Source organism: Diadema antillarum, unplaced genomic scaffold, assembly GCF_040938485.1.
Source record: "Diadema antillarum isolate AM-2024a unplaced genomic scaffold, OU_Dant_1.0 seq00000124_RagTag, whole genome shotgun sequence".
In the NCBI taxonomy this organism is placed as follows: Eukaryota; Metazoa; Echinodermata; class Echinoidea; order Diadematoida; family Diadematidae; genus Diadema; species Diadema antillarum.
The window spans coordinates 1,847,293-1,912,486 of NW_027271204.1; the positions used below are offsets into that span (position 1 = coordinate 1,847,293).

At 39.9% G+C, this 65,194-nt stretch overlaps 1 protein-coding gene across 1 annotated transcript; it reads left to right on the forward strand.

Moving 5' to 3' along the window:
* The first annotated feature begins 10,795 nt into the window (after window positions 1–10,795).
* LOC139727249 (kazrin-like) lies at window positions 10,796–55,517 on the forward strand. The gene is made up of 15 exons (XM_071638206.1): window positions 10,796–11,482; window positions 23,403–23,641; window positions 36,949–37,066; window positions 39,844–40,056; window positions 40,973–41,280; window positions 41,790–42,015; window positions 43,321–43,335; window positions 45,894–46,103; window positions 47,412–47,614; window positions 48,135–48,247; window positions 49,158–49,392; window positions 51,258–51,359; window positions 51,841–52,007; window positions 53,541–53,694; window positions 54,137–55,517. Exons 1-15 carry the CDS (start codon window positions 11,446–11,448, stop codon window positions 54,272–54,274), a joined length of 2,478 nt encoding a protein of 825 aa, XP_071494307.1. The 5' UTR covers window positions 10,796–11,445; the 3' UTR covers window positions 54,275–55,517.
* Window positions 55,518–65,194: the final 9,677 nt, after the last annotated feature.

Sequence of the window (65,194 nt, forward strand, 5' to 3'; positions counted from 1 at the left end):
CCAGTGTAAAAATTTGAATCCATATATTCAATGTGAAGTATTGTTAAATACACAAAATGTGAACAATAGATAACAATGTTTCCAGACTTAACCGTCTACAGTTATGGTTTTTTTAGAAAAATACTGATATCTCCTGATATTTTAGGCTTTATTGCAAAAAAAAAATTATATGATAGGATGTTTTGTGATACAACAGACCTACAAATATGTGTCAAATGTGATATCTTGAACATTTTTTTTTTTAATCACTGCTCCCAAAGGTAAACAGGACCTTTAACTTAATAGTGCAAGAGAACCTACACACTCCCCTGTTTCATCTTGTTGGCTTTCGTAGAATTTTTGTCAGGCTTCTTCCTGCGTACACTCAAATATTAATCCCAAAGAAAGATAGCCAGCCAGCAAGGAGCTGATCCTTTTCCGTACCTTTGTCGGCGGAAGTATCTGGGGCTTCTTTTTGTCTTGTGCTGAAATAGGAAGTCTGAAGTTCTCTCCCAGTGTTTATTCATTGTTTCTAGCCCCGCATTTAGAGACGGAAGTGGAATGACTACCATCATTCTCCCTGACCAAAGACAGACAGACGTACAAACATACACCCACATGTTATTTTTATTTGTTGAAGGGTATGTGGTTTGGCAAGCCTTTGTGCACGTTTTCTTCAGCTTACAAATTTCTTTGGGCTCTCTTATTCATTTCCCTTTTAAAAAGAAATGAAATGAGCAAATGTGCATTAGATTTTTTAGTCAAGTAACTGGATGGATCTATTTTGTCAACTTTTTTTTTCTGTTTTTGTGAAGTGGAATATCAAATGAGAAAAAAAAAAACATTCCTTCTACAGTGTAGTTTTGAAGTATGAATACAACAAGGTTTAAGCCCTGATATCATCCACTAATAATGCTGTTTAGCCATTCCACGGAATGTAGTATTACTATCCCTCCCTGCAATTGAGAAATCATGATTTCGCTTTGAATGTACACAATGTCCTTCAATTATTAATTAAAGAGTACACATTCACATTTTTATATCTGTATTTCATATGATGTTTATTGTGGAATACATTGTCACATCAAGTGGTAGAGATATCACAAATAAGTAGTGATTCCCAGTATCAGGTATGATGATATTAAAATTGATCAACCACTTGACCTTTGTGTGTGATTGCAAATTTGAGGTATCCTGAGGAAGTAATACAGGAAATGAAACAAAAAAAAAATGCATATTGAAATATAATCAAATGCAGACCTTTGTAACACTATCAAATACATGCTTGGTAGTAGTCATAGCTGAAATTTCATGCCCAATGGTATCTTTTCATAGAACACCTTCTAAACTTTATTTAATTGGAAACTTGTGAGGTGTAGCTAGGGTCAAATTCTTCCCCTTTTTGTAGAATATTGCTGAGCCTTTCATATGTAGAATGGTAGTCCCTTGTGCCAACTGAAAGATTTTTTCGTAACGATACAATTTTTTTTTTTTCATATGTCATTGCAATATCATGTAAAACATTTAAGGCATGGGGGGGGGGGGGAACAATGCTTTCAGAAACAAGTTTGCAATTCTGTGATGTCAAATGCAAGCTCATTCCCCTTGCCTCCCCTGTATTTTACAATGGGAAATTGTCATATTCCCATCAAGGGAATTTTCAGTTGCACATGTATGCACCCTTACTACAATCATCGTAAATATTTTTTTCTTTATGACCCCGGCATGCAAAAATTATATTCTGCCACCAGTGACAGAAAAGAATAAATACACTGCATAGAAATTTATACACAGTGAAAACGAAAGGTGAGCCCACATGCTACATCACAGAGTTATCAATTTTTGTTTGATTGGTCATATAACTTCAAATATCATTACTTTTAATCAGAACTTGATCAAACTTTCACCATTCTGTTCCTGTCATTTTCCTGGTTCTCTATCTTCACACAAACTTTTTTTTTTTTTCAAGCCGGCTTCACCTTTAAAGTTGGCAGTGTGCTGACAATTTCCATTGCAAAGTATGTACAGTAACCACCAACACTGAATGAGGGAGGGGGTAGGGGTAAGGGAAGGGAGGGGAGTATGAATGGACAAGACAACTGCTCTAATGGGGATTAATAACAGCACACTTTTTTTTTTTTAGCGGGAGTTGCGGGCTGGGGATGAGTCATATGTGGAGCCCTGCCAAAGGTATTACGTAAAAGCTCTCTCGGAGCTTGCTTCGTAACAAGGTTATCGCGAGCTTGCTAGTGATCTACTGCCTTGATGGAGAAAAAAGCCACAACTTTTGCCTGAAAATATCCTTTTTAGGGATGCTTCTAAACTCATCCCCTGATTAAAGCAACTGCAAGAACAGATGATGATACATTTACCAAAGCCTGAGGGTTGCCTTTTTTATAGATCTGTGTAACACTGCATATTGATACAATAATTGGATTAGCCTAAGAGAGTTTGTGAAAGTCACATTTTTCTTCTCTCCTTCCTGAGTACAGTCTGTGGTAGCAGTGGTCAAACATAAAATCATTTCTGGTTCTCAAACAGAAGTACAATGTGGAATCACTCTGACTTGATGATGACAGTGATAAATTGTGTTATTTGATGCATTATACATATACAGTAATACTGGATTTATAAAGTCCTTTCTACAGTGGAAGACCCCCCTCCCCCACCCAATTTGATTTGTTCACTTTCTTAGGGACTACAGCATGTAACATATATTGTGTGGAATACAAGAACAGTGAATTATATGTGGCAACCATTCAGGTTTTTCACTCATACAGGTACTTGCCTGAAGAGTACATCTATATGAAGTCTTAAAATACATGTAGTATCTGTCATGTACTAATCATTTGATGTTGCCAGTAGTTATGATTCTCGAACAGTAAAGTGTTAAAGTTGTAAAAAAGAACAACAACAACCCAATATTCAAGGATCTGTCTCTATCCCAGAGAAAATGGGTATTCTTTTCTAAATTTTGTTGACTGTGTACCCATGCCCAACCGAAGTGCAGATCAAAGTATTGTAAAATATGTTGCATCAAAGATATGTTCTATTCAAGCAACATCCAATATTCTAGGCTGGATGGTGAGAGGATTATGTTTTTGTTAATAGGGACTCCTGCTTGGATTTCAAGTGATTAATCACGCTGCTGTCAAGTTTTGCTGTCATGATGCATTCATTAGGATAGATTTATCACTTTTTATTAGAATGAATAATGCTCACAACTTTGATTCAATTTGTCCACACACAAAAAACAACAACAACAACAACAACAACAACAACAACAACAACAACAACAACAACAACAACAACAACAACAACAACAACAACAACAACAACAACAACAACAACAACAACAACAACAACAACAACAACAACAACAACAACAACAACAACAAAAAATCAGTGCATTCTCTGGTGTACCCTGACTGAATAGGGCTGACACATAAATGAAATGAAATTGAATTAAAAAGAAAGATGGACAGACAGACAGACAGACAGACAGACAGAAAAAGAGAGAGAGAAAGAGTGAGAATTGAGTAGCATATGATCTCAAATAACCTTATTATGATGTAACGTGGTGACAGTGAGTAATGGTTGGGAATTGAAACTAAGTGGAAATTCAGGAATCCGACGACGCATCACAGGATATACATACGTCATGGCAGTTTGGCCACGGAAATGCATGCTCATCAAATGGGTGAACTGTTAAATGGGCAAGGTTCAAGAGAAAAAAAAATATTCCACCGAGTTGGCATGTAACATCACACCTTATTGTCGAGAGGCCGCTTTTCTTTCGGTAGCCTAGCGACGTAACTAGCTCGAATGTTTTGCAGGATCCATTGTTTCCGGCGTATTCAAACGTCTGCAAAGTTTGTTGATGTTTTATTGCTGCGTGATGTGCCTAATGACTAAGTATTCCATGAAATGCCATGCTGCAAAGTTTGTTGATGCTGCTTTTTCCTGTGATGTCACAACAGAATCTGCTTGGTTAAATGGCCAAACTTCTGCTATCAAAGGTACTGTTTACCATTGGGAGCAGTGATTTAAAAAAAATGTTTGAGTTATCACATTTGATGTATTTTTATGTGTAAGTCAGTTGTATCACGAAATATCCTACAACATAAAAATTTTGCAATAAAGCATTTGAAGGCGATATCACTATTTTTCTCAATGAACCTAAACTGTAGACAGCTTATTGTATATAGAAACAATCTTATCATAACTATTATTCACATTTTGAATATTTAACAATACTTAACATTGATTATACATTGGTTGTTTCTACCCCTAACTCACATTTTAGATCTATTTTGAAGCACCAAAGCTGGGTTTTTGTTTCATCCGCAGATGGTTAATGCCTTTGACTTCAGTATGTGCCATATATTAAGCAAGTCAATTTCTTGTGCATCGGGACTTCCTGTATTTCACGATTGTGGAGTACAGTATTGAATGGAGAACATATGCTGGGAATAGAGTTAATATTTTCACTTTTCTCTTAAACTTTTGAATAGCACCTAACTGGCATAATTTGGGAAAATAAACACTTCAATAATTATCAGCATTATACAGTATTTAGTTCAAACCAGCTTGACTTACTGAAGCAAAAGTGAGTGAATCCTAGTCTGTGGTTGCCACAAAATGTCTTTTCTTTGAACCTGTGTCAGTCACCAATTAACAGCCTGTGGTTGGTTGCAAGCAGCAGTTGGTGGCACATTATTAGAGGGAACTCACCAACAACCATCAACCTTTCCCCCCAACCATCCCTTGTCCTCCCCCCCCCCCCCCAACACTCTCTATGAAAGAAGAGGGAAATGAAGTGATATTTGCTAATTACTACCATTGGCCACCTGTATGTGCATAAAGTCAATGACATTATGCTTCTGAAAGGGTTAAAGGCACTCCATACTAGTCTCTGTCAAAGACCCCCTTGGTTGAATAATTTCAAGAGAAGCCTGCAGCACATGGTTACGCAAGACAGGGTAAAGCCACCAATAGGCCTGTCTTCATCAGCCCAATGTTTCAAAATAGTGCGCTATTTTGCGGTTACGAAACTAGCCCGATGTCAAAATAGCGTGCTATTTGTGTGGTGAAGACGCAAATATCGCGCTATTTGATCGGGAAAATTTCCCCCAAAATCTTGGGCTAGTTCGTGGACTAGCGCGCTAATTCGTGTGCGTCTCCATCAGCCTGAAAAATTTCTCGTTCCCACCATACATTCCGGGGAAGCACTGGCTGATGCAAGCAACAGATTACGAACTGTACCCTTCAATTTGCTTCCCTGCGAAGGCCCCGTCTACTTATCACGGATACGGTGTTCCGTAAACTGTTATTAGTTACGTTCAGATGACAAGCCGTAACCTCGAGGTTAGGAAACCTCAAGGTTAGAGCTTGTAGTTAGGGACCGTGAAGACGCACTCGTAGTTAGCTAACCTCGAAGTTTGCTCGATGTTAAGAGCCACGAGAAATCTTATGGTTAGCGCTCTAACCACGAGCTGTGGGGGGTCCCCACTCATAGTTAAAGGACAAGTTCACCTTCATAAACATAAGGATTGAGAAAATGCAACAATATTAGTAGAACACATCAGCGAAAGTTTGAGGAAAATTGGACAATCCGTTAAAAAGTTATGAATTTTTTAAATTTTTGTGTTGGAACCGCTGGATGAGGAGACTACTACAGCTTGTGAGTCATATGCGTACAACAGTATAAAGGAAATGTAAAAGAAAATTCAACATATTTTCACTTTTTTCGCATAATAAAAGAGCACTTGACTTGCCTCTTTCTAAAGGCAGGGGGAATAATATTACCCGTAACATTTGTCGGTAACGAGTCAGGGGAATGTGTTTTTTTTTTAAAAGATGTAATTTTGTGAAATTCTCTTTATATTTTCCTTATATTGTTGTACGCATGTGACATCTAAGTTATTCCTACACTGCAGTAGTCTTCTCATCCAGCGGGTAGTGCACAAAAACTTCAAAAATTCATAACTTTTGAACGGATTGTCTGATTTTCCTCAAACTTTTAATGATGTGTTCTACTAATATTGCTACATTCTCTCAATCCTTATGTTTATGAAGGTGAACTTGTCCTTTAAGCATAGTGTGGACACAAATATCAACGCACTCGAAGGGGCAGGAATTTAACCTTGAGGTTTTGTAACCTCGACGTTAAGATTCGTCATGTGGACGCACGTAGTAGTTAGGGGGCAAGAGCTTTACCTTGAGGTTTCCTAACCTCGAGGTTATAGGGCCTGTCGTCTGAACATCACTAATGTTGACACAATTTACACACCAAGGTGCCAACAGAATGGTAGAAAATAGACCTGAAAGCTCATAAATGTATTGTGTACATGATCGAGATCAACGCAACGAACGTGAGTCCATCGAGCTTGTTAGTTTTTACTGAAGTACTATTCTGATACTAGTACCTACTGTACCGAAACGCGTGTCTGTACCATCTGTTGTGTATCGTACATATACGGTGATAACGGGAGATATTCTGTTTGCACAGAGAAATCCACTTTCAAACTGAAACGCGCATAGGTCAAATTTTGGGCTAATTTCCCCAAGCGGGCTGTTTCGAGCTGATGAATAAGCACATTCGCACTATCGGGCTATTTTCCCAGACTGCAAAATATCCCGCCAGTTTGAACATCAGGCTGATGAAGGCACACCTATTGTGAGGGAAGTCACTTGCAAGTGGGCCTTCGGATACCGTCCTATTTTCTTAACTCATACCTCAGCTCTTTTCGCTTGGTACTGTCGGTGCTAACAGCGAGATGGCCTTTTAAAAATGGCTGCCACCACACCACCCCATTCCTCTATTCATGTAACAGAGATAGCTCCATAACTCCTGCACACTCCAAACTTTCAAACTTTCAAACAGCACATAATTATAATATGATAATGATAATGATAATAATAACTCTGAATCACTCACTAAATTTTGCCAACCAGCTCTTGGTAATGAAAATCACAGCCAATCAACAGAGTTCTTTTTGAAGACGGTCATGCATAATTAATTTTGCTCTGACTGCAAGTTGGTGAAGCTAGCAATTCTCATTGGTTTATCAAAGTCATCAATAAGCCAGTTCGCAGTTCCACTTTGCAAATGAGCAGAAGAAAGGTCATTTGTACCAACAAGCATGTTGGTTTTAAATTCACTGGGGTAAGCATCTGTGATGTAATGATTATTCATGTAATCCTTATAAATACTGCTTGCCAGCACATCCACTTGACAGCAAAAGTAGTATTTGGCAGTATCAATGGAAAGAGATTGTGAATACATTCAATGCAAAATAATGAAATGGATGCTTTCTCAAGTGTGAATTGACGGTTCATTCTAGTCATCTGGTCTTCACACGTTCATTCTTTCTTTGGACAGGTTCAATGAATTCCATAATATTTGTTACGTAAAGTTTACGCATATTGTCGCTCAAAAATGAGTGAAGTGCCCCTAACTGACTGAAAAAAAAGAAAGGTCATTCGGACCAATATTGTGCCCATGAGCTCACTTCGAACTGGCTTATTGTGCAGTGTAGGAGTTGTACCAGCACATGAATAATAATCACATTCGCAGGTCTCAGAAGGTCCTTGCGTGAAATGCGCTTCAGCTCTTTTCGCTCGGCACTGTTGGTGTTAACAGCGAGAGTGCCTTTTAAAAATGGCTAACACCACACCACCCCACTTCACCATTAGGTAATAGAGGGAGGTCCTTAGCTCCTGCGCACCCCTTTATCATCCCCCCTTCAATCTACCCTCTGTTCCTTGGCAGTGACATCCACGAAGTTTGACACTCAACATCACTCATACTCCTGCAGATGGGCTTGTCTGTCTGTGTGTAAGTGTCTGTCTCTGTGTGTGTCTGTGTGTGTATAGGTGTGTGAGGGAAAGGAGATTGACGGGGACCTTGTCACCACGACCGCAAAGCTTGTGAGCAGTTGGGAGGTGAGGGGGCTATTTTTTGCCGCTCACCTGCGACCCGCTGCCATTTTTGGCAACGTGTTAATTACCTCCGCCTAAACTAAAACTTCCTACTGGAGATGGGGCTAGCCTTATCTGTCCATCTCCCTGCTTCTATGCTTCCTTCGATCCTTTCTTGCTCTCTCTCTTTTTCTCTCACTCTCTCTCCAGTTCTCTGACTGTCTCTCTGACTGTTACTCCGCCGCTCATCTCGTCTCATTTGTTAACCTGTGCCGTTGTTCAAAGATGACGTTTATAAATTGGGCTGCGTGAATCACTGATTACAGCATTGCAATGCCATTGGAAGAATAGACGTAGGCGCTGTCGTGACAGCATCACACATGCTACCAGTGCATTTAGCAACTGCTCGAGTCTAGGAGAGGGAGTTCGAGAACATAAGCATCCAATTAAAACGTGATCTCCACACATATGTTCAAGCCGCCTGCATTATTCATTGGCAGTAAAAGTTAGATGAACAAAAAAGTGGCAACTGTTTCATCAGATTTGGACTTGAAATTAGAAAGTAATTGATGACCAGTATTTTCTAGTGTCGTACGTTTTTATGAAACAGTGGCAGTTAGTTGCAATTACACGGGAGAGGGTTTGTACAGATGACAAATGACCCATCAAAAGAACATGATTCTTATAGTTTGTATTTTCAGATTGGACAACATATTTCTGCTCGTCTTCAATATGCATGTGTTGTAGGAACCAATGATAAAATCTTCAGTGAAAATGTGTGAATATGTAAAAGTTTGATGGCATTCTTCTTTTCCTGCCAAATTTCGATGAGACCTGGGCCTTTCTGTGCAGCTGATTTTACTCTGTTAAAGAGGAAAACATAAACATGATGTGGGATTGCACTCTAAGCCTCTCAAAACCGATATTTAGAACTACCCATTAAAACACTGAACAAACACAGTTCCATGGTAGCGGTAGCATTAAAGGGGATAGCTAGTACCTGATCAGTGGGAATCAGTGGGAATGCTGGGGATGATTGTTCCAATCCTTGTGGGATTCATTTAAGAGTACATTATATATATATTGTTGTGTGAAAATTATTTGCTTCAGAATGGTCTCATATTCAAGTACCGGTAATGTGCAGTTCAATGTTTCCAGGTTAGCATGCCTGTACAGTGACAGGGCGATCGTTACCGGGCCGTTAACGATCGCCCCGACACTGTACAGGCATGCTAACCTGGAAACATTAAACTGCACATTACTTGAATATGAGACCATTCTGAAGCAAATAATTTTCACACAACAATAGATATATTATGTACTCTTAAATGAATCCCACAAGGATTGGAACAATCACCCCCAGCATTCCCACTGATTCCCACTGATCAGGTACCAGCCATCCCCTTTAAAAAGCAGATGTATTATACCCAAAATGTAGAAATTTCAGAGCAGCACACATTGTAAGAACTTTTGCCATCTTGATGCAAAACTCCGATGATACTTGAGAGTGTTACCGGTACCCCCTCTCCCCCCCCCCCCCCCCCACCCCCATCCCCTTAGCAGTACCTTTCTCGCAGAATTGATACGCAGAATTCAAGAGATGATAAATCATTTATCTACATTGATGCCAAACTCCAATGGCATTTGGAGTGTTACCAGTAGTCCTTCTCCCCCCCCCCCCCCACCCGCTTAACTGCACCTTTCTCTTAGAATTGATACACAGAGCTCAAGAGGTGATAAATCATTGTACGTTGATGATCAAACAGCATGTGGCAGGCTATCATGTTTCATGCAGCCAATGTATAATATAGTGCATCCGATACACGATGAGTCATCCAACATGAATGTAGAGTAGCATGAATCCAGTGAGGGAATGTACTCTGTCCTTCCGCTGTGCTCCGCTCATGACGTAGTTTAATGATATGCTGATGTCACGGTAATGAATTACGATCACATTTCTTCAAATGCATGAATGAATCTTCCCAACTGGTTTTTATGCCATTGTCATACATCTTTTGCTCCAAACTATTATATTTGGTAATATGAAATCCAGCTAGCTTTTGATTTCATTCATTTTTGTTAGATGAAAGAAGAAATATTCTTTAAATTCTATTAAAGATAATGGATTTGATGTTGAGATGAATGAAGTTGTATTTGAACCAACAACCATTGGTCACTTGTCTTAAAAAAAAATGGTATTCAAAAGATTGATAATCAAAGACTTCTGAGTAAAGGTGACATTTGTACTTTTGTGCCTGTGAGTTTTTTTCTTCAACCATTATCTAACCGAATGAAATTTGTTAAATATATAAAGCCATGCATGCAAGTTGTTTTCTATTTGATCACAGCTTAGGTTTTGACATAAAAAGGGATAATCATTAGAATCTTGTATTATTCTGCTTGGTGATGTGGTTGTGTTTGAAGCAGAAGAAATCTGCTTACTCCACTCTTGAATCACAGATTCAGGGACATTGAGATGTGTGGTTTGTATAAAAACCTAAGCTGTGGAAAGTTATGTGGTAAAGAATCAACAATGTTCCTTTCCAGGCAACACCACCAGTAAAATGTGAAGACGCAGGAAAATAAAAGATAGAAAAGAGCTACCATGCTTTGAAAGATGTGGTTAAAGAAGAAAATATGGAAAAGAGCTACTGCGTCTTTGAAAGATGTGACAATAGTAAGAAAGAAAAGAAGGAGAGTTTGAGAGATTGTCAATTTACATGAGGGGCAAGGATCTTACATACCACCAAGATGAGCTAATCGCCTTAAAAAAGAAATACAAATCCCTCAGTGAATAGCCCAGCCCGCAAATTCTTTTGAGAGATAGAGTCGACTAATCCAGTCTCTCTCGGTTTCCTGCCTGTAACTTGATTTCTCCGGTTGAGCGCACAGCTCTCCGAAAAGGACAGACAAAAGCACAGAAAGCCCGCTGGCGAACAATGTGAACTGGACTTTGACCTGAGCACTAGTACAGTCTGTGTGTGTTTGTGTGTGTGTGCGTCAACAGTTAGCTCACTGCTTGCGTGCACTCACTTGATGCGTCATTCTGTCTAGCTAGATCCTGTCTCGCTATTAAAGAGCATCTCATTCTGCTTCTGGCTGTCGTGGGAGACACGCCACTCAACGACGCTTGACGAAGTTAAACATACTGGGTTTGTTATGGAGTGCTGATATTCTCTTGTGCGAGGTAGCGTGGGGGGAAAACCGTACTGACGCGGGAGCACCGACTCGTGCTTTGTGATTTTTAGCAACGGAGATTCAAGAGAGTGGATTCTGCAGTGAATGCCTCCTGCTTTTGAAACAGTGTTGGATTGTTTCAAGGAGCTGTGGCAATATTACACATGGATGTGTGAAGTGAGGATTTCATATTTTGTGGGCCGAGCGAACACTGGAGTGGTCCACTTTTGGGTTTGAGAAGTCTTTCTGTGAGGTGGAGTCGTACCAGGAAAATTCACAGATTATTGGCATTAGGCATTGCATCAGCATCAAGATCTTGGAATTTTACCTTTACATCACTTCCTGTCATACAAATTTGTAACCAACATGGAATTGGAAAACAAGAAATCTGTTCTCTTGCCTGGTGAGTTGGATTTGATTATAACTAAATTGGTTCATGAAATATTCCAAGTGAAAAGTCTCTTCTAATACAAAATGACCACAATAATCTTGCTTCTCGCCTTCGTTACATGGGCTGTTGCTATTTTGCTTATGTATTTCCAGCATTATGGGGCTCTATAACAAGAAACCTGTAAAACAACTGATGGTTCTTTGAGTTTCCCAGCCCCATTCAATGAAATGAAGCCATTTTTAGAGTTTTGAATGATTATGATCATGATGACACTAGTGATGATATTAATCATTCGTAAAGCACTGTATCCACTGTTAATGTTTGTGGTCAACTCAAAGAACAGTGCTCGTGATAGTGCATGGTCAAATTATAAAAAACTAATACTGTACAAGCTGAAATTTTCGCGGTGGTTTTTTTTCCGCAAATTTCGCGAATCGCCTTTGAACCGCGAAAATATCAATGCGTGAATAAATAAGTTCAGTTAGACCCTCGCAACCGCGAAATTAACAACACGCGAAAATGTCCGCCAAGTAGCAATTCGCGAAAATATCTGTACGCGAAAATTTCAGCTAGTACAGTAGTACACAGGTGCATAAAACATAAACAAAAAGTAATAAAAAAGAGAATTAGAAAGGTACTGTATGTCATGCTAACATGTATTTTGAAAGTCAAAATATTTCTGTGTCACGTTTACTCATGACAACGTTAATGGATTGTTTCTCATGTTTATGTACAAAATGTGTGTGGATATGTCCAACATAGAGAAGTGCGTATAAAAAAAAGATCCGCTAGAGTTTGCACAGATTTTGTCAGAAACTCTACACTATGTATATCATACTGAAGACGATCTGACGTGTCACAGTGCAGTGTGCATGTACTTCACATGGTACGATTGTTTATCAGCGTCTTGCTATTGTCCAATTATGGCAGAGATAAGAGGCAATGAAGCCGTTTGAATGCAGAGCAAACAAGTTTCATGATGTCACTTCATGCTGTGCGCCAATTGTCTGTCGCAGCTCTGCCGTGTCTACCAGTGAAGATAGTCTCGTGCAGATCTACCCCGAGGAATCGAAAGGGTCCAAAGGACGTTGTAGGCAGTGGCAATGTTTTCCTGAGGTCATTCGAGACTAATCTTTCCCCGTGCACCCATTGACTTTATTGATCTGAAGTCCCGTGTATCTCTCGGTAATTAGGTTTCGAGGTTGCCATGTGGGTTTCTCTTTGAGTTGTTGTTGTTTTTCGCTCTGTTCATATCCTCTCTCTGCTCTTGATTTGTATCATGTGTATGTGTGTATGTGTGTGTGCATAGACCTAGGTCCATGGTGTGTGTGTGTCAGTTTGTATACTGGTAAAAAGCAGATTTAGAAAGATATTGAGAAATATAGAAAAAGATTAACAGACAGTAGATGGAGAGTTTTTTTGTTTTTTTTTTACAAGTAGATAGGCATATATGAAATTAAAAAACAAACAAATCCATGTTTGTTCTTGTTGCAAGCTTTCTTAGTTTAAAAGCTGCTGTACTAAGAATTATGGATCAAAAGAAATGGAGAAAGATAGATCGAAGAGAGGGAGGGAGAGAAATACTGAGTGCTCCCTAAATAGCTGTCAGAATGATAAGTCATTTGACAACACAAACTGTTATCTAGACCTCCATTACATAACAGGATTATCCCAGATGTGTTTGACTGGCCTTCCCTCAATCCAAATGCTCAATTGCAGTTGTCATTATCTGATAATCTTGGATTTAACCCAGCTCTCCCCTTGAAAAGCAAGGCAGACATTCCAGCTGATTCGGCAATCAGAGTCTGGAAATTACACCTGGTCAGCAATTGAAATGAAACTTTGCCTGATGCTCGAATGTGTTTAAGAGCTGCAAGCATGTTGATCCATACTAAATCTTTTTTGAAGGTGACCTGTGTATGACTCATAACTGGCAATTGTCATACAGTGTTGCTGCAAGCCTGTGTTTGATATGCATCAAAGTTTTCAAGCTGATTTCAGAGTGGACCATTTCATTCTTGAGTGCAAATGTTTGTCCACCTCCTTGACGAGTTAGCCTATCAAGGATGTTTGTGTTTGCATGTTCACAATGTTATGTTTACCAGAACATATTCAACATTTTCACGGCGGCAAGGATGTAATGTGTCCTTTACTGAATGTTTGCATGATCTCCTAACTGACTAGGCCTATTTGCACGGATGTTTGACAAGGCTTTCGGCAGAGTTTTGGTATCCTTCAGCGAAATGGATGAGAACACAAAAATGTGAAAGAGATCTTTGACTTTAGTACAGTCCGTCCTTGTGGTAAGGGACACGCACTCTGGTGCTGTTTAGAGACCTTCGATTGTTGCGAATTTGTCGCTTTTAGGCTCTCCAGTCAAATAGATCGCACCATGTCGCCATCAAAGAAATGTAACGTTTGTTCATTCCCTGCCTGTGAAATTAAAAATCGCCTTTGTTGCCAAAGCCAAATTTTAATATGTGCTATGTGGGATGATGGTTAGAAGGTATTTTGGGTATTTGTGATGAAATATATTTCTCTCCTTCTCTTCTTTTTTTTTTTTTTCATATGGGAGAGGGGAAAAGAAGATGGCGTGGGATTCGTGATTTAGATTGTGCACTGTATTGATTCTTTTGTGTACATTGTTGAGTTTATTCAATGAGGATGCACACGTGTGTGTGGAGTAGTTGATGTAATGAATATATATTTAGGGTATAAGCCACAAAGTGCCTCGCATGAGTAACAAATGGAGTGAATATATGGCAGATGGGTGTCTTTGTTTTGTCGCTCCTTTCATGTCCGTCGCACTCGCCAGCCGCTCACGTGGGAGCGCGGCTCATGCCCATTCGCAAGGCCCGGTGAACCACGCTGCGCTCCTTGGCTTTTAAAACTCGAAAAACAGGATGTCCGTCTAAATCCCCCATAATGCCAGCCACAAGGGGCGGAATGTATATTTTCCCCGCATGTAATGACGTGTGGTACAAGGATGACAGCGGTAGTGACAGTGAGCAACAAGTCATGCAGAAGAATAGATTTTATGGAATATAGTCTGGACTGACCTTGAGTGTTATATACTACTCTTTTCTAGCAACATTGAATATACATACATTAGCGCTGACTACGGAGTAATGTAGGTGCCTACTTTAGTCCAGAGATGCCCATTGTTATGTTTTTTTGTCTTTTTTGACAATATTTTGGACTTTAAAAAAAAATAAAAACTGCAAGTTTAATGGAAAATACTGTTTTTCCCAAAGACTGTATTGTAGGTGGAAATTTTCATGGTGTCCAAATTTTCACACATTTTGTGTGACCAGAAACTAGCACAAATATATTTGCTTTTTATTATGTGTACCACTGTAGTAATGTCTTGATTCCACAGAATTGAAAACGTGCGCAATTCATCTTACTCCGTAGAGCGTGAAAAATTACTCACTCAAAAATATCTACTTTTATAAGATAATACACGTGTCTGTTGCAGGAAAGGTATAGATTCTGTTTTTCCACAAACTGACAAAGATAACCTTTTTCAGCCCTTGGAATACTGCAGTTTTGTTTGCGAAGCTGAGATCCCAGATATTGTATCCATTAGCTCTTGAAGAATGCACTCTTGGGATAATAGTTTTTCAGATCACACGCAGAGAAGCACAAGCAAGCGGTTAATTAAAGATTCAAGCGACGTCGGACGAATGGCTGCTAATGGCCGGATGACTGTGTGTGAGTCATCTCGAATGGTGGCGTACAGGAAGCACAAAGAAATAGTTTGGTCACATGACTAGTCGGGTCATGTGACTGACGTACGTCACTTGCAAGAAAAAACAAAACAAAAACAAAGGACTCTCATTTTCTCTTTCTACACCGATGTACAAACTGTAGAATCACCTCTAATCTTATCTCTTCTCAAATATTAAAGCATTCTGTCTTTGATTTGGCTTGTGTTTATTATATTGTGCGTTTAGGTACAAATTGTAAACTTGCCAATGTTTGTCCTATATATGCTTTGTTTTTGTATCTAGAAATGCAAAATAAAGAAACGTTTCAGATGAGAGTGATAATAGTTATTTAAGATTTTGTGCTTCAGATTCAGCCAAGACCAGTAAAGAGATAAGTCAGAATTCTTCCTGACGAATCTAAAAATATCTGTATTTGGCCATGTTATGTACAAAATGTGTAATGAAGAAAAATATTCATTCTTCAAGAAACATGCTGAGATTGTGGCCATGATGTTATGTTGTATAATTCTTAGGTTTCTACAGGATGACAGCATGATTTCATTTCATTCTTGTCACACCTACAGTGATGTAGGATTTTGTTCCAATGGAGGGCAGTTGTCTTTATTCATGAAAAACTTCTCTGAAGTGGTAAAGGTAAACTCTAGTATTAGAGGTAAAATAAAGGCATTGATACTGAAAAAACCCAAACTACACTGTAGGTTACCAAAAGGTGTCTGCCTGTCCTTCTGTAATCTGTTGTCTTTAATAATCAGATAATCTTGAAAGGAATGATGGACTAAAAAGAAGGGGGGGGGGGGGGCAGACAGACAAACGTAGTATTGATGAGGGACATGGCACAGCTTTCAAAAGTTTCTGAATACTGACTACCATTTCATTGGATTTCCTTCAGTCAGCTCTTAAAAGCTCATCCAAAGCTAATCTCTGAAAAGCTGTGTGATCCCAGGGAAATCCTACCTGAACACGCAATAGGAAACATACAAATGACAATGCCATAAAGAAGTGTCAAGCATTGAAGGTGTGGCTCTTCTGCACTAAGAACAGACTTTATAAGTCTCTTTCTGAATTGAACAGTGCTGCTACTCTGATTGTAACTTAAAAGGATGAGGTCCTGCCTGGATTACTTCATTTGTCTGTACTTTCTGTTTAATAACTGCAACCACTAAGGAGTAGCATTCATTTATAGTGGCAAAACTTTGTCGGAATTTCAAAGTAGAGATGGATGAAGTAGTGGATGCAAGTTACTTCTGTGAGATCTTTGCAACATTTTAAGATGTCACATTCCAGGTTGTTTCAAATCGTGGAAGATAGTCTGACTTAGCTACCATATGAATCATTTTTTCTTATGGGGTAATTTGATTATTTCTCTGGCGAACACCCAAACAATGGCATGACTTATCCATGACTGTTCATCATGAATGTTGGAAGATTTATTTCCTGATTTTCATTTTTTTTTTCTTTAAACCCATCCCCCAAAGGAGAAGATGTAGTCATAATATTTCTGCCGATATCCTTCCCTCCCTCCGCACATCATCGTCGTCACATCTGGTGGGGATAAGTAAACCAAATGTGTTTGATGTGTTGCCAGGGCAAAGTCTCAAGTGTTAGTCCCACACATAAACATTGGGGTGTGATCTCTAGTCATCATCGCGGGGATCTGTTTATTCATTGCCTAAAATTATCCCCAGGCTGCACGATTATATCACGCTGTACATGGAATGAGACCGATATTGTGGTTTGGAGCTTCCTCCAAGCCAGCTCTGACAATAGGAAACACGCTAAGTGGTTGTGACATCATCTTTAATCTGGGTTCCTAGGATGAGAGTAAGGCCAAAAAAAAAAAAATTGTTGCATTGGCGTAACATGAGATTTTCAAATAGGGTCGGTCGGGCGGATTTTTTTTTTTTTTTTTTTTTTTTGCTACCTGCATTTCACGTGTAAAACTCGTGCTCAGCTCAGTAAACAGTTACAACTGCTGCACCGAATGTGCTGTGTTCATCTATTCTACAAATCATTTATGAGGCCGATATTACTGGAATTATACCCCTTCACAGAATTTAAAGATGTTGAAATCCCTATCCTGAATGTTTTCACTTCATATTTTACTATTTTGACTTAGATAAGATAGATGCAAATTGACCCATATGTACGATCTTTTCATCGCACATGGCGATCTCTATTACAGTCCCACATATACAGATTCGTGTAAGTTCTCCACACAAGAAACCTATGGCAAAACTGTGCACAATACATCGCAGTCTGAATGCTATGTATACACTGAATAAATCTTGTTAGAGTATGTGTCCGTGTTGGAAACAGATGACGTACTGATCAAGGAAGGCTTATGCGAGGCGCTAGATCTCTCCCTCGTACATCCGATATCCCCAGAGCCGTTTCCACTTCCGGGTTTGTGCGATCGCGATCGCAATCAACAAGATATTTGATATCGATAGCAAAAAAAAAATAATAAAAAAACATGGGGTCGGCGGAATTTTTAGGGTCGGGCGGGTTACGCCAATGCAACAATTTTTTTTTTTTTTGCCTAACGCCTGCCTCTATCCTTTACAGGAAGTGTACGATATATTGTTCGTGAATCGTCACGAATATGTGACAGGAGAAGTCATCAGTACCTTTCTGCATCTCAAGTAGTAGGACTTATCCAGTAAGGGATGATATCAGAATTTCACAAAACAAAGAATACTTTTGTAGTCTCCCCAACCATATAGTTTTGCTTTGTACATTTGCAAAAGACATTATTTTGTGCATTCTCTTTTGGTTGCAGCAGTCATGTGGTTATTTTCTTGAGATGAATATGTAGGCCTAATCCACAAGATAGTGTTGTATTAAGAATTTTGCCTGCAAGGAATAGACTGCTAGAGTTTGCATCCCTCTCATCTGAGGTCACTTTTTGACACGCTCTCAGATGTAGGCCTATACAGTAGTGTAACAGCGTGCTCATCTACTATGCTGTATACTAACTGAGCAGCTTTTGTCCTTTGCATACAGAAAAGTTGTTGTCTAGCTACAATAAAGTGAGATTGAGATTTCAATTATTGAGTCTCCCTGCTATTCGGTCAACTTTTGAGCGAGACCTTTCTGGGACAGGATAGAGCCCCTATAAAGGGGTGTACATGTATTTCACACCTTAAAGCCCTCTGACCACTGACCCTTCACTTTATGGCCATTCAAACACCCCTGGGTATCATGGTGTGGCTTTGTGTAAAGTGGGCTATTGGGGCTATTTGTCTTGTTTGACCAGGGATGAGGTTGATTCAGGAGGGAACAGTTATTGTCCTAATTTAGCTCAAATGCTGTAAGCCTCAAGAGGGGGCCTTGTATAACTCCGATCTGTTTGAACAGGCCGAATAACAACCCTGTTGTGTCACCCGCGACTACTTATAAACCCTATTAAAGGTGCTATGTTATTCCCTTGGAGTTTGGGGGGATCGTTTAATGGACATCTCCCGTCCTCCTCTAAATTTCTGTCCAAGAGTTTCATGTAGTAACCTCGCATGGTCAATTCTTATAAACAACGTAACATCTGAGCTGTGTAGTCTACACCTGTACCAAATAAAAAGAGAATAAAAGAAGGACTTCAAAGAGTTGTCATCAATTCCAAAGGATAGCAGGGTTCATAATTCACTGCAATAGAAATAAATTGAAAGTCTTTTTCCCTGTTATTTTGTCACAAACATTCGCTCAGTCAGATGCTTTCTTTGTAGGTAGACACATTTATCATACTTTAACTCCCTTTCCTCAGAAATGCAGGATATGGATATGATACACATCTATAGTTTGAGAGCATAGTGTTCTGTATGCCTTTGAGCTGTATCCAAGTGTCATACTATTGCAAGAAACCTAAATGATCACCTTTTCTGCAACTTCACAAGGCATGCCGCTTACATTATCATACAACTTTGTCTGGGCTCCGTTCTATCAAAAGTTAAAATCAACTTTAAATTTCCTTACCACACAGGCTGGCATACAGTTACATGTACAGTTAAAATCAACTACAACCAATATATAATCAATTTTAACTCTTCATAAAACAGGGCCCTGGACATTGATAAAGAGTTTTTCCCTATACATTCACAGCTCATGGATTCACACGTACTGAATTTTTATAGCCATCATTTCCAGGCTATTAAAAATTGCTGTATTTACAGTGCCACTAATAAGAGCCAGTTTGCCATGGAATGCCTTCTTTTCTACCATGGGGATATTTCTACTGCCATTCATAAGCCTGCTCGTATTTTTATTTTGTAGTTTATTTTGGAATGGAATAATAACTGTCAGCGTCAATCAACATGAAGCCAATTCCCTAGGAAGGCGTGGGAGATCGCCTTGCGTGTGCCTTTGTTTGCCTACAGTAAATACTGCAAATAAAAGTTTTGGCATGTTGGTATTTTTGTAAGGTTCATGTAGAGGACATTCATAGTGTTCTTGTCTCTTCTTTTTTTTTTCATATTTCCATGTGTCATGCTAAGGTGGTAAAAAGAAAAAAGATTCCCTCTTTAATGCGTACAGCCATTGCATAAAGGTACAGCATAGTTATCATGGACACACAATCTAATGGATTTTATCTTTTATGTGATTGGGTTGTTGTTCTGTCGATTGCTTCATTGGTTTTGTAGTTACTTCTAAGTTCTTGTATTTAACCTCTACACAAGCTGAGGTATCAATATGAGGAGTTGATCATGGATTTTTTTATTGTTTTTGAAAAAACAAAACAAGACTGGAATAAGATTAGGAAATATCTTTATTGGCATTCAAGATAACGGTGACCATGTTGCTGAGACTCCATCATTGTTTATGTAGAGATCCGAAACTTACTCGCCTTGCCTTCATAAATATGCAAAGATATGTGGACTTTACATTGTACCGGCAAAGTATAACGCTTGAACTGCCTCTGTAGATATAGGTCAAGTGGGTTCGTCGCGGATGTCGTAGCGATGCACACCATTGAATCTGGGAGGTACCTTGCCTCCTAACAGATTTCATTTTATCTTGATTTTTTCCTGCAGCTAGGGTTTTTTTAAAAATCATTATTGTTTATCTCTGATGAATGGAGTGATTATGAAATTCAGAGGCAACCGTGGAGAGAGTTGATATGCCCACCATTTTTATTTGCCATCAAGATTTAACCTCACTTGCGAGTGACAGTCGAGATGTTTATTAGCCCCAGGCGTAGGGCAGGATTGCTGTTAATCTCCCAACATCATCTCTAGGGGGAAGCTAAAGGGAAAAGAAGAAGAAGAAAAAGAAGCAAAAAAAGAAAGATATCTCAGCAGAGTTCCCAGGAAGTCTCAAATCTCGCACTGCTGACTGCCAAACTGCTGATGATTTCAGATCAAGAAGTGAGATGTATTTATAAATAGCAGCAGCTGAGGAAACCTTCATTTAATGGAACAACCCTCGCTGAGAAGTCTTGCAAGCCGAGTGAACCTGCAACCTTTCCTCCCCTCACCCACCTCCGTTAAGGACGGTGTAAAAAGTTTCCGCGATCAATTTGTGATATCGTCCCCACTCTACAGCGCAGCCCTCCAATTAACAAAGTTTTTCTTGTTAATGGCTATTCCTGGGAATATCTTGAGGGAAAACTTTGTGAGTCAGATTTTAATGGGGTCATTAAGGCAATTAACTAATAATCTACTCAAGATCAGGTGATACTCAGCACTTTTGATATGTATTGAAGGAGAAGGAACCCTGGATAATGATGATTTTTTTTTTCTTACAGGATGCTTACATTTCTAAACCTAGTCTTGTATTAACATTGTTGAGTATTACATACATCAAACATAATCGTATCCCCCTAGAATATCCCCCTAGGAGCCAAAACACACAGATCTTTAATGAGCAAGTCCTTAGAGGTGTAATCTTGATACAGACATGGAGCTTTTCATGTAATACCATCTTAAGACTGTCGGGTATTGATACTAGCATGCCTCGGCAAGTTCACGGAAAAGTGGATCAATACGATTTCTGGGATTGGAGGGCGTAGCCATGTGATGCGATTGCGAGACACCTGCAGGGATTGATCCAACAAACCAAGTCCGCTTCAGCGGGATCCACTCCCCAAAGGATGGGCACATGACGTCACGGGCTGCATTCGCCCCCTTTTTTTTGGACAGCTTTGCCGCTTTATCTCGCTAGTAGGATTTGTCGATCTTTCCTTTCGAGTTTCCTTCTCTAGAGGCAGAAGACTTCAGATTAATCATCTGAAACGATCGAGGGTGCCGCGCTGTCGGACGTACAAATTCCTCCATTTTAATCAGCTAATGATTCGTTATCCACTCATCGGGCAGAAGATGCCAACCTCTCTTATGCCACAAGCGGTCGTAAGTGTCACATTGGGCGTGAGGTTATGGCTCGTGAAATGTGACTAGATTCAGTGTAGGATACCTCTCTACGAACACTCCCAGGTACCAGGGAGAGCTTATATTTGTCTGGTGTGATTTGTTTTTTTTTTTTCTAGCTGAAGTGCTGTGTGCCTCACTCCAAAAGTACATGTAGGATTACAAAGCAGATGTTGTTCTATAAATCTGACAGCAAAGACAATATTGAGACACATTGTTCAGCAGATTGATTTTAATACAAAAAAGAATCAAGTTATTCAGATAATAGTAAAGGTAGGCAAGAAGAAGTACACCAGCTTTTGGATATCAGGATATTTCTGACATTGTACCACTTCATATTGTGACTTTAGTTTAAATGATGTCTATGTGGTTTTCACATGGTTGTTGTTGGGTTTTTTTTTCAGAAGGTAAATGCTGTAGGCACAACAAATACTAATTCTAGGTTTTTGCATTATATACTAGAGTGGTGCATTTCAATCAATTGCCTTGTAGAACTCTACATTGTACTTTTCGTGGCTTTCTTGCCACATGGTATTAAAAACACACCACAGAATTAGCACATGGCCTGGTAGGTGTGACCTTCTTGCCTCCTTTCATGACACACAGTTTGTACAGACGATGGTCATTCAATAATGCATGTTACAGTACGTGCAAGGCATGCCACTACCATCATGTATTTGAGGCAACCCATAAATTTTTATGAACCGATATCCATCGTTAATTATGTGACATTGCACACTCGAACAAAAGCGCCTCCAACTTGAGGAAGTTTGCATGATAAGTCTTCGCAGGTCAGTGTGTCTGTGTGCGCAGTTTATGATGGCCGGAAGAATCATAAATGTACATGGGGTGGACAGTACTTGGTATCCTGTGGTCTAGAATTGACAGTGGATACCAAATAGAAAGATTTGCAACAAGGTTTCGTACTCAGTATTCCATGTATATCACGAACAGTGAGCACAATGAGAAACATAGAGGGAGGTAGGCCTACACTTGTAGAAAGAAATATCTCTATAATGTGTGTTCATTGGCCAAAACAACCCTTTGAAAAAAATAGTGCAAGCATTTGCCTCAGAGTACAATGTGATTGCCCTTTTTACAACTTTCTCAAGACATGTTCATGATTGCTGATGAAGAAAAAGAAGAAAAAGAATGAGTAAGATAAAAACGACTTGCAAACATAATGTTTAAAGGAATGTTTAGAGCTGCAGCTTGGTAGCGAAGTTAATGCTCTCTTCTTCAGCTGAAATTGCACACCAAACTCGGCATGAAGATTTGATTAGTGGAGAATGTTCCACTGTTCCTCGGGGGACACTGGAGCTCACAGACCAAATAATGTTGGTGTGCACGGAGTACCTTTCCTGCGTACGAGACTTTTCTATACCTACCCCAGGTTTGATTGAGGATTGGATTGGGGGGGGGGGGGGAGGGAAGGAAGAGAAGGTAGGGAGATCAGAAAGTGTGAAAGTGTATCTTGTTGCGACTCCAAATCCAAGGCTTTTGTCTGATTAGATTGTGCTACCTGAGCCGGCAAAGTGCCATTGTGTCTGCCCTCCGAGCGCTGCTCCCCGCGTGTCGCTGATTAACGTCACTCGGAATCGCTGCCAGTCGAGAGGGGCGGAGCTTTCCACGGAGAGAAAATCATTGCGGGGATCTTATCTTTTGAACTTGTGCAGCACTGTGCAGATGTCGTGTGTGGATCAGCAAGCCATCTGCATTCATAGTTCATATCGTCTTACTTCTGTTTAGCATCTAACATGCTATTTATGATCTCATTTATCTCCGACTAGATCTCTGTTCACAACTGACGACTTGTTTACGTCTTCTTCATTTGCCTTGCTACCACAGCTATCCAGTCTCTCGACTCACTCAATGACCAAATTGTGCAGTTCATCTTTACGCCAAAGTCGGCGGAGTGCGACGTGAGCGGCGGTGGGGGCGGCGACAACCTGAAACCGCTGGAGCGCGACTCGCTCAAGTCCAACCTCGCGCTGATGCGAAGACTCCTCGTGGATGCGCAGGCCAAGTTCCACCGCATGATGGACGACAACAAGAAACTGGCGGCCAAGATCGACACCTCGCTGCAGGTAAAGACTGGGGCCAGGGCGGGAAGGGTTATGTTTGCTCTCCCCAAATTGGATCAAATGAGTTCGAGGAACCCTCTATTGAGCAAACCTTCTGATGCTGACTTATTTAACTTGTTGGGTGCTTATTAAAGGACAAGTTCACCTTCATAAACATAAGGATTGAGAAAATGCAGCAATATAGTAGAACACATTAGTGAAAGTTTGAGGAAAATTGGACAATCGATGGAAAAGTTATGAATTTTAAAAATATTTGTGTTGGAACTGCTGGATGAGGAGACTACTATGGCTCATGATGTCATATGAGTACGACAGTATAAAGAAAATGTAAAGAAAATTCAACATATTTTCACTTTTTTCGCATAATAAAAGAGCACTTGACTTGCCTCTTTCTAAAGGCAATGGGAATAATATTACCCATAACATATGTCAGTGACGAGTCAAGGGAATGAGTACTTTTTTCAAAAGATGAAATTTTGTGAAATTCTCTTTATATTTTCCTTATATTGTTGTACGCATGTGACATCATACACTGCAGTAGTCTTCTCATCCAGCGGTGACTGCACAAAAAACTTCAAAAATTCATAACTTTTGAACGGATTGTCCAATTTTCCTCAAACTTTCACTGATGTGTTCTACTAATATTGCTGCATTCTCTCAATCCTTACGTATATGAAGGTGGACTTGTCCTTTAAGTTGTTGGGTACTTATCAATGTCCACCCTGCCTCTCCCATCTCCCCCCCCCCCCCCCCCCCCATTAGTGTTGTAAATTTGAGAATGGTGCTGGGTACTTTGGTAGTGAATGGCAAAAACCATACAGCAGGGTGCTACATAAATTTAGTTTACGACTTGCTCGGTTGGGCAAGCAGATTTTCACATTTGCTGCAAAGGACTTGCCCGAATATCGATTTTACTTGCCTGAAAATACAGTCCAAAATATAAGGAAATAATAGAGAAAATCATGTGTAAGTCAACAGCTTAATAAAAAAACAAAACAATTATGTGAATTAACAGCACACATTGATTCGCACGCTGAAATACATTGGAATATAACAAACTGTCCATTCGAGTATTGCCATTGCATTGCATTAGGGCTTCTTCACGTAACTGGATAAGTGTAGGAAAGTTGCTGAAATGAAATATAAAGTGTGTTGCATCACTAAACAGCCATTTTCTTTGGGCTTCTGTATGGTTGACTTTGTGGGTTTGTTGGAGGGGGGGGGGGAATAAGGGGAAAAAGGTACACATTTTTTTGCTAGCCCAGTTTGGGCAAGCAGTTGTTCTTACTGTTCAAAAAATACGTGCCCGAATTTGATTTTTCGCTTGCCCCGGGCAATCGGGGAAGTGCTTATGTAGCACCCTGCATACAGGCAAGAAAGATAGGAAAAGAGAAACAAAGTCTTTGTCAATTTTCCTCTATCTCTCAATCTTGAGTTTGGCAAGGTCTTCATGACTTTCTGAATGGGAAAAGTCATGTGAGGGTAATGGGATAATAGCACTCCATATTAAAACCAATCATATGACATTAGGACGATATGGAACTCTACATTGCATGATCTGCACTAACCATGAAAAGTCCTTATTGGGCTGATGCTAATCAAGGAATGTAAAAAATTAATCTAATGTCCTGGCATTATGCAAAGAGCAGAGTTGCTGGGTTCTTTCTTTTTCCCCTTGAAAATCTACCATTGTTGGAACAGCACATATACAGCAATATCCTGTGTTGCGTATAAGTACTCTGAATATTCTCTGTAAGATATTTTAATCGTATTGCCCTAAAAACAAACAAAAAAAGGTCACCAAAAAAGATCTGATCGAATGATGTATTATCTAATGTCCAATGTAATGATGGATTCAAGCAGTCATGGAGCTAATAATTAGAAAATGACAGATTTCAAGCCTGTTCCCTCCATTCCTTTCAGAGAGCATGTGAGTAACATGTATGTGCTTTTTTTTGTCAGTCTTTGCTACTTTTTACTCTCCTGTGATGGCTCAATATGGCAGAGTTTGCAAATTCAGGAGAAATTTTGTCACGCAGAGGCACAAAAATGTGGATAACTCGATATGCAGAGGTGATTTTTGACAGCTTCAATCGTTACCTCCTGCTTTACTCCTCTGTCAGCGGTGAGCTCAGTTCAGCTTGGAATGTCGATTTTTACCACTTCACACTGTCTGCATGGCAGACCTTTTTCCATGGCTTCAGATTGTATTTCACCAATATTTTGTTGAATGTTTCATTTGATAACTGCCATTTGTTTTAATTTCTTTTTCTTTTTTCCCATTTGATGTTGTGATATTCCTGTAGTAGGGCCTACATTTGTAAGTTAATGGATTGAAAGTCTCTTGTTTCACAACGGTTTTGATGATATGAATTATATATTTCTTCTTTTTTTTTTCAAAAAAATAGATACAGCTATATTTCAGTGATAATTTTACCTCTATATCCAGTAAGATTTTTCTCTAAATCAGTAAATATTTTTGTTTTTCGTGATATTTAGAGTGATTAGCTTAAAGACTTAGTGCTGGATTAAATAGTATTTGACGTTCGTTTATTCAAATTCTATTAATGTTTGCTATTTTCTCTCTATGGTTTTTTTTTTCGGTCCCAAGAATGTTAATGACAGCATATTGAGCAAACACTGTACCATCAATGTATTGAACTGTTTTGGCTCTGTGGGTATTGATCCACCGCCTGTGAATGCTTCCAAAGCCACCCACGGCGTGTTTTCCCCTAGTTCCACTCTTTGTGGCACCGGAAAAAGTGCGCAGAAAGAGGGAAAAGAGAATGCATGCATTCATTGAATTAGGTTAATAGGAATTTATCCAGTGAATGTATCCAGCGAATTCACCTCTTCCCTGCAATCAATGCACACCTCCTTGCATCGATGTGTGTATTTGAGACCCACCGGCATATACTGCACGTGGGAGGGAGTCGATAGAAGGCTATTTTACCAAACCATTTGCTCTCAAATGACCCGCGGACAGGAATTTGCTCGTAATATCCCTGTCTTTTCACTGGAAAGATTCTATAAGCCAGGTCATTTTGCTCTAGAAGTGGATTCAATTGACGTGAACTCTTCTTGCATGACCTGGAACCCTGTAGCAGTTATTTAGATTATTGCGCAAGGCATCAGTGGTTTTCTAAAGTAGTGAATCTCTGCAAGGTGCTCTGTGATATTCACTCTCTCTGTAACAACTCACATTTGATGTACATGTATACACCTGAGCCTTCAGATTCTAGCTTGATATAAATGGAGGATAAACTCAAGGCATCTGCTTTTTGGTAAGTGATAGAACCTCACATAATGATTATTTATACTGTTTGTCTGAAAAATTGGTTTCCAAGCTTGCATCAGCTGTAGTTGTTGAAATTTATGAATCTCTGTTTGTTTGTGGATGATATGCACCATCATTAAACAAATGTTTCAGGTGACAAATTTTGAAATATCAGACCATCCTGTTTCATAACTTAAACTCTTTTTTATTGACAAAGCCCAAACACACTCCTCTATGATAACCCATATATTTCGTGGTTTGATATGACTTCTCTTAAGGTATTTATCAAAGAGATTATGATTAATGTTTAAGTTCACAGGAACCAAACTGTGCCACAAACTGGGTAAAATCTTTAATGGAAATGTCAAGACCAGAAGGCAGATAACTATCCTCCGAGCAAAAGAGAGTAAACAGAGAGAGAGAGAGAGATATGAAAATTATGATGTTCCAGTTACATATTGCTGGATAGGATGTCAGTGTACCGCTATTACTTTTCTCTCCAGCAACAAGTTGCCCAGACAGGTCCCCAAGTATTGGGCACGTAGGGAGTGGTGTAGCTAGCCGGCAGCCCGGCCAGGAAAACACTTCCCATGGATCAATATTCGCCACGAGCCGCACGCCGCAGAGCATAGAGAAATGTTATTCATGAGACCCCCGACGCCAAGGAGGGCACACACGGTGGTGGGGCGTACTGAAAGCACGTCATTCGATGTGACGCCTCAGTACTTTGCTACATTCGTGATGCGGCCACCCTCTACTGTGCACATTCTTCACAGTCTGCCAAGCATAGCATTTTATTCATGCTTCTTTGTTTTTGTTTTCCCCTCTCTTTCTTTTCATGTCTAATTTCTGGTTCACGTCTTGCATAATCATGATGACCTCTTCTGTATGTCTACTGCTCCCTACAACCTGAAAAAAGAAAGGTTTATCTTCTTTCGCTTGCAAGTCTTTCATATATTCACATCATAGGGTAAGATTTTTCACTCTGCTGTTTGGGTTGGCTGAGAGTTCATGCTCCTGCTACAAAAAGTAGCACTCAAATTTGTTGTAGAATTTTCTCAACCTTCCATTTTGCAAGTTATAGCACATGACCGCAACATCAAATTGGTATGTACTTATAGACTTAACTGAGAAAATATATCCATGTTGATGTTTTGTGCTGTTGTATTGTAAAAACACATTGGTCAAAGCTACTGGTTTTGTAAATGTGAAGACTAGGATATTACAACCTGGAATTGTTGCATAAGATATTAATTGGCCAAGATTACTTGTTTTGTCAAACGTCAATCCATTTTTATTTTGTGTGTGTGTGTGTGTTTTTTTTTTTTGCTGTTTCACACCAAGTATATTCTTCTACCAACAATCAAGTGTCTAGGTTCATTGACCTTTTTTCCTCGCTATGTATTGTTCTTTCTCTTTCATATCACTTGCCGTTAAAATGCGGCAGTCAGTTACTTAAGTTGTGATGGTATGAGCGTCATATTTAAATCTCTACACTCCTGGCACCTCATTTCAGCACCAAAAAAGCCTCCCTCTTTCCTAATTGCATATCGATTGCTCACACGACGCACCCGGGCGGTGTGATATTACCAGATATCTCACCCCCGAAATCGCGGTGTGATTTCCAGCCATTGAGCTTCGCCCCGTTTCCTTTCCTAATGGAGACACCTCTTCTCGGGCCGTCGTCTGCCGAGATAAGACCGCGCCCGCCAGCGTTTGCTCGCGAGCCGCATTTACCGGGTCTGAAGGACACCGTAGCTCCAAATTAAATGAGGGCTGACGTCAAATTAGGTGAGCAAAGGGGCTGAGGTTAACCTGAGAGTGCTGTAAACTTCTATGTGCCGATTGAACCTGTCCGAGTCGTAGCCGTGAAATGCAGGATTCTGTTAGTCCAGATAGATTCATTTGAAGTGACAAGTTTGTCCCGCCGTAGTCACAATCCCCCCTCGGCCATCTGTATTTGATACTGCCTGATGAGCTTGTCAGCTGATCAGCATACCTTTCTCTTTCTCTCCATCAGCCTGAAGGCAGCAGCAATTTCTCGGTTTCATGGTCAGATTGTCTTAGGCTGCGTTTATCAACTTTCCCCTGTTGAAACGGCTCTCAAAAACCATTTCCAAAGCCCTTTCCAAAGCCATTTCCAAAGCCCTTTAGAAACGGCTTCCAAAATAGTTGCATTTATCAACTCTTCGTGAACACTATAACTGGCCTGTCACTGCACAGCTGCATTGCGCAATTCGACCCGAGGAGAAGAGGTCATGTAAGGCGTGCATTGTTCGTAACTGCAGTACAATACTACAAAGCCGTTTCAAAACAGCTTTGCATTTATCAACTTCAAAAGGCTTTTACAAACAGGTTTCTGAAAATCTGTTCAGGAAACCTGTTTGGAAAGCCACAAATTTGCGGCTTTCGAAAAGGCTTTCTGAAAGGGCTTTCAAAACAGCTTTGCGTATATCAACTCATTAAAATTCCTTGAAAGCTGTTTGGAAAACCTGTTTCTGCCAAGAAAAGAGTTGATAAACGCACCCTTAGATTGTAGAAAGCATTGAATGTTGGCAAAATCTACATCAGAATACAAGTGTTTGTTGGACAACAATTCAGTTGGAAACTTTACTGTGGAACAAAATAAAGAAGCCAGCTGAGTGTGCATCATAAGATTTTTTTTAAGTGTTTGCCGTAGGCCCTATAGAGTATGATGAAATAAGTTATCATCATTTTGCATAAGATTTAGTTTGAAAGAATGATTCATTCATTTCCACTTTACTTTATTCAGGAGGGAAAAGATTTTTAGAGTGATTTCAACTTGGCCAAAATTGATAGGGATATTCACTTCAAATTTGCTGTCATGTTTTTATTGTATGTTTGACTGCACATTCCAGATCCTTGGCAAAGGCAATGCATTTTAGAACATTCCCATGTCATCCATGATCTGATCATGTGACAACATTGTAAATCACTGCCATCAGACTCCAGTCCAGCTTTTACCATATATGGTATAAAGTTATGGTAGCTTGCCTGAATCTTGGCAGAGCCATTATTTCATTTTCTACCTCATGTGGTGCAGTGGCAGATGGATTTTTTTTCCACTACCTCTTATCTCTCAAGAAAGCATTCTTGACATAACAGTGAAAGGGCAAACTTATAAGTTATTGAAAATAAGGATAAAGCATAAGAAAACAAGGAGAGGGAAAATGCTTACCTTTTTTTTCTCAAATAGGCCCTATTCTTCTTACTGTATTTCCACCACTTTTGAGCTAGAGACTCCATTTTTCAAGAGAAAAAAAGAAGTTCTCTGTCTTAAAAATCATGTAAGATTTTGCTAGTTTTTGAAACTCTCCTTATGCATTGTTTGATTCACTTTGCTACAACCAGTAATCCTTGCCCCACCCGCATCCCCAATCATTCACTTGGTTAATGTCCTAGACCAAAAGTTGATATAAATGTTGCCTGATTGGATAGGTGGGTGTAGTATTTAAACATTTTCCGGTAGGATGGAATGGGTGTGGTGCAGAGGCACTGATGATTGAGAAATGATGATGTATATGTAGACTAACTTCATATTATACTTGGTGTGCTAGCATTGAATGCAAATCACTATGAGTACCGTTTGTCCTTCTGTCGCCATCTTAAAGATGCGATGGGGGCAGAACTACTGCATGTGGGGCGGCTCGCACGTGGGAGCTCCTCCGATTGAAGATGACATCAAGGATAGACTCTAGTCGCCAGGAATAGAGATGTTCTGGCATTGAAATAATGAGGTATTACGTCATGCAGATGACATACATGGTCAAATTCATTACAGGACACTCGGGCTTGTGATAAAAGTTTCTGTATGTTGATAGTTTACCCAGTTAAAGTTTATGTGACGACACATTGGTTCCAAGCATTGAATTCACAATTATGATGTCATCAAAACTTTTCTAAAGTTTAATGTTCTACCTCAAGGAAATGAATGGATGTATTTTGCTCTTAAGAAAGGCAGTAGTAACGTGAGAAATGTTATCCTCTCTTTTTTCCAAACATCAAACCCACCCTTTTCTATCTTTTGCCAAACTTTGGTAAAGTTTTTAAGGGTGTGTCAGCAAAAGATGACCACTGGCAGTGCATTCTAAACCCTTTAAATGTGCATGTATTTGCTGTAGAAAACTGTAAAGATGAGATGAATTAAAGAGAAAAGCACCTTGGAAAATGAGGAGTATGGGTCATTCAGGGTATTTGAGGAACAGGTTTTAACTTTCGGTGTCGAAACTGCATTGAGCAGTAATGAGAAGTGTCACTATTAAGCTCTCTGCGGAATGCATGCTTCCTGTAAGTAGTGAATAAAACTATATGTGAGGCAGTAATTCCCACACAACGACTATGTTGATGATGCTGGAACCATTTTCGCCACCGCGAGAGGCAGGCAGTTGTCAAGCCCCTCGTCAATCCAGAGGACATCCCAGAAGATGGGCAGAGCCACTTATACCCCTTTCCCGCTGAAGAAAATCTTCCCCGGGGGCACCTGGGGGCACCCGGGGAACCCCGCAGTGTGAAAGGTCACTCGGTTAAAACCTAGGGGAAGCCTAGGTGAAACACCGATGAAATTTTGGGCAATTTTTACCCGAGAAGCGTCCTGGGTAAACACCGATAGTTCAACGGGAAATCACCCGGTGGTTCACCGAGAGCGCCCAGCGTGAAAGGTTGTCTCGGTGAAACACCGGGGAAAATATGCAGATTATGTCAAAGGTCATGTTTTGTTTCTGGTCATTCACACGTTTTCAGCTAGCTAGCGCGCACTCGACCTCCCAAATCCACACGTACAGGGTACTAGTAATTCGTGTTTGTAAACAACACGACACTACATAGTATGTCGTTTCGTGTGCAATGTAGCGTTCACAGTGCGACGGCATTGTTTTGCATCGTGCTGTGCATTGTATTGTTTAATTAGCACGCCGTGTATACAAAGTTGATATAGGTTTACAGTGTACTTGATCGATTTGATGCTTCCTCCTTCTTCGTCTTCCTCTAGTGTCTAGCTCTTAACTCTTCCAGTAAAGTCTGATACAGTCCGCCTCTTGCTTGATTTTTCATATTTTGTGCTTTTCTCGTCAAGTGCTGTATTTACAGTGTGCAGGAGAAATCCGTTGACGTTTTGTGCTGTTGAAATTTGAGGAAATTTTGCAAATGGCTGGAGCGTGGAATTTTCGCGTGCATTTTGATTTCGCGAATTTCGCGAGCGCCAAGATTCGCGAAATTAAAATGCACGCAAAAGTTCTTGTCTACACTATGTGCATGGAATGCCAGTGGCAGTTCGCGAAAATTTCATGCCGCAAAAAAGGCCGTCGGCTCCAATTCGCGAAAAATTCATGCCGCGAATATATCATGTTTTACAGTACTTCAATTACGTAGCGAGGCAGCAGTGAACGAAGAACTGAGCGGGACGTCGGCTGACGCTGCCGCGTACGAGTCCCTCCTCCGAAAACTTGCTGAACATGGGATCGAAAAAAACAAATCGCAGATGCACAATAAACTCAAGTACATAAGATCACCCACGTTGCGAGCAGAAAACCCGTCTAGGGGAAAGTTTCACCGAGAGCAGTGTGAAACGACGGCACTGAAACATTCACCGAGAGGTTCCCCGGTGAATTCACCGGGGAACCTCTCGGTGGTTCACCGAGACGGCCAGCGGGAAAGGGGTATTAGAGGTCAACCATCTACCAAAGCATCTCTAGTTTGGTAGGAGCCGATGCATAGCGATGAGGAGGAAGAGGAGGAAAAATGAAGATGGTGGTGGATATGTACTTCTTACATGACCGACAAATGTCGTCCAGCTGTCTGTTGAGCATAGATCACCATTAAAGAACGTTGCCCTCGGATGCCGTGTTTAGGATCATGTGTGGCTTCACTAGGAGTGAAATTGGTGCACGTGGTTCACTGTGCACGTGGCCCTTCATTTCTAAGAGAAATAAATAAATACACGATCTCTTGATAAAAACAGATGAGATTGGAAAGGACTCTTATGTTTTTATACAGTATCATCATTGACGTAAAATTCACCGTAGCTGATAGTACATGCAAGGTAATTGTATTTCATGAGCTCTACAGTTAGCTAGAAGTCAAATGCAATGACCTAGACCTTCAAATAAATGGAAGTGCTGGCACCATGAAATAAAACCCCTCAAAAGGTAGATGTCTAATGTTTGCAGGTAGGCCTACATAGAACAGACACATGGTAATGTCCATTCCGGCAAGTTCCACTCGCCTCACCTCACATTTAGTTCTGGTCTGTAAAAGTGTGCATTACACAGTATATAACACCTGGGTCCTGTTTCATCAAGCTGTTCGTTAAGTTACGAATGACTTAAGAACGACTGGTAATCAGTTTATGTGCTGAATTATTTAAATTCTGATAAGTATAGCACATCAGAACTGATCACCAGTCATTCTTAAGTCGTTTGCAACTTTAAGAACAGCTTGAAACACCCCCTGGCTGTAGAGCTAAAACTGGCTGTATTACCATATGGCACGCTGATAGCTTGCAGGTGCTGGTAGAATACATTGTTGTTGCTGCCAGTATTCTAATGCTACATTAGTTACGTTCAGACGGCAGGCCCTAACCTCGAGGTTAGGAAACCTCGAGGTGTAGCTCTTGCCCCCTAACTACGACGTGTGTCCACACGACGAATCTTAACCTCGAGGTTACAAAACCTCGAGGTTAAGCTTCTGCCCCCCCCCCCCCCCCCCCCCCCCCCCCCCCCCCCCCCGTAACTACGAGTGGGTCCCACTCGATGTTAAAACCACAAAACCGGAAGTTTCAGCCCACACTGCTAACAAGGCGTCTATTTATTCTTTAGTCGAACCCTGTCGGACTCGCTTACAGGTACTCTTTTTCTCTGTCATGGTATGCAGAGATAGCACTGCACTTATGACTTTATGCCTTTATGAAGATATTCGCCGAAAACATTTTATTTATTTTTTTTTTTAGCGTCGGAGAAGAATATAGAATACAGTAGCGAGTTCGACGTGTTCAGTTTCAGAGATCAAGCGCGTGGGAAGAAAAGATGATGTTGTTGTGTCGTGCGTCATACGTTTTTCACGTGTAGTGTTTGTTATATTTGTGGTGTACGTTTGGGAGGTTGACCCGGAAGCTGAGGGAAATTGTGGGGGCCGGAGTTTACGGCGAGGTCACTCTTAACTTCGAGTTCGTTGTGTTTTGTGTCCACACGGTGCTTAACTACGAGTGGGGACCCCCCGCGGCTCGTGGTTAGAGCGCTAACCATAAGATTTCTCGTGGCTCGAAACTTCGAGCAAACCTCGAGGTTTGCTAACTACGAGTGCTTCTTCACGGTCCCTAACTACAAGCTCTAACCTCAAAGTTTCCTAACTTCGAGGTTAAGGGCTCCCGTCTGAACGTAACTATTGTAGAACTGTAGTGTTGTCAAAGTATACTCTCACTTGTGAGGTGTGCATGAGCCCAGCTGTTTTATAAGGTAGGTGTAATACAATAGTTTCTGTACCACAGCATTCCATTGCATCAGTGAGTATTTTGTGGAATGAGTTGTGGTGTAGTAATTGGATAATGCAAAAATCATCCTCAAGCGGAGTCTTTGGACACCCCTGGCTCTGTTAAAGGGAAGTATACATATATAGATCTGTTCAGTGTTACAGATATCGAGATAGCCTCTGCTCTTCTACACTGTAGATGTCATGAAACTTGTCTTACGAGTGTGATATAACTTTATTGTCATTTTGGACTTGTGTGCTAAAGATGGTACTTGTGGATCTTAAGATGAAACGTGTGGATTTGTTGACAGTTTGTACAGTACTTTTCCTCATTTAAAACAGTAGCACGACAAAGTGCTTTGAAAAATTTTACAGATGCACCCACACAGTTGCTGTAGCTGTGTGGTATTGTAGTATGAAAGCAATACATTGCTTGATAGAAGTTTCGAGGATGTCATAAACCCTAGTCTGTTGACAGTCGGTTTCAGGACATGCGTGCCAGATGGCAAACTGAGCAATCCAGGATATATCTGTAAATGTTAGTAGTAAAGACAGGACAAGAATTGAGGAATTTAAACTTATCCATGAGAAGGGAGAAATGTATTGAGTTGACCCAGATTTCTTGAAGTTCACCGAATTCAGTGTGATTTGACACTTTAAAACATAGAAATGAATTGACCCTGATTTCTTGAAGTTCACAGAATTTATTGTGAGGGGGCAGTATGAACAGGAAAGTGTCCCTCATATGCCAGACACTGCTGGGGGTCTCCGACTGAAATCACTGGCCCAGTGTGGCTCAAATTGGCCACTCTTGTGGTTACCTTAGCGACAAGAGAGCAGCCATGGCCGTTATGTGGCACTACCTCAAGGAATAGAATGACTCTTAAACTTAACATAGTCAATGAATGGATAAAACAAACAAACAAACAAACAAACTTCCAGTAACCTTTGACGTCCTCTTTCTTCTTTCAAGAGAAACAAAAAGGCAGTATGGTGTGCAGTGTACCCCATCATGTTCTAGTGACAGAAGAAATTGTCATTAATCAGCCTAATGATCGTGATGAAATTGAATCACTAAATATTAGGCAAAGTCTGTCCAAACATAGGCTTACAACTGCCCCCCCCCCCCCCCAACTCAAGGACCTTTTTACTCTTAAAATTTTCTTTCTACAGTGTTCAGAAAATGAAACTTATGCAGCAAGAGTTTGTATGTCAGATATCTTATTTACCTCTTGTTTCATTATGTTAGATTAGAATGGAGGCCAGTTTTTAATTCCTCTAAAGAGGTTTGGTAGCAGAGATTCTTCATTCTTTTAAAACCCTGAGATACTTTTTGATTTCAAGCATGGAGCTTCTTGTCTGAGAATCCACACGCTCCTTGGGAAAACTTCATCCTCCACTCATCATGGGAGAGGAGATTCGCTCCTCTCAGACAGACGAAGGAGTCTTTCCCTCTCCGTCTTCCTCAGCAGTGGGGTTTGGAGAGCCGTCTTATGAATTGAGTACATCGCTGATGGATGACTATGTAAATTGACTGGCAGTTTCATCTGGTAAATGGATTGCGATGACATTACAGGGGGGAGGGGGTGGGTAGGAGCGGATGAAGGGGAAGACATGGGTATGTCTGCTCCTGGTTTGTGGGATGCATCATCACTAGGGGGAACATCACTGACCGCATCCGACGTGGTGCATGGTTTCTGCTGGTAGTCACAGGAGATGAGAGTTCTGAAAGTTCTGTGAGTGATTCAAACATTGTTGTATTATTAAGATGGAAGTTGTCAGTAGCTTCTGATTCATACACTGATACCCACAGCTGTATACACCCAGAGATGGAACATCACATATCTTGTGACAAGCTGATCACGGCTGTGCCTGCATGCCACATCAGTAATCCCCCGCTTTCAATTTTGAGATGTTCTTGATTTAAAGTTGCATCACTGTACTGTACATGCTAGGCACAGTGTGTGTGAAGGTCTGTGAAGAACACACAAAAATCCATGTACATGACATACTGTGTGTGGGTTTTTTTAATTTTGTCCATTTTTAGTGGAAGGATTTGCAGCTGCAGGTAAATTGAGTCAGGGAATGAAACATCACATCTAGATGTACCATTATTTCAATGGGATTATATTTTTGTGACATCATCACTTCTGGTTTGAGTGGTGGATGACTGTAGTATGCTACAGCCATCACACGTTATGTGTAATTCGACAGACTATCTGGCAGAGTAATGCATCATGCTCCAGTGTGATGTTCTGTGTCTGTGTTTGCTGTCAGTTAGGCACCCTGGATGGCAAAGATTGATAGATTCATATAATTCTAATTTTCTTCATCTTCCTCTCTCTTCTTTCCCTCTCTATCTATCTATATATCTATCTATCTATCTATCTATTTCTTTATCTATTTATCTATCAATCACTGTATTTATTTATTCATTTATCTATATGTCTATCTATCAATCTGTATATGTATTTATCTACTATCTATCTATCTATCTATCTATCTATCTATCTATCTATCTATCTATCTATTTCACTCTTTCTCTCTCCAGAATGCCAATCAAGAAGTTGATGCATTGAGAGAAGAGCTAGCAGACACCAACAAGAGGTTAAGTCAGATGAGCACAGACTCAGCACCAGCCACCCCTGACAATGATCAGGACAACAAAGGTAGTATAGTCATCTCCAGGTTGCATCTCTATCCCATTTCCTTACCCCATGCCACCCCACTCTTTGGTGGTCTTTTCCACATTCCACCCATACATCCATCCATCCAACTATCCATCAATCAATGTATCGATCTCACTTTAATAACCAGTTATCTAAGTAGTAGCAAACCATGTATCTATCTATCTATCTATCTATCTATCTATCTATCTATCTATCTATCTATCTATCTATCTATCTATCTATCTATCTGTCTGTCTTTCCAACAATCTATGTACATTGTGTATCTATCTTTCCAACCATCTATGTATCTATCTATATAGCTACATAGCTATCAATCTATCTAGCTATCTATCTATCCAGTCAGAGTCAGTTCTTATATTCATCCATCTGTCAGTTTAGCCACAGCCATTCATCGATTCATTCATCAATCTGCATACATCTATCCTAGCTGTCCACTAATTCATCCATCTACCTATCCATTTGTCCTTCCATCCTTTTCTCTAATAATTTGTCTATCCATTCCTCAATCTATCCATCCCACCCTCCATTAATCAGTCTATCTATCCTTTAATCTATTCATCCCACCCTCCATACAATTGGTCCATCTATCATTTGTTCAATCTTTTCATCCCTCAATCTTTCCATCCCATCCTTCAAAAATCTGTCTATCCATCCCTCAATCTTTCTATCAATCATTCTATTAATCTGCCCACCCACCATCCATCCATCCATTCATCCATCCATGTATCTTAGCCACCTAGCTTTTTCATCTGTCAATCTATCTTTCAACCTTTCCATCTATGTGTCCACCACCTGTAAAGTGAATCTCCCTCACTTTCCCTTCTTCCCAAAAATATGTCTGTCCCTTTCAACATCATTCAATGCTTTGTGTACAGTAGTACCTTTCCACATACCACGTCACCACGGTACCGACCACCTAAATAACAAGTCACACCGAAGTATTCCATTAAAGCAGCCGCGGGGAATCCCGAAGCATGCAGGGAGAAACGCCACTGTCACTTAACGTGACACGATTCATGCAAACATTCCCAGTCCATGTGATGGCATGGCATCATCGTCAGACCAACTCAGAAGACTCTGGAAGACATGTTTGGGGGGGAGGGGGGGTGCACCCTGGTAGCTGGTCATTCACCAGGGGATAAGCACAAAGCCCATTAACTTGTGTCGATGACAGACCACTCCCCCTGAAATTGCATAGCTCCTGTGTATATACCACGCATGGATTATTCCATCACCAGAGAGATATGGTTATTATAAGAAGCTCCGTCTACTTTTTTTTTTTCAACACATTGTTAGATGCACATGTCAGTTTCAGTTTAGAAAAAAGCATTCTTTCCCTTTTGTGAAATTTGTGTAGGATTTTCACACAAACTTTCCTGCTTCATCGGTGGAGAGCAGCCAAAACAAATTTTATATGCCAAAAATTTGGGTCTACATAAATGGCTGATAAGCTTCTTACAATAGACTTGTTCAGTTTCAGTGTAGAAAAGAAAAATGAAACAATAATAATTCTTGTAGGAAGCACACCCACTTGTCCAAATCAGCTTTTAATCGAAGGTGAGGTGACTCATGTTATGACGTAGTCCTCGGGGACTGGCAGGTTTCTTTCGTTTATCCATATTTTGTTATTGCCCCCCCCCCCCTAAAAAAAAGAAGACAAAAAAAAAAAGAAAAAAAAAAAAAAGAAAAAAAGAAGGAAACAAAGCATGTAAAGATAAAATACATATAGATATCTTAGTTTTTCTAGGACCTGAATTTTCACTTTGCTGAAAGGAATTTTCATTATAACTGTGTTCATCATACTTAACAGGAGTGCAATTATCATGTTATAGGCTTGCTGAAAAATTCGCCAACAGGACTTCTTACGGGTTTTGAGAAGCACGTATCAGGGTAACCATAGCAACCGTTGTGGCGCCAGGGTGGCACGTGTATACATGACCTACATTTGGCTCTCTTTAGTCTCTTCCCCAGATGTCATGTAATGGGGAGAAGATTGATGTAATCGGGAAGTGTTAAAGTTTAATGGCCTCGTTTTTCATAAATTTGATGTTCTAAATGCTGGATGAGTGGGGGTGAAAGTTAGCTAATGCGATAAAATGAATCACATTGTTATCATAACGAGACCAGCTATGGACCATTAATGCCATAAATTGTCAATATTTTTTGGCAGGTGTGTGGGGAGTCTGGTGCCAGAATATTGTGAATTATCCCATTTTGTGCACTTACCACGATCTTAAATAATCAATTAGAATCTCAAATCACTCATAATACCAGTATATCTATAAGATTTATTTGTACCCTTGGAAGTGGTACTGAACAGTGGAAGCAAAATTGTCTTACCCTGGTCCATGGCATTCGGTGGTAGGACGGTGATGCACCATTACTTTGTGGCTTTTGGTTCATGGACCAATCAACTACATGATGCATTGATTTGCATGATTTCCATTTTTTTGTTGCTGTAGCTGTACTTATTTACTCATTTATTGTTTGTCATCATTTATAGTAATGATATGATGATTGTAATAGTAATGATAATAATGACATGATAATGTTATCTTAATGTTATATCAGCATGATTGTACTTCCACCACCACTACTACTACTACTGCTGCTCCTACTTACAATGATAACAGTAAGTGCAATAATTGTTAGAGTGTCACAAATAACACAATGAGTGTTGCCATCATCATTGCTGAGACTGTGAACCCATTTCAGTACAGTAACATTTTCTTTCCTTCTTCTCAATGTCCCAACAGAATGGCAGAAGCAGCAAGACCAGCACGAGCTGCAGAAGCTGCGCGACAAGTGTGCCCGCCTCGAGATGGAGAACAAGAGCCTCCTGAAACAGGTGGATGATGCCCACATCCTGGGGCGGAGCCCAGAGGAGGAGGTGCCCAGCGCCAACGAGCTCAAGATCCAGCTGACACAGACGGAGCACGAGCTGGCAAGGGCCAAGGAGGCCCTGAATGGTGGGTGATGGTGTCAGCCCCCCTCCCATCCCAACCCATTCCCCCCTTTCCCCCATCCTCCATCCCCCATCCCCATCCCCCTACCCCTACCCCCTCCCCGTAGGGGAAGACATGGTGATGGAAAATGTAGAGGATCAGGGTCCTGTGGCACAAGAGCTGTGTTGTGGCTTAGTGGATAAGACCCTGCACATTTACTGTCAATATTAAGGTCCCTGGTTCAATTCCCCTGGCAGCAATTAATGTGCCCCATGGCAATCACTCTTTATCCTCTTTGCTTCATTTCTTCCAAGAGGACTTAGTTCTGTGTTCATCAGTTCATTAGTTCTGTGGCTGCTTGCATACATGCATTTATACCTTCCTTCGTGGCCATGTAAACAAATCATAATTTGATGATGGCAAATCTGACTTGTGAGGGGCTCATATGTCAGAATGTGTGGATGAAATAAAAACAAAATCAAGAACAGAATTTTGCGCAAGATTCATTGCATTTGGCATGTCTATAAAAACTGTAAATGAAGGAATAATGGAAGCACTTCTTTGGAGTATCTTGGTCCTTGGTGTAAAGAGTATAGGCAGAGCAGAAGCAGATGAAGTCTGTTGAGTTGTTGAGAGCAGTGTTGAAAAGAAGTAAACTTTCTGTACTAGTCCATGAACAAAGCATGACCATTCTCATGCATCTGGGCCCTGTTTCATAAAGCTGTTCGTAAAGTTACGAGCAACTTACGAGCGACTGGTGATCAGTTTTGATGTGCTATACTTACCAGCATTTCCATAATTCAGCACAAGAACTGATCACCAGTCGCTCGTAATTCATTTGTAACTTTACGAACAGCTTTATGAAACACCCCCCTGGTCAGTCTGTGTACTATTTAGTAACTTTGTGCCGTTTCCCTCCCATCTCGAATCCACCGACCAGCCATGAAGGCGGACCGGAAGCGGCTGAAGAGCGAGAAGGTGGACCTCCTGAACCAGATGAAGCAGCTCTACTGCACCCTGGAGGCCAAGGAGGAGGAGATGCGAGACTTCATTCGCAAGTACGAGCAGCGGATGACGGAGAGCGAGGCCAGCCTCAAGAAGATGGTGGCGGAGAAGGAGGAGGTGGAGAAGGACCGGTGGGAGATCCTCAAGCGGGCACGGGAGGCGGCCGAGCGCTCCGTGGCACTGCGGGAGCAGCTGGACAAGAAGGAGAAGGAGAATGAGCTCCTGGAGGAGGAGAAAGAAAAGGTGAGTTTAGGGTCTCAAAGGTAAAACATAGATATCTCTCAGAAGGAATCAAAATTCACCTTCCACTATTTAGATATTGCTTGCCCTACAATTTTCTGGGTGTTCTGTGCAAATGTTTGAGAGGTTCTGGGAAAGAAGCTGTCCTCATCACCAAAACAAGATTTACAGGAATCCCACATCTGGTAATGCATGTTCCCACATTCTCTGAATCAAAATAAATAAATGAATAAATGAATGAATGAATACATAGATAATTGGATTAATGAATAAATGAATAAATGAAATAACAATAGATAAATAGATTTTTTTTTTAAGTTGCCATATCCAATAGAATCGTGTAAGTCCCCAAAATCCTCTTATCATCTTTCTAGTTTTGAATTTCTATCAGCTCATTTGCAGAGATTATGAGTAAAACTAAAGTTAAGTTTGTAAGTTTTGCAAGTTGCAAGTTAGAGAGAGGGAGAGAAAGCAGGAAGATATCTAAACCGAGTGATACTGTGCGTTGCTAGGTGAGACGGCAGCTGATCATGGAGAGGCAGGCCCCTCGCATCATGCTCAGCACGTCGGGCAGCATCAACGACTCCATGCTCATGGGCTCCCACCACCGCGACGGGTCCATCGGATCGGATAGCGCCCTCTCGCAGGGCGCCGAGGCAAGCACCCCAGGCTCCGACCTGCCGGAGACTCCGCCCATGTCGGCGAGAAGCATCCGGACCACCCATTCCTTCATCTCAGGTGAGGCATCCGGGGTATCCCAACTTGGACATACCTGTGGTTGAAAGAAACCAGTCCGTGCCAACTAAGCATCTGATGAAAGTGGATGTGTGGTTGTTTTATTGCATATCTGGAATATCTTTTTAGGCAGGAAGCACCTAAAGTGTATGATGAGGGGATAAAGTGCTGCTGTCTGTATGTGTAGGTACAGATGTGGCATTCAGGTTTCGCTCATTGCTCTTGAAAATGCTGACACATTCTGGACTTGATGTGTGATTGAGAAAAGAGAATCATTTCTCCAATGTATTGATTGGAGAGTTTGATCGTGTTCAGAAAAGATATTCATTCTCCAATGTATTGATTGGAGAGTTTGATCGTATTCAGAATGATTATTAAGAAAATTGATTGTCACCTTAAAGGTAGGGGATACCTTTTACAGACCTCCCCAAATGCAGCAAAACATTCAATATGAACCTCAGGGGGCTTGTTTAGGCATCTGCTGAGAAATTTGGAAGTCAACAGTTATCTACAATTTGAATAATGCACAAAACTCAACGACTCAGTAGTTCTGTGTGTCAGCCACACTTAAGCCTTTCTGTTGCAGTCTTCTGTATTTTTTATCTATAAACACAAATCTTAAAGTATAAGAGCTGATTTAATAACATATAGAGTGTGTGGCAAGAATGTATATAGAAATGTTTGTAAGTTTTGATGAACTTTCTTCACAAAATATACATGATGGACACACATGCAGTGCATGGGTCTGCAAAGCTAGCCTAGTAATGTACTGGAATTTACGGTGAGCCCCGAAAAAAATTCAATTCAAAATCTAACGGTCAATAAAAATGTACTAAATGTTACCTTCCACTTTCAATACTTTATGGGAGTTTCTAAAATGATACTCTCTTCAACATACCACTGTATTTATACAACTCTTCATTTAAGGCATGCAAATGGGATTCCCTGCCTTTAAGGAAAATAAACTGAAAAATAAATGGGAAGAAAAGATTAAAAGAGAAAATAATGGAAAGTGCAATATGTCCTGCAAGTATTTTACATACATTGTAGAAAAAGTTGAAGGGTGTCACTACAATATTCGAATCATGTTTATAGGGTAGATGTGTGATCAAAATTGATTGCATAAAGCTTTGACAGGCAAAAACCAAACGAAACAAAAGACGACAACACACTAGAGCCAATTCAGAACACAAAATATAGTCCATACGATGTGCTAATGAAACTGAATCCATCACTGCTTCCACTTGATTATGAGAGTGAGAGTTTGTAATGCCTTTATCTTTGATTTATTTTACGTTACACGCAAAGTCCAAGAGTACAGAGGTATGGTCTCTTCCTTAGCAGCATTTCACCTAACATTTGAGTGACTCATTTCAAAATCAGAACAAGACAAACCACTTTTTGTGTCAAGAGTCATGCATCGTGCCCATTGTGTTGTTGATCGTGTGTGATCATACACGTTCAGTGTGTTAACATGGGATGAATGGTGGGGGTGTATTGTTCTGTTTCATTTAGATTGCAGATTGACCGTTACATTCATAACTTATTAGTGGAAAAATAGGCATTTTCTTTGCTCATTTTTCCACTAATAAATTATATTCATTTCTGGTCAGATTTCTTCTGTTTCCGTTTGTTACATTCATAACTTGCAAGATATGAAGTGTTGTGATCTTGCTGTCAGTTTTTCATTGTCAAATTTGTTGCAAGGATGTAGGTTATACCACAGTGATCATTTTGACCAAATACTGGAATGTAAAAGTTTGAAGGTTATGCAATACCAGAGAGTCATTTCAATAGTTGATTGGAAGGGCATTAATGCTGTGCAGTGTGTGTACAGCACTAAGGCCCTTCTGTTCTTTAGCCAGTTGTTTCTGTCTTTGAGGTTACTTTGCCATTATGCATATCAATCGTGTACATGTACATACTATTAGAGCATGAAGGACAGATGTCCCAATTCATTTTTGTCTTATATTCACCGTAGTGATGGTTAGACAGTTGCATTGATCATATGGCATTTTTGGTTTCATTGTAGCTTATACATTATATTTCAGCATTTTGAGTTGCGAGAAAAACAGAGAAATCAGAGCATAGTTAGGAATGCACATATCATTTAGTTTTTCCATGCATAGATCTGGCTTGAAATCTATTTCTAATTGCATAATGGCAATCATAAATGGGTTTGGTATTGTAGCAATCTGTACCAGTATTAGGACAGGAACTTTATTTAGTATGATATAAATGTGCATGAATTGTAAATGATGGCTAATTTAGCTGTCCAGTGGATTACGAACGATCTGATTTCATTTCCCAGGAGATATCCTTGTTGTCTGACCCCTTTTTGGCATCTTTCAAGTCTTTTTGTCTTAATCTAATTAAATATCTCCCATCTGTATATGTGCTAATGATTCTAACTTTTTACTTATGTACAGCTGTATTTATTTATTTGTTTATTTTGTCTATCCCATATGGATGGGAAGAGAAGAAAAAGTTACTTGTCCTTTTAAGAAGGCTGTTTCTAGATGGGAAGCATTTGCAAAGCCAGTTCGTAGTTAGCACACACCATAAGAAGTGAACCCATTCAGTCATGAATTCCTGAAACCCACTATGTACGTACGGTTCCCTGTCCACACCACATTCGGTCTGATTACTCTCAAACAATGCTCTGACAGCTGTTGAGGCTCTCCAAGAACAGCTTTCGTGCCCGCCGTGGAAAAGAAAAGTTCCGCGTCTGTGTCACGGTATGAACGGTCAATTTGCATGCGCTTCGAGTTGCCATCAAACTGCAATCCCCGAAGCAGCTCATTCGCAAACAAAGCAAAACAAAATAAGAATAGATAAATAGATGAATATTTTGGATTAGAAAAAGAAATTAAAAAGATTTTGAGCCTCTCAATGCAAATGACCTCATTATGCTAATTCACAAAGCCTAACTACGAACTCGCTTACCCATATCTTGCTTTGTTTAAAATACTTTTAGGAGAAGAAAACATAGTGATTATTGCCATTGCATCATTTCCCAATTCCATTGAAAAAGAATGGAGTACAAAATGAAAGCATTGCTCCTTCGTTCTGATAATAACTATATGATCTTGAGTGTGATTTGTGTGTACTTATTGCACTAGAGCCGCCATGGTGTTTGTGCTTTTGCCAAAGTATCTGCACATTTGCACCTTTTTGCTTATGCCCGTGTGTTTTGTTTCTTCTCTTTTGTTGTTTCTCTTTGTCTGTCTGTCTGTTTGTCTCTCCTCATTTCTATCTCTCAATCCACAACAAAACTAAATTAAAACATAAATCCCCCTCCCCTCCCCTCCCCTCTCCCCCCTCCCGGATTTGCCAATAATCCAACATCAAATTAACAACCTTTTCCTTCCATTCCCTATTCCATATTTGCCTTAAATACCTCTGACAAATTACTTTCTTGTTTATCTTATGTCGTCCTACTTTCCACTCTGTTAAAAAAAACCAAAAAAACCTTCTTGTCATACCACGACAATCAACCACCTTTACCTATGCATGAATGTGTATTTCTCCTGTATGCATGTCATGTACCATCACAAAATGACCTCTCTATGCAACTATGATATTTCTCTGAAATTCAAAATCATATTTGATTTGTTACCATTCTAAACTGTGCCTGATACATTATTGGTCATGTACAAAATGGTCTGTATCAACATGTTTTGAACCAACCTACCTATATATTATTTTGACGTCACATCCATTCAAACTTTCTATAACTGAATGCCACCCTTTTCATTTGATACCCACCGATTCCATCATATATATGATTTTCTTATTTAATCATGACACAATAAAATCCCATGTCCCAATGAATGTCGTCCCTTCAAAACACATCGACATTCCCGATTAAAAAAATTTAGATAATACTTCAGCCGACAGCGAAAGCCGGGAGTTCCTCCTGTCACCGGCCGAGCACCTGTCGAGGTCGTCGGAGGAGCTGTGCAACTTGGAGACGGCGTCTACGACATCCAAGGAGCGCTTCAAGAAGCGGAAGCAGAAGAAATTCAACTCGCTGTCGAAGATCTTCGGCAAGAAGAACCGCGCCACCCTGGAACAGATCGTGTTTGACGGTGAGCTTTTTTTTTTAATGTCAGATGGTGGTCGTTGGGAAAAGAGGAAAAGTACTTTGCAGCTGGACCAAATATCTTCTCAGCATATGATCTTAGCTTCTTGTTTTGTGCTTTTTTTATGTGTAGGTACTGTTTTAATCGTGTTTGCTTTGATGCCATCCTTTTGTCCTTGCAGATAGGGAAATGCCACGCTTAATGAGCCATGAAACCACATACTGTAAAAGTGGAAATTTTCGTGGTGTTGAAATTTCCGTACATTTTGCGCAACCAGAAACCAGCACGGAAATAAAAGCATGCAAATACTTTCGCTTGCTATATGTTCCAGTCGTTCATGTCTTGATTCTGTGGAATTTAAAGCATGCAAGACTTATCCCGTGTGAATAATTACTCACGCAAAAATATCTACTTTTATTGCAGTAAGGAAATTTGCTACGAATGTGTACATTGCGTGCCAGTCCAAGATGAATGTGCTTCCGGGAGGTTGATGCACAAATGTTCGCTATAAAAAAAAAAAGGAACAAATTTATGCTCTCCCTTTCTCTGACCTTTTTGGGGTTTCTTTTTTTTTGTGAAGGAGATGGGGGCTCTGAGGGGCCAGGATGGGTAGGTACCAACTGTACACTATCTAACAACAGGCAGGCCATGTGTTGCACATCATATTAAGTGCCTTCCACATTCTCAACTGCAGCTTATGGGTTTGCAGTCATTGGTACATGTAGTTTATTTCCAGCGGGGAGAGTGACTAATTCCACCAGGCTTGATGCTTCGTCACGAGCGATGTTCCCTCGGAAAAGAGAAAGTTCCTTCCTGTTCACGTTAGGAAAGTATTTTGGAAACAACAAAAGAAGGAAAGAAAAAAAAAAGAGGGGTAAAAGAAAAGATGTGACTGAAGTCGGGGATTAATCATTTCTGAGCATACTAAGGGTGGAAGTGTGTAGGGTGAAATCAAATTTGTGGCGACAGGAATCAAAAGTTTGAAGCAAATAGGGTCATGATGGTCAAGGCCGTATCTGATAAGCAGTGAGCAACACACATGCCCACACACTTCTTCCATTTTCACAGAGGATAGATGATGCATGAGTCAGGAGTGGGGGGGGGGAGGATTGTGCAGAGTAATTTCTCGATGGTTACCTCAAACTAAAGGGTGAAGTCAAATAGAGGAAACAATGAAGTTTCATTAAAACCCGAGAAATGAGCAAAAAATACACCACACATTTTCACAAGGTTGTCGCGATATCATGCGTTTACGTATCTATATAAGTGTTCCCATTAACGCTCTTGTCTTTTGCTGCATGTCGCCCTCTACAGACACGAACCTGTCCAACTCCCGGCACAGCAGCACCCTGGAGCTGTTCTCGCTGGACGAGCAGGAGAAGGCGCGGCTGGCCGAGAAGTGCAAGTCGACGCCCATGTCGCAGTGGAAGGCCAACATGGTGGTGGCGTGGCTGGAGCTGGTTATGTGTCTGCCACAGTACAGCAGGGCCTGTGCCGAGAACATCAAGAGCGGAAAGGTAAATGTCGTCATCGTCATCATCATAATCATCCTCCTTCGCATCATCATCAATCATCATCCTTAGCATCATCATCAATCATCATCATCATCATCATCATTAGTATTACCTCCATCATCATCATTATTACCATCATCATCATCATCATCATCATCACCATCATCATCATCATCATCATCATTATTATCATCAGGAATCATCATCATCATTATTATTGCCACCATCATCATCGTCATCATTATCATCAGCAATTATCATCATAATTATCATCACCATCTTTATTATTTTTATCATCGTTGTCATCATCACCATTATCATCATCATCATCATTGATTATTATCATTTCAGCCAAAGATGTGAGTACATATCATCTCAAAGTGTGTATGGATCTTATTCTTAAATGTATTTTCCTGTCAATGTGATTTGAATGAATCTGAGTTTGAAGAAACAGTGAGCTCAGTCAGAAAACCTTGATACACTTTATGATCCTGGAATGTCGTGTCTCGTCTCTTCCCCTCAGGTGCTCCTGGGTCTGTCGAATGCTGAGCTGGAGTCCGGTATGGGAGTCAGCAACGTGCTGCACAGGCGGAAGCTGAGGCTGGCTATCAACCAACACAAAGTGCCTAGCGACTGGTGAGTGATGGGTCTTTCTCATCTCTCCGGTGTTATGTCCATGCTGGAAGGTTTTTACGACAAAACAGACATTTTAACCTTCCCCCAACAAACCTGCTGTGCTTATGATTAAATGAGTCTTTTGTTCAGGGTACACTGCCTGATGCATGTAGTAGTACCAGGGAGTTGGAGATGTCCGTGTTCTTGACAGGACACAGACCAATGACAATAGAACTCTCATAGAGTTCATGATGTTTGTGCATGCCATCACAAATATGTCTAATGTCAGTGACATGCCTTGTATGCCACGTCTTTGAGAACATGTAAATGTAATGTGATGAATAGAGTTATTTTGTTAGGGTTTTTGTGATGAAATATGGACCAGTACTGTGTATAAGAAACCGGTGTGATTAACTTAAAAACTTCTCTTGAGTCACCCTGATCTGTAAATGAGTGTTTATTATGATTCCACAATGAAGGGTTTTTGCTTTTTCGGCTTGGTATTTTTCACACAGAGTCCTATTCAAAGTATAATCTTGTACATACTCTTAAAACCAAAACCATGGTTCACAGTCATCGAATCCTTAACCTGTTAAAGATTAAACCCGAGTATACTCGGTCAGATATCACCCGAGTATACTCGGTCAGATATCAGCGGAAAATGTTTGTTATATCAAAATCAGTCCATCCTGAACTGGATAAAAATTAGTTGGGGGGGGGGGGGGGGAGATTCGAGGCTCACTGATTGGTGATATGAATCTTGGTTGATGGTTGCTTCACTGTACTCCTCTAAATCTTTTCTCCCCTCTTTTCCCTCCCCTTTCCACTTTTCCACATCTACTACCCTCCATCCCTACCCCACCCCCCCCCCCCCCCCCCCCATCCCTCTGGATTCCACCAACCTCAATTTTTTCTCCCTGTGGCCCTGCAGCAAGTTCCCCAAGGCGGCTGAGCTGGACCACTGCTGGGTGGCCCGCACGTGGCTTGGGGACCTGGGTCTGTCCCAACACTCGCTGACCTTTGAGGCAGAGCGGGTGGACGGCCACGTCCTGAACAGCCTGACCAAGCGAGACCTTGAGAAGTACCTCAAGGTGACGAGGAAGTTTCACCAAGCCAGCCTGCAGCATGGCATTGAGCTTCTTCGCATGCTCAAGTTCAATAAAGCAGTGAGTTTTCGTTTGTTTCTATGTCTGTCCGATTGTGTCATGGATTAGTAGTCGCACACACTGATTTTGTGTAAGGACCGAAAATAGGTGAAATGTGTCAGCCTTGCCATTCTTGAGTTTTTCACATTTTCTGAAAGAGCAAGAGCAAGGGATCATAAAAGGAACAGAAAATTGTGTGTTTGACATTTTTTCGTAAACACTTTTTGGTAGAATAGTGTGATTAGGTGTGTCTATAGAGTCCTCTTTTCATTTCTTAAAAACTCTATCCATACCCGTGAAAAATCAGGTAGACTTGTCCATAATATTATACTCTAATTTGGCAAAAGCCAATTTATGAATGAATTTATCATTTGATATGAATGAAGTTGTTGCATAAGTTTGCCTGAGCAAATTCTATATTTGTTTCTGTTTGCAGAGCTGTTGTTAGTTCTCAGTTTAGTAAGAATCATGTGTGGTATAATGCACCAGGATGGGTTTTTACTCCTCGCGTGCTAAAATCAAGCAATTTTGATGAATAAAAACTTCTTGGTTAATTGCATGTGACGCAAGTAGCTTGTCAGTCACCCATCCATATCTATTGGCAGCTTGGTGAGGAGAAAGCACTTAGAGGGGTTGGGAAGAAGGGAAGAGCAAAAATCAATTTCACAGTCCAATTACCAGCACCTCAAGAAATGAAGTGTGCAAACCTCACCACAGCCATGGGTGAATTTTGTTATACTCAGAAGCTATTGTCTTACCATCATTCCATTGACACCTCTGGATTTTACTGCACATCTTACAATTTGAGAGAGATTGGACGAAACTAGTTCAATTTATGAAATCTTGCAGAGACCAGGAAAAAAAAAATCACAGTCATTTGTGAATTTCAAACATCGGGATTAACTCTCATCTTCCAATTTTGGGATCAATCATTACATTTTTTATGCTTTTGGTTCCACAACTGAAGTATTTGGCCAGATTAGGGCTCATATGAAAGAGACTGTTTTGTACAGCACCCTATGAAACACTTCAGACTAAAATGCAATATTGTAATAAGATACTGCTTTGCACCAGAGACTTCTTGTAGAAGTTTAAGTGTATTGCTAAATGCTGACACACCTCCCATATAATGGTTCCTACAAGTATTTGTTCGTGTTCTGATGAAGGAATGTTTAAAGCTTTTGCTAATTTGGATATCATTGTCACCTATTGAGATGTACAGTCTGTATGTATAACACAGGTTTCTCTCTGATACATGTAGGTGTTAAAGGAAAGCAAAACCCAAAGAGCAAAGAATGTAGATTGATTGAACGCTGCAACATTAGTAGAACACATCATTGAAAGTTTGAGGAAAATCGGACAGTCAATGCAAAAGTTATTAATCTTTAAAGTTTTGGTGTTGTAATGGAGACTACTAGAATTCATGACATCATGTGTGGACAACAGTGGAAAGAAAATATAAAGAGAATTCTACAAAAACTATTTTTTCATGAAAATTACACATTCCATCAACTAGATACTGTTTTTGTTAAGGGTAGTAAATATTCTGCCTGCTTTCTGAGAGCGGTTTGTGAAGTGCTCTTTAATTACGCTAGAAAAGTGAAAGCATGTTTAATTTTCTTCATATTGTTGTCCACACATGATGTCATAAACTCAAGTAATCTCCTTATCCAGTGGGTCCAACACCAAAACTTTAAAAATTGATAACTTTTTGCATCGATTGTCCCGATTTTCCTCAAACTTTCACTGATGTGCTCTACTAACGTTGCTAACGTTAATGTGTGAGTTGTTGTTGACAGCCCTGCAGAGTGCAGCTACAAACTCCAGACCACATGCTCACTGTGTCCATGCATGTCTTGTCCTTTTCTCCATCTCCCTTGTTTTAGATGCTGGCCGAGAGGAGAGCCCAGAGCCAAGACGTGGACATTGACCCCTTGGTCTGGACCACACAGAGGGTCATGAAGTGGGCAAGGAGTATTGACCTCAATGTGAGATGATGATTGTTTGTTGTTATTGTTGTTGTTGTTGTTGTTCTTCTTCTTCTTCTTCTTTTTTATTTCTTTTCTTTTGTGTTTTGTTGTAGAGCTTTGAAACAACCCTTCCCCTCAATGTTAGAAGATTGCTTGTCGTTGTTTTCCTTTTTTGTCTTGCCCTCCTCCCCCCTAAAAATAAGAAATAAAGGGAAATGAAATAAATAGAATGACTAAGAATTGTAAATCATAATATTCTGATTTTTGTATGTTTGCATTTTTGTTTTTGAAGGACTTGCTCTGTATTTCTAGTTTGATTTTAAATAGGAAAAAGGCATCATTCTTTCTAGAAAACATATTACTAATAAAAAGAATGATACTAGATTTTATATGTAAGTATATAAGAGTTCAATGCACTGTATTGGTCTCAAACAATTCCTAAAAAAGTAGCAAGCATGGAGTTGTGATTATATCTCCTCCTTTTTTCTCTCAATATCAGGAGTATGCAGAGAATCTACAAGACAGTGGAGTCCACGGCGCCCTCATGGTCCTAGAGTCCTCATTTGATGCCGAGGCCATGGCCAATGCCCTTGGTATTCCATCCAGCAAGAACATCATCAGGAGGCACCTGACCACCGAACTCAATGCACTTGTGCTGCCTGCCAGGTGAGAGCTTGGCTGTACCAGTGATGCTGGTCATTGTATTCCAAATAATTTTGTGATATGCAGAGATGCCAACTGTTACTAATTACCTCCGCCAAGGGAGGAGGTTATGTTATCGTTACCGTTGCAGAGACTCCAACTCTCCCGTTTTCGACGGGAGATCTCCCGCCGAAAGCCCATTTTTGCAAAATCTCCCGTTCTCCCGTTTGAGATTTGATTTCTCCCGCCCTGGCTCTGTGTCTCCCGGTGGAAAGGATTTCTTACTTATTGCTATCGTATGTTGAAAAAATAAGCCTTATATAGCACCAGAGAACATCTAGAACCCTTGGAACTTCATGCTTCGCACACATCAACTTGGAGTCTCCCGTTTGCTAGGGGTTTCGGGCGGGAGAATCTCCAGATCAGAAGGTGCTTGGGATTGGAGTCTCTGCCGTTGGTTTGTTGGTTTGTTTGTTTGTTTGTTTGTCTGCGTGCAAAATAACTCAAAAAGTAGTTAAGAGATTTTGATGAAACTTACAGGAAAGGTTTAGAATGACACAAGTAACAAATGATTAAATTTTGGTAGTGATCCAAGTATATTTTGGGAATTTATGAAGGATTTTTTTATATTTTGACAGGTAGAGTCAATGAACTTGGGAGTTCAAGCTGCGCATTTTTGAAGTTTTCAAACGCGCACTAAAGTGCATGCTCTAGTTTCTGCTAGGGCGAGGCGTGCCGCGCAGCTGAGGGTTTATGACGTAATAAAGGCTTCTATATTGGGAAATTGGGCAATTTTTCAGCATGTATACCTATGGGTGGAAATCACTGATCTCTATGGAAGAGCCCAAAGAGCTTTCCACCATTGGTGGAGAGGAAAAAAATCTCTTTGGGAAGAGCAAGATCATCGGTGGAAAGTAGCTGTGTGGGGGAGGTCTGCGCTCTTAGAGTGCTTTTCTAGTTTTGCAGTGTTTTGCTCTCTTTTTTTTCACTTCAAAAATTCTGCGAGTTTGAATTAGAATGCTGGGTTTTTTTTTCTCAATTGTATTACCACACATACCTATTGCAGAAAAGAAAAAAAAATACTGCTATTTTCACACACACAAAAAAAAACACCTTTTCAGCCCTCAGAATACTGCAGTGCTGCTATACAAGGTGGACATCCCTGAATATGGCTCAGAGGGACATTTTAGTCTCAGTGATTGGTGACATTCATCAATTCAGAACTAGAAGGGCACTACTGCATCTAGTTTTGTAGCAGTAATTGAATGCCCTTCTGGATTTCAGCTGAGGACATGATGCATTTTCCATCATCACAGTTCAGTGCATAAAAGGCATTATTTACTTGAACTGTATGTATTTGTTTAAGAATATTGAGTGTTACTGGTGTCATTCATATGAACAGACATATTTTAAGCTGAGCCGAAAGTAGCACTCAGTTTTCCATGAAAACAGATCTTTTGGGTTCACTGTTCATCCATGTTATTTACTTTGAATTGTTTTGTTGTTGTTCTTGTCCCCCCCCCCCCCCCCTTCCTTCCTCTTCCCACCAATATCCAGATCTGCCTTACAAGCCACCAGTGGAGACAGAGAGACCCCTACCACCACCACCACCAGACCCCGCCGCTCCAGTGCTGGCGCCCTCGGCAGCTCCTCCTTCCACAGATCCTACCATAGCAATGGGGAGAGCGGCAGGAGTAGACCCACCTTTAGGGTGAGTCTCGACCTCTGAGAAGAGGCAGTTCAAATGACATCATTCAGTGCTTATTATTGTCATTACTGAAAGGAAAAATATGGAAGAGAAAGACATGAATGACATTTGTAGCAGAACTTTTCTCCTTTTTTTGTTATATTCTCAAGGTGATCTCTTGTAATTGACAGTACTTAAAAAAAAACAAAAAACTGTGAGGTCCATCTTTGATTGCATTTAAACCAACATCGAGATGGGTATGTGGGACTGTTTTGTCATTTTTTTAAAACTTTGTTCAATGCATCAATAGTAAAAGATTACCATAGAGCTGTATTAGTATGAAAGTCTTTGGTCTTTCATTTAACATTGAAAGAAAAAAATATGTACCTACAGTATATGATAATTTTCAAGGGGCTATCTCATACCGTAGACTGACATCAAATATCTCCCTTATTTCTCTCTGTAGGGCTCACTGGGTAGAGCCCTGGGCCGAAAGCTTCGGCAAGACATGAACGCGTACAGCTCAACTTTCAACGCCACGCCGGAACAGATCAGATCAAAGTCGAGAAGCCAGGAGCTGAGCGGGGAGAGCACAGCGGTATAGAAGGGCGCCCTCTATCATCACTGACTGTGTAGTATTCAGAGCGAACGAACCCCAAGGGGGAAATCCAGAGAGATTGTGGGAGGGTTCTTCGAGGCGTCATGCAGTGCAACGAAAGCTTGCCACGATATCGATCCCGGAATATCATTTTATTTTGTTGCTGTGAGACAAACCCGAATCGTACGAGGTGCGCCACACACATACAGAACGTTAGGATGCAGACTGGACTAGCGACATGTGGTGTGGATCTAATCGCAATTCATCGATCGGAGCAGTTTGAGTCTTTCACGAAGGATCTGCCATTGGAGTTTATGGAATACTTGACATTGTTGTGATGCAAAGTGAAGGCATGGTGTGAGAAAGTGTTGGAACAAGCTGTTGGGAAAGCACTGGTAAAATCTCAAATCTGAGCTCTTAAACAACTTCTATGAAAATCAAAAATATTATTGACAATGACATTGCATATTCGGTGAAACACAAAGGTTCACAGACTGCGTGAAAACAGTTTCCAGGGCAAGTCATGCAAGACATTGCCCTAAATGCTGACGGATGGCGTGTTTTTTCAACCAACTAGCGTTGCTCCGATTTCACTGACGAATTCTTGCTCAAATTATGTACGAAGCCTCCAAGAGTTTTACAGAGAGGAACACATACGTGGTGCTGATACCGTACACAAAGTGTCCTGTATAATTTGCTCAACACAAAGAGTAACTTTTTGTATAGAACTAGTGTCACAGAATACATTATTTGATGAGGATAACTGCTCATTCTATATTATGAAAGTCTGTGTATTCAAACCCCAAAAATAAAAACAAAATTTTTTTCCCCCTCTATCTCTCCTTTGCTGCATCAATAACTTTGTTCTGGGGAAAGTGGGGCTTATTACCAAAGCAAAGTAAATGTGATGATTTTAGCATTACATTGGGAATGACATTAATGAGGCAAGCACCAGGGCCCCATTTCATAAAAAGTGGATATGATAGCAACTCTTGCTGAAATGGTAATTGTCATAGTAACAAAAAGAATCCAGCTTCCTGATTGGCTGTTGCTATGGGAAGTTGCCATTCCAGCAAGAGTTGCCATCCTAACATCTTTTATGAAACAGGGGCCCGGGAGTATTTGGTAATGGAATAAAATTTCTTGCTGAATATTGCAGCCATAGACCAGAGCCACACAATTTCAGTCTTGCTTCTCACGCATTGAGCTAGTGTGGGTTTCTGCTGGTAAGACCTCCAGCAGTGGTGGATGAGACCAAACATCGATTTGGGATTCGTCCTCTCGTGACGGGAGTTCGGTACCATGCATTCATGAAGGAGGGAACAACCACCACTTTTTTTTTTTGCGCACAAGACAAACTCTGGAAACAATCAAACAGGCAGACAGCCGGACAGACAGACAAACAAACAAAGTAATAGACAATGTAATGTTTTTTGTTTTTTAGTGGAAAAATGAGCAAAGAAAATGGGATTCCATTGGGATTCATCAGCAACGAAATAAAATGAAGACACTGTGATCCGTAGTCTTCAGATATTATATGCCGTGGTGATTTCACAAGAGCTGAGGGACTGAAGGTTTTCCTTTAGAAGTTCATCTAGTGAGAGAGAGAAAAAGAGGAAAGGGTGAAGAATTAACAATGGCTCGAAATATTGAATGTATAATTGTACCACCGGTTGTGCTCTACGTATAACTTTACACTGTAGAACATGCATTATACTTCTCAGGATGTATTCATAGACTTGTATGACCAGACTCTTGTACGGATACAGATTCTGTGATGCCTATTTACATCAGTTAGACTTTAAAGGACAGTCACTTATTCACTTGATGTTTCCCTTCTTCATCTGTACAGAAAATAAATTCATCTATGCAGTTCATATACTTATTTGTTGGAGTGATGAAAGGAAAATAGCTTTTGTGCTCTGGAAAGACCGCCAAAGTAGTGGGTTACAGTGCTTGATTATGGTAAAAAGCTAAATGCAAATTGGCAACATTTGCTTATCATGCCATCAGTGGAGTTGAATGTCACTATGAAAATAAAGGGAAAATTATGATAAAATACTAACACCATCCATTTGTAAGATATTGAAATAGAAGCCATATAAACAAATATTATATTTGTGAGATTGATATAATTTTTCTCTATTAAAATGCACAATCAAATAGAAAATGCAATCAATTCAACAGAGCATAGGATGTATTGCCTGATTGCTAGTAAAAACATAAAAAACAAACCCTTATCATAGCACAAATTTGTCACAAGTCACTTTATGTACTGCAAGCCATATGTATATATTTGTTACATAACCAAATTTTGAAAATCGTTCCGCTTTCCACTGTGTCAAAGTTATTTTTTATCTTTCGTATTACACTGTATACATGTTTCACGTGCAATCATAAATAGGTTTGTTACAATATATGCCAATGTCTCTCTTTGCATACTGCTTACACCGTAAAGAACCTCCTGCTTACCAAATGAGGTTTATATTTGAGGGGGGAAATGGCAAGGAGGGAATAAGATTTAGATGCACATTGCTATTTTGGACACTCATATTTTGTTATGACCACATACTACACTACGTACAAACATGCATATCTTTTTTCATTTATTTATTTTACTTCTGTGGTCATAGTCAAAGTGTACATTGTAGATGACAATTTTTTTTTTTCCACTTGTATTGCTAGTTGGACTATTGTGATGTCATCTGCTCGCTGTTATTATCTTTACTCTATGTTCTCTATGTCTGAGGTCATTCAACTTCTAGCACACTCTTCCATTGATGTCTCTAGTGCATTACACCACTTTCTGCGCAGAGGCAACTGATTTCATGTCATATGTGGTAATACTGATATGAGTAATAATAATGAGCCTCTTTTCGAGGAAAAGAAAAGAAAAAGGTCTTTCCCAACATTTTCAAACATAAAAATTGCTTCCCATCCTTTTGTTGGAGGGCTTGCTTCTGTATTGTCATTGATGGTACAGAGGAGATGCTATGGAATAGTGATTTTTATGAGGACGCTTCGAGAGCTGAATGACAAGACTATATAAAAAGATAAAAAAAGAGGGTGGGGTATCATCTAGTGCAACTATATTATTAATATCAGAATGAAGGTGTATGCAAATCAGAGCTTTTCTGTGAAGAAGTGGGCCATTTATCGGTTTGGAATCCATGTCGGGTTTATTTACATTAACGCACCTGTGTCTTTCGCGGTATCATTAACGCTTCTCAAAAATAACTGCCACATCAAGTCATAATTCAGCAAGTGTAGATATAATGACATAATATGCTATGCCAGTGTGTATTGATAATATTCATTCAGTACAATATGATTCTCAGTAGGTGTAAAAGAGCAGCAGAAAGGGAGAAAACATGCAAGCCCTCCCCCCCACCCCTGTTGGTTCAGATATTGATGCAACGACTACCAGTATTTGCTGTCGTCATTAGTTTCATAATGCCAGAGTTTGAATCTCGCCAAATTACTTTTTTGTCAGACGTGCTGGTGAAGTTTAATCTTAAAATGTCCACCTGGTTTGCCAAAGGACACGTTTTAATGATTTGTTGCGCTCACCAACTTGCATGACTGAATCCACCATCTGATACCTAATGTGCCGTCACTGTGGCAGGGAACAGCAAGGGAGGTGGGTCGGAAAGGATTGAAATCAGTCAAATGACAGCAGAAATGGGTTCAAGGAGACAAATACAAAAACATTTCATAGTCCTTGCTTTGAAGGGGAGTGGTTGTGCAGCATTATTTTTTTTTCCATCGGTCATCTAATGCTGAATTGGTCGAGAAAAGAAGAGAAGTGATGACATATATGTATATATTTGTCAAGAGAAACCATTCACGGCGTATAATGGATAATGGGAGGCACTGTACCTACTTCCATTGTTTGTCAGAAAAATCCTTTGGTGATTGAATGCTGACATACAACGACATACGTCAGCTATTGTGAGAGAATAATTGAATTGTCACAAAATCATTATGCATATTAATCAAGACTGAATGAGTCTGGTATGTTTTATTGATTAAAACAACATTTATAACATATTGACAAAAATTGATGAAAAAAAAAAAGATATTTGTATATTTTGCACTTTGAAGAGTTTCTATAGATATTTAGAGATTATTTTCAACAAAGACGGCAAAAATTGTTGTCAGAGCTGTTGATAGGAATCACTACTGTTTGTGGGTTTGTACGACGTTATGGCAGTTCACTTTATACAGTTATGCTGTGAGACATTTCACTTCAGTTGTTGTTATGCTTTAATAGTTTGTAGCATGATTTGATATTCTGTACTGTGGGCTCGCTTTAGTAGTTTCTTTTTTCTCTCTTTTTTTTTTCTTCAAAATTTCACTCTTGCAGATGAAATATCACCTCTTTGTTAAGAGTCCTTTAATTTGTCAACCTCTATGAAGACCTCATTTCTATAGCTTTGGTACAATGTATATCTCCTATGTAGGACCTGCCTTTTTTTTCTTTCATTCATTCTGTCTTTCTGTCTTTCTTTCTTTCTTTCTTTCTTTCTTTCTTTCTTTCTATCTCACTGCGGGAATCACCTAGGTGAACCCAGATGACTGAAGATAAAAGGCGATTGTTTTGATCTGCAAGAAATATTGTCTGATCAATCGCAGGTGTGAAATACCTTTGGAAAGAGTTGGGAAATGTTTACCCTCTGTCAAGACCGGGGGAAAGCCATCTGATAGGACCCACCTGTTCGATGATAAGTTCATGATAGGTAATGCAGTATTTGCAATGTATCAAGAAAAAAGAAAGAAATATAAGAAAATGCCTTCAAATCACATGCAGAGGTTAAAGTTCAGACCTCACACATGTGATGCATGGAAACGAGGGAAAAATAGAGCCCCTTCTCTTAGCCAATTGCTGCAGTCTCATTGAATTCATAACAGAGTTAAGTTTTAAAACCTCATTTCCTATGTTTGATGATATTAGATCTCGGTATTTGACCCACCGTGTTCTGTCAATATGCTGCTGGCAATGCTACTGTAGACTACATGTTTGAAGTCTCATTCTTGCCATGTGTGAGTTGTGGTCGAGCAGGTTGGGTTGCCGTATGCTATTTGTACTTAACTTAACCTAAAAGTCAACTTACTTGCACCATAGGCAGTTTGTGCTTTCCTCTTTGAGGCGAAGTGTTAAAAATTTTTGATTTGAAGACTTTCATTGGGGTGGTAATGTGTAGATGTAATCAAAGGTCTTTATTAGGAGAAATTCATTGTTTCTTCACCGAAAGTAAGCTTTTTCCTCTTAACTATTACGGTCCTCTTGGCGACCTGTTTACTTAACAGTGTTCATAGAATTTTAAGATATTCATCTTGAAATGGTTAAACCAACAGAAGAACGGCTGTCGACAGACGTATGGGCAAAGGCTTTGAGACTGAGGATATGCATGGAAGGTACAATTACTTGTAAATTTAGTGAATTGTTGATATGAAAGATTACTGTTCACTACTTTTTAGTGTTCAAGGATCCCATTTGCATAACTGATTTACAAATCTAACCAAAAGATTCACCTCTTCACTACTTTCTCTCCCCCTTTCCTCTGGGAGCATTTCACACTTTCCTTGGTCATTTGCAGAAACCGAAATCTACATGACTGATCTGACTATCATACCAAGTGTGCCCATTTTTTATTCTCCCCAACACTTGTGTTGCAAAAGTGGATTTACCTGCCCATTTATTATCGCTATTTCTGTCATTTTTCAACCTGTTTGCACAATTTTCTTTTTTCATTAAGTGTCACAGTATATAAGTGAGAGGCAATAGAGCTGCCAGCGTGTGACAGAGAGCGAGGAGTGAGTATTTGGTGTGAAGATTTGTAAGAGACGAAAATAAATATATCTATATATATTATTGTATTTTAAAACAAACAGAAAAAAAAGGACAACTGTGATCTGGGTAATCATAGTTTGATGAAATAAAACCTGAAAAATTTCAGCATTTATTAACACGCCTGTTTCCTGTTGTCTGTGCTTCATCCCAAATAGTAGGTGGTGATGGTGATGACGACAATGACTATGATGATGATGATGATGATGATAGTGACGACGATGATGATGATGATAGTGACGATGATGATGATGGTGATGATGATGGTAACTATGATGATAGTGATGATGATGATGATGATAATAGTGACGATGATGATGATGATGATGATGATGATGATGATGATGATGGTGATGGTGATGGTGATGATGATTAAAATGACTGATATGATGGTGCTAGGTAGAGATTCTTGTAGCAGTGATTGTGGTGGACCGCGTAATACTGATAATGATGATTAAGATGGGATCATGGTGGTGGTGTGATACAGTAGATAGTAATAATGGCAGCTCAAGATATTTTGACACAGATGTTACTCCTAACTGATGATATCAGTGGCAATGAGTAGGGGGCTCTGGTGTTCATCGTTGCTGTGACAGTGATGATTGTGATGATGGGGTACGATTGGGGATGGAGGATGAAGAGGAGTAAACTTTAATAGTGCTGTTTGATGAAGATGACAATGATGGTTATGACGATGTAGTTGGGTAATGATGATGGTAAAGATGATGGTGATAACAATTGAATGATTGTAATAGTAGTCTTGATGACTTTGATATTTGACAAAGACAGTAGTCATGGTAAGCATGAATATATATTACAATAAGAGCCTTTAATGATCATGGTTTCCCCTCCTCCACCTCATCATCATCATCATCACTATCATCATCATCATCATCACATTCTAAACATCCACTTCCTCCTCCTCCATCCTCAACCATAAACCAAAGTGTGATGTCATAGCCAGTCATCACCATGGAAACTACACATAATTCTAAACAACTTCACCTGGTTCCAACCCACGCTGGAGCAAAAGACTGTGACATTATCACTACGGTACTCTACCAGTGGATGGAGGAGGATATGGATAAAGAGAATGTGATGATGATGATGATGATAATGATGATGATGATGATGATGACGATGATGATGATGATGATGATGATGATAACATGATGATGATGAAGGGGAGGAGGGGCAGAATGATTGCAAAAATAAGAATAACATCTGAAGATAATTGACACAAAGACGATGGTCATAGCATCATGGTTGCTATGACAATAATGATGATAATAGCTTATGACCAAGGATGGAGAAAGAGCAGAAGGATTTAGGGATGAAGCGAATGAATTGCACTCCTCCGGCAGTAATGAAGACATGAAGTCGTAGGGGGTCATTCTTTGTGATATTATGCATCTGGAGCAAATGCTTCATAGACAGCCTTTATAATATGAACACCACATCACAACCTCAAACACATCCAGACAAATACAGCAATGGATGCACAAGTACTTCTCCTTGTAAAGTCACATTTTTATTGAATTTCATATGACTACTCGTGATCATAGTAAAATTCTAGAGTATATTCATATAAATTTATACATATATTATACACACGTAGATATTTCTGACATGTACCTTTAAAAGTTACATAGGCAAAGTGATTTCCCTGTTTTCTGCATTTTTGTCCAGTCTGGCATCGAGTTTTGCAAACAAGGTGTTTCTTTAATCTCTCTCTTTCTACAAATGGCAAAACTGAGGACGGAAAAATAATAAGTACAACTGGCACACTTGAGGCAGGGTAAAAAGACAGAGAACAGAGAAGAGATCATATCACAGATTGGTTCTGAAATTCTTTCAAGATAACAAAACAGCCCATGGCTATTGTAGGTCTCCAGGATCTACAAGTATTTCACATTAGGTACAGCATGTACAATGAAGTATACTTTACAAAGTCTAATAATCTGAATGAATGTGAAAGGGCACAGGTTGTAAAGTTGCACCAGCCACTTCAACTGCTGCACAGTGCATAATGTATGCATTATATATTCGACACATGAAGGAGTCATCACATTCAAGGCTTAGATTCATTAAGGGTGCATAAAAAATATAAAGTAATGGCAAAAGGTATCTCTGAATGAATGAATGAATGAATACACTGTTTTAACAATACACCATGTACACATTGCATAACAGAGCACATTTCTCTCTGAGCCTACAATCGTGGTAATTGAGTTCCCAACACTTATTAAAGTGATAATACAGCTTTATGAATAAATTAAGTCTCACTGTCACCCCAAGATGGACGAACTTGCATTGGCAAGGTGCAATTACAATGCCAATACCAGGGTAGTTTAAACATTAATTACCTTACCACACACTACAAAACTTCCGTTACCACCTTTATCTTCGAAATTTGTATTATCGGTATTTTTTTTTCTTATTTCTTTATCTTTCTAACACAGTTCATGCATGGTATACATGCTACTCAGAAGCCATGGCTTACTCCCCTCAACACAAAAAGAAAAGTGGGCAAATTGCTATTAACAATTTATGTGAAAGCCCAGAGGGGAAAAAACGTAATAATAACACTATACAAACTAACCTTGACTGTTCCCTGGAATGTAAGAACATGAAAAGCAAAGTAGGATGAAGAGGAGTATCTCTTCTACCAAACAATTTCGTTATAAAAGTATTACAAAAAATTGGTTTCTTTTCAGGTGTATTACGAATGGTCAAGCTTCTCTGTGTGATGAAATTGGTTAAACACTGGCAGAAGACCTTTCTTTCAACATGAGCAAATGCTGCAGACAAAATAAAACAAAGTGAGCAACAAAATTAAATCTTGAGATTAAAATTACACATGCAATCATAATTCACAGAATATCTCTAGAGTCATATAACAGACCATATTCTGCAAGCAGGACGAAGACATCCCATCAAAACTGAATTGAATTCTCACATAGGTACATTTTGGGATTGTCTACAAAACAAGGCAGGAACGTTTGGGGCACCACTTCTCAAAAATCACTCGCACTGTTACAATAACTGCAGTTGCCATAATAGCTGTGCAGCAACAAATAACCAACTAGCCAACAGCATTTTAGTTGTTGCTATGGTAACAACCATCACCGCTAAAACACCACTTCAAAGCCAGATTTATCGCCCAATTACTATATCCTTGCGCTTTGTTACAGAATGCAAATTGAGCAGTACGGGAAGTTGAATATCAATTTTAGAAGGCTACAAACGGCACCTCTGAATATAAAAAAGTGAACTTTCCTATGAATACAATCACGAAAGTAATACAGCGAAGATGGCAGACAGAGTGTACAAGATGATGAGGCAGGCATAATCACATCATTTGGGTTTGAAGCATCAAGGTTACCATAGCAACTCACTCGCCTGCATAGTCCTCCTGCTCAACCATGTGATACAATATTGAGCATTCTGCTTTTCACCATGAGTGAATTGCTACCAGAATTACTGCTTTGAGACATGCACTGATATTGAAGACTGTCGCAAAAAACACAAATTTACTGACTACGAACAGGGAAATTTCTCCCTCCAATCAAAAGAAAAATGATCACTCATGCAGGTTCAACAATGAGCAGGAAATAGATTGTAAACTTGCGATTGCAATTTTGCCACAATTTGAACAATATGTTTTCTTTTGTTTTGTTTTGTTTTTAGCATACATATGATATATATGTGTGTATAACGTGTTTTGATGAACACACACACACAAATGATTCACCTTCTACAGTTCAATTAAGCTTCCTTTTTTTTTCTTTCATCAAATGCAATATGATTGCAAATTCTGTTGGAGGAGATACATAACAAATTTTCCACCTTGCTAAATTGCTTCACTAGAGATGTAAGCTGCACGTTGACAAATTATCAGGTTATTCATTTGTCAGGCTGTCATATCTTTGACACATTATGAATAGTAAATGCCACCTGACTTTAACGTTGGTAGTACAGACTTCGACAACAAGAATTAAATCAATTTATGCTGACTGTGCATTCAAGGAAAGGGACGAGGGGGGAATGTGCTCTCTCTCTTCGAGTGCTGCGTATAAATGCCCGAGGCGTTCCGTCATTACTCGCATCGTTGGAGATGACCCATCTGCATAACCGCCCCGACAATCACTGACGGCAATTTCTGAGCGAAACTGTGCGCCAAATCTACACTCAAGCGAGCAAAATTGAGCGAGATGACATGCATGCATTCGCCAATTCATTCGGGCGTGAGAAGGAGGGGAAAAAAGGTATTGAGATGTGAGGGTTTGAACGCTGAAGAAGAGGTGCTTAATACTCTTGTTCGGCACACATCCATTCCAAGAGTAATGGTGGACACGTGAATTATTGTAATTAGACATTATATGGTTTCCAATTCAAATGGGGCTTCACTTGTAGATACTAGCTCAGTTGTTAGTCATGACTAGCTTGATAATGAAGGGAAGCCATTGATGATTGTCTGCAATTGTGGAGAGGTGTGATGACGTCTCAAATCCTAACAGCAAGGGGAAAAAAACATAAAATGACTGTCAAATTTGGATATTAAAGTGAACTTGCAGCCTTCTTTTGTAAGTATTCCTTCAGTGAAATGCTGCCAAAATCCATTAGCAGACAGCAATTTGTATCGCAGTGTCCTGTGCGAAGATTCACGATTCAAGACTCACATTTGGACTATGCACACTTATGCATTAGAAAAAAAAAAAATCCATCCACTATGACTTGACTTTGAGTGTTTTGGTGGATAGGTAGCAGTTTTGGAATATTTTTTTCAGCAAACTATCAATACACAGAACATGCAGGTACCTTTCACTGTTAACAAACCCAGCTGAAAGCAACACTTCTAGACCAAACTTCCGTTTTAGATTACATGGCTATTACGCAAATGATATACTGATCATGACTGATAATCGGTATAAACTGAGTCAGATAAAAACTCTGTCTCCAATGATAGTTCAGACTACACTTGTATCTGTCATTTCCAGTTTAGGGTGTGGTAACTGCTTCCTTTATTCCACTTCTATCCTTTAACTTCATGGTTGATGCTGCTAGAGATTACA

Bases quoted from the DNA above. Each gene is read 5' to 3' on its own strand.
- LOC139727249 (XM_071638206.1), top strand. From the start codon at position 11,446: ATGGAATTGGAAAACAAGAAATCTGTTCTCTTGCCTG. The intron at 37,067-39,843 runs GTAGTATAGTCA...ATGTCCCAACAG, and splicing joins CAATGATCAGGACAACAAAG to AATGGCAGAAGCAGCAAGAC. The intron at 51,360-51,840 runs GTGAGATGATGA...TCTCAATATCAG, and splicing joins CAAGGAGTATTGACCTCAAT to GAGTATGCAGAGAATCTACA.